Genomic DNA, 72,089 nt, shown 5'->3' with positions numbered 1-72,089 from the left:
TATTTTCATTAAATATTTATATTAATTCAATTAGATGAGTGTTTTAATTAAAGAAAAGATTATTATTATTATTATTATTATTATTATTATTATTATTATTGAATAATAACGATAATTATCGTTATTAATATTAAATTGGTTATATATATATATATATATATATATATATATATTTATTGTTACTTCTATAATCGTGCAATAATATTTTTTTTTATTTGTTAACTAATTAAACTTAGTTATTTATATTAAATATATTTAATAATTACTAAAAATTAATCATATAATTATCATTATTAATAACCAATTTATATTTTTCTAAAATATTATTATTATTATTATTATTATTATTATTATTATTATTATTATTATTATTATTATTATTATTATTATTATTATTATTATATAGGTCACCATTAAGATAATAACTTGTCACTAATAAAATTTTAGGATAATGAATAAAAAATAGAATTATATCAATATAATTAAAATAGTTAAAAATATTTCTGATTGATAATTAGGTTAATAATGCATTAATTATTGATTTTATATAATTATAGTAGAGATATTTTTCTAAATTAGTATAATTATGAATTATTCATTAAATACTAAGTATAATATTGTTATATAATTATAATTAAGATAATTTTTTGAAATAAATTTAAAAGAGATTAGTATAATTATAATAAAGAGATTATCTTAAATTAGTATAATTATGTATCATTGATTAAATATTAATTATAATACAATTATATCAATTAAAGATAATTTTTAAAAATAAATTTGAAAGAGAGAAATAGTGCAATCATTTTGGAGGGAAAATGGATTCACGAGAAAATGACACCTCACCATCATAAGTTGGGAAAAAATTTAGTTTTAGTATATTAAGCAGATATATTGGTATAAATTATAATAAATTATATAATATTTAAAAAGAAAATAAAATGAATAAGAAGAAAATAAAAATAAATAGAATAGATAGAAGACTACAATAAAATAAATTGAATGTGAGAGTTTTTTTTTTTGGTACATTTCATATCACATCCGTTTCAATAATAATAATAAATAAAAATACGTCAACTTGATATCTAAAAAAAAATGATGAGATAAAATCATAATACAGTTCTAAAGTAAAAGTTTAAATTAGAACATAATAATATCGTTACGTACACAACACATATTGAAAGTAATTTCACACTACAATATACTACAAACAGGTAAATGACTTAAATTTAAATACGAAACATTTTTTTATTTATGCATACATGATAACACCATAGTCTATAAATACTTCATAGATAACATATCTTATATAGCTCCGAATGATGAGCACGAAAGTTGGAGAGTGTGGTAGTTTGTGTCCACGATAGTTGCCTTCTTGCAACGACGCCTTATATAGGAAGAAAAAGAATTGTTGTAAAAGCTATCAAATGAAAGATTTATTGGTAAACGAATGATATTTTCTTCTAGTATACATGGTCTTTTATAGTGGTAAAATGAAGATGGAAGGAATTAAATTTTATATTTTTATATTAGGAATAAAATTTGATATTTATTCTAATAAAGTTATTATTATTATCAATATAAATGTGTTAACAACTTGCCACTAATAAAATATATGTTCTCAAATTTAGATTCATGTATCATAGGAAAACACTATATATAGACTTTAGTAAAACAAAAATAAATATGTAAATTATCTATTATTAAGGTAATTTTTTAATAATGCATTAAATTTTGATTTGATACAATTATAATGAAGATATATTTCTAAATTAGTATAATTATATATTATTCATTAAATATTAATTATAATATAATTATATTAAAGATATTTTTTATAAAATAATTTAGAAAAATTATTTGATATACGTGAATCGGGTAACAAAGATTTTTTATTATTATTATTACTATTATTGATATTATTATTATTATCATTAAAATTATTAAAAGTATTTTTAATTGATAATTGATAAGTAGTTTAATATTGCATTTAGTATTAATTATAATGAAGATATGTTGCTAAATTAGTATAATTATATATTATTCATTTAGTATTAATTATAATATAATTACAATAAAATAATTTAGAATAGAAAAAAATTTATTCGTTTTGGAGGGAAAACGGAGGTATGAGAGATCGACACGTCACCTTTAGTAGTCGGGGGAAAATACAGTTTTAGTATATTAAATAGATATTTCAAGTTAGGTTGACAAAATAAATTTCATAAAAAAATTCTTTTGACTTTCTACCATAATTTAAGGAAAGAAGTCGCTTCTTTTTAGTGCAATTACTGCTTGCAATAAAATTTCATTGTTTATTTTATTCTTATGTGACTATTGAACTCAATGATCCTCTTTTTGAGACGTCAATCAACAATAATTTTTCTTTATATAAATATGGTTAACAAGAGAAATCTTTTAGCAAACGTTTATTATTGAACATTATGTTTATTAAGGTAATACTCAAGTTACTTTCTTTAAAATAGTTTAAGACATTTATTATCCATTCTTTCTTCTCATTAATTTTTTTTCTAAAATAAAATAAAAACAAAACAATATAAAAATGAGAATGAAAAAGAGAGGTTATCATCCATTATTTTTTTATCAACTTTTTTTTAAATAAAATAGAATAACAAAAAAAATACCATAAAAATGAGAATGAAGAAGAGAATAAAGAGAGAAATTAAAAATTATAGACAACTATAGAATGAGATATTCCAATTAATATAGATTTGTGAAATTTATAGTAAATGAGTAGAATACTGTTGACATAAGACCCAACACATTCATCTTTTTTAATTCAACCTCAAGCACAAAAAAAAGAGTTGATCTAAATCTTCTTAATTAGGATTATCACACTATAATACAATTAGTAATCTCTTCTTTTCATCAATCAATAAGAGGAGAAAAAATATTTATTGTAATATTATTTAGACATTGCAATATCTTCTCACACATTCCTTTCATTTTAACATTTGACAAACTATCAAAATCTTTCTTCTCCCTCTTCCACATGTCAAAAGTTTAGAATTGGTGTAGAGCATTTTTTTAAGCCACGTATCGTTTTTATGTGCAATTTGAAAATGAATTTAATATGTTGGTATCTATCTTTAATATATATAAAATATTTGAAATTAGGTCGACAAAATAAATTTGATAAAAAAAAAAAAACTCTTTTGACTTCCTACCATAATTTAGAAAAAGAAGTCGTTTCCTTTCGGTGTAATTATTACTTGTAATATAAAATTTTATCTTTTATTCTTATGTGACTATTGAAGTCAATGATCCTCTTTTTGAGGTGTTAATTAATACTAACTTTTCCTTATATGAATATTATTAACAAGAGATTTTTTTTTTTAGCGAGCGTGGGTGGGAAACACAGAGAGGGGTAGATCTAGAAAACATGGCAATGACCCTAGGGTTTGGAACAGAGAAGAGTATCGGCGGCTTGAATACGAGTCCTACTCAATATTTGTGAGCAACCTCCCTACTGATATTTCGAAGAGAGAGCTATTTCATATATTCAATTGGACAGGACGCATCAACGACATATACTTATCCCAAAAACAGAGGAACGGAAACATATACATGTTTGCTTTCATTCGCTATACGACGAAAGGAGGAGCGTTGAAAGCTATAGCGGAGATGAATCCACTGAGACTGAGAGGAAAGAATATATTTGTCGGGGAGGCTAGATACAGAAGAAAGGCGGAACCAGCACACAAACCGATAAGACCAGGAGGAGCTAACTTACAACAACACACCTCTCAGAAGACGAATAAAGAGGTAGTGCCGGTTGATGCTGTGCCAGGTGGGCATGTTTCAAGAGCGGAGAAGGATGGAAAGGACCCACATGGCAATGGTTGGACGAAGAAGGTCGAAGTTGAAATGGCAAAGGAAAATCTAGAATGGTTACAGCGAAGTCTTGTTGGGGGCATGACGAAACCATTTAATTTGGAATCCCTGAAGGAAGTTGTGGCAAAGAATCTGCCTAATGTGGTCCAAGTTAGGGAAATGGGAGCGTACAAAGCCTTGCTGACTTTTGATAGCGCTATACATGCTGAAGAAGCATATACCTTAAACATGAACTGCCTCCTACGATCATTCCACAGTGTATGGCGATGGGAGGAGTCGGAACATACTGAAACGCGTAGGGTGTGGCTTGAATGTTTTGGGGTTCCGCTTCACGCATGGTCTGCGGAAACCTTCACCACGATAGGAGGCTAGTGCGGGGAAGTAGTTCATTGTGATAGAGAGACAGAACTGTGCAACTCTTTTACGGTAGGTCGCATTCAGATTGATACGTGTATAATTGACGCAATTCAGGAGTGGATCCATATAACAGTGGGCTCGGGGGGCTTTAATGTGTTTGTAAAAGAAGTTGGATGTGAGGGATGGAACCTGAAGTATACAGCGGAACCGGATAACGACATAGTCACAAGCGTCGAAGTAGATTTGGTACAGAGGGTTCAAGCAGTACCGGCGCATGAGGTCGATCACAACGGGGACATGATCGTACAGGTTCACCGGGAAGAGGAAGGAGACAAGGGTAGGGTGGTAATTCCATTAGCAAATTTGAATGAATGGGTTAATGATAATAATTATGCAAATCAGTTGAATTTCGGAAGAGATCACTTAGTCAAAGGCGAAAATCAAGGGCTGGCTAACTTAGGGGAAGGGATGGTTATAAGTGATATGGCTGATTCAGAAATGACATTATCTTATAAGTATAATGGGCCAAATAGGGGAGGCAATAAGGGGAAACAAAAACAGGTGTGCCAAAACCCATATTGGGCCTACAAGAATCACAACAGGAAAGAAGGAAACAGATTCCTGCTGGGCCCAGAATCTAACGTGGAGTGTGATGGGGAGAGTGGGCCTTTGGTGCAACCGGGTCAGGCTGGAAGCGGGTCGCGGACCAGCAGAATTGAGGGTGAGCGCAGCCATCAAACCAGCGCTGCTGCTCTTCTCGGTGAGGAGGACGATGCGCCTGATGGGCCTGATCCGGTGGAATCTCACCGGTATGCAGGTGAAGGAAGCCGACGGCGCCAGGACGGCGAACCCCACACCCGAAATTGCGAAAGCGGCCAGGTTGGGGAGGCTGAGAACGTCTCTGCCTTAGCGCTTCTTGGTGGGGAGGGGAGGCTTGGAGGGGGTTCCTCTGAGGCGGGAGACGGCGCGACGAGGCCGACGGGGATGGGACAAGTTTGGACTGCCGACTTCAATAGAGTGGGTGCGGCGGGAGAGGATATGAGGGTTGGTCATAGCCCCAAAGGTATTGGAGAGGACTCAACCGTGGCTGAGACACCGCATGCCTGTCCGGACGTCAGCCTGCGTAGTGGAGGCATGATTCATGCTCAACGTGTTCAGAGGAAGGATTCCAGGCAGGATGAAAGGCGTTCTGGAGGAAATGATTCTGGGGACGAGGAAGATGGGAATGCGGTGAAGGGTGGTGGCACACAGAGCTTAAAACTGAATGCATAGATGATAGAGAACCGAAGGACATGGGAGTTGGCGAAGGAGTCGGGCGTTCTACTGGTCGATGAGGAAGATGACATTATGGCAATACTCCAATCGCAGAACAAAGAAATTGAACGCAAAAGGAAATTGGCGAAGCAGAAGGAAAAGCTGAGACGGTGCAGGCCTAAACATAAAAACAGGTGTGTAAAGAAAATTTTAAATGATATTTAGCTCTTGGAATGTTAGGGGTTTACGAGGTGATGGAAAAATAAGAATGGTGAAGGAGTTAAAGAAGAAACATAGATTAGATATGTTGGGCTTGATTAAGACTAAAAAACAGGTTGTGACTAGATTTGATGTTGTAAGGCTTTGGGGGCAAGATGATGCAGGTTGGAACTTTGTAGGATCGGACGGGGCAACGGGTGGACTACTGTTGATATGGGATGAATCGGTGTTCAAAAAGAATAACTGTTATAAAGGGGAGAGATGGTTGTGTGTAGAAGGGATCCTGATAAAAAATAATTACAATTGTGCTATTTTCTTGGTCTATGGTGCACATAATAGGGATGCGAAGCTTCAAGTGTGGGAAGAGCTGAGTTATATGGCTGGGTTATGTCAGGTTTCTAACTGTTACATGGGAGATTTTAATGAAATAATGCATGTGGAAGAAAGGCAAGGTACCGATGTTCTACCTAGGTCGGCAGAAGAGTTCAGGAGTTGGGTACAGGATATGCATCTAGTAGATTTACCGCTAACAAATCGCAAGTTCACATGGTTTAGGGGACGCTCGTGCAGTCGAATAGATAGAGCTCTGGTTAGCGTGGAGTGGTTGGAAGAGTTCCCTGGGACTAGGATATGCGGTGGACCAAGGGGTTTATCAGATCATTGTCCAGTGATATTGGAGCATGCGAGGCAGAGGGTAGGGCCAAGGCCGTTCCGAAGCCTAGATTCATGGTTTACACATGAGGGCTTCCTTAGCTTTGTGAAGGAGGAGTGGCGAGGATTGGGGGAGATGCCGTTAACAGATAAATTGAAGGCGCTGACGATTCCGCTAGGGAATTGGCATAAGACTAACTTTGGGGATATGGATAAAAAGATTATGAGGTTTGAGGAAGAAATTAAGAAGATTGATGACTTGGTAAGCAATGGGGTGTATGATGGAACGATGGAGGCTAGAAGAAAGGCGCTGGTTACCTGCTGTGAGAGGTGGTATGTCAGGAAAGAAGTCCATTGGAAACAGATGTCCCGGTCTCGGCACGCAAAAGAGATGGACAAAAATACAAGATACTTCCACAACCTGGCATCAGCGAGACGGCGAAATAACAGGATCGATACACTATTAATCAACGGCAGGCTGGTAAGGAACCAAGCTAGAATAAAGATTGCTGCTGGGTCGTGTTTCGGTTGACGTTTGGGATTTCGGAATGTGACGTTGGTTGGGTTGTAGGAGAAGGATTGGGAGATGCTGGGTTTTGAGTTTCATTGCAACTTTGGTTGATTTCGTTTTCCTTATTGGCCTTCTTAACATACAACTTTTTCGGGGTAGGCTTTTTGTGGACTGCCTTCTTACTTCTTCTTCTTGGGGTTTCTTGTGGTGTAGATTGTTCAACGGTATCTGTAGTTGGGCATGGCTCATCATCTACAACGTCTACCACTTCAACTTCCTCAGGTAAATCAATAATATGATCCCTATAAACATGGCATATTCTTCCATTCTGAATACCAAATTCATACATTCGGACTACATCACTGTCAAGCCTAATTAAATGCAAACCATTCGATACCTCATTCTCAGCCCAGTAAAAATCTTTGAACAAGACATACCCCAAATCCTTAAATAATCCCACCATAAAAAATGTATTCAGAGTTTTCATATTCACCCTAGGAATTACAGCAACCTCCCCTCTAACATATTTTAGAACCCCATTCATATTTCTCTCAAATCTTCCCTTGTGATGATACACAAAGGTTATATGATTTGCCATCTGTTTATCAAAAATTCCTTTATCAAATTATAGAATAACTAAATTGATGCATTTTCATATCATAACACAGATACATGTGAAGGACAGAAGCATTACCTTTTGATCGCATCTGATTCTGAACTCTCCTCCTTCGCACAAGCTTGTGTTTGGACTTCCACGCTTCTTGCCCTACCGCTTTTGTCTTCAGAATGTAACACAAATGACGAATTGCAATGAACGAACTACAAAGTGCTCAGAAATTCACTATACTTACTCTCTGCTAAGGCATGTTTTCATTCAATACTGAAATACGAAAACGAAGATAATGAAGAGACTTGTAAATTTTTTTTCTTTTTTAAAAAAAAATTCAACAAATTTCACAATAAATATTTCTATTTTCCACAGTGTCACCTCAAATTGGCCACATCATACAATACCGTGCCATCTGGTCTCCACTACCGCCGGAAAATTTACTCAGGTCACGGAAGGGTAGAATTAACAACGAAATTTTATATTCATGTGTACAAATAACTCATTAAAAAATTCAGGAGTACATCTATACTCTGTGTGAAAATTCAGGTGTACTTTTGTCTATTTTTTCTTTATTTTTCTTATAAATTAAATTGCCCCCACCATACGTCAAATTGTCCCTTTTATTTTCCGCTTTTTGAAAAAAAAATTATTTTCGCTTTATACAACAACCGGCCCTCTATTTTCTTCTTTTTTTTTTTTTTTTGTTTTCTTTCTGATTTCTACAAATTACCGGCAACGTTATCTTCATAACTCTAATATATCAGTAAAACACAGTTGTATCATATTAACGCATTATATCAAATGTCAATTAATATTTTTTTAAAAAAATTATTTATCTTATGCTCTAAAGACATATATTAAATTTATAAATTAAAAAAAATTATTAAAAATATAAAAATTTAAATTTTAATATATTTATTTTTATATTCATTAAATAACAATATTTAAAATATTTATTAATAATAAATTTATCATATATCTTTAATATACATATTAGATAAACCCTTAAAAAGATTAACCCTAAACTGACGCAGTCGTATTCATGTGGAAATTAAATTGAATATTGATATTGATTATGTTATTAATGCATCACAAACTTATGACTTGATGTTCTTTTTATTCATCTTTTTCAGCCGGACGTAACTCCCAATAATAGTTAAAATTGCATCATCAAGTTCCTCTTTAGGCCTTTAGATGCGATAGAAAGGCGGGAGAGAAAATGTATAATTGCATCAATGCATCCAATAATATGAACATAGCTTTTTACTTTTTTAATGATTTCAAATATGAACATTTATTTGACCTGGAAAAATTAGTAACAACAATGTTAGAGAACTAAAATGGTATTAGTCAAAAATTAATTAAAATACCTTTAGGTGAATCAAAAATTTCTACGAGTTAATATATATAGATGTTTTTTCTGCTAAATATTAGAATATTTCTTTTTCATACTAAATAGATGTTTTTTTTATATATTTTTCAAATTTTTTTGTATTCTAAATGTGAATGTCTCTATTTCTTTAAAAATTTTATATTTTTTTAATTTTATAAACATTTAATTATTTTTGCTAAAATATAACTGGATATTTTTTTTGTTAAGTATTGAATGAATGTTTTTTTTTATATTTTTATAATTGTGTGGTTTGCAGTCTTTTTAATAATCAAAACGGCACTTAATATCCCAAAACGCAGAGAGCAACATCGTGATGATGCTGCTACCGTACCACTACTGTGAAAGCCATTGGCAATTCAAACTTCACATGATCACCTGTATTATAGTACCCTCCACTCAAGTCCACCTTCAAAAGCAAGAAAAGAAAAGAAACTACCAGGCCCATTTGTGTTGACGTGGAATCTAGTTTTTCGAAAGGTGAACTCCAAATCTTCATCTTGAGATTCTGGTTTGTCAAAGACAAAAAATTTGACTTTCTACTTAGAAAAATGACTATCAAACGGTGCCAAAATGAGTGTCGTATTTTTACATGCAGCCACCGTTTCCGTGTTGCTATGGATGACGTTCTCCATTAAAATCTTCAGTACATAACCAAACCAAACAAAATTACTGATATCTCTCTCTCATTCGTTGCAGTGTAGTTCTCATATCTGCAAATAGCCGATGCTCTACTTAAAATTGTCGGTGATAAAAGAGAAGTGGGTTGTAGTGGAAAGGCGGAGAGAGTCTGACGGTGAGAGAGAGATCTGTGTGTGTGATTGTTGAAAGTAGGTAAGTTAACGTGAGAAAAAAAATTTTTTTATAGATTTTTATAGATTTTAAAATTAATTTAAATTTTAAATTTAAAAAATTTAAAATTAATTATTAATATAAATTAATGTAATTTTATTTAATTTTTGTCTAACAAGCTCTTGATTCCATATATTTTTTCAATTAGTGATTGGTACAAAATGGAGTGGGGGGTGTATTTGTGAAATAAAAAAGTGTGGTTGGGTGTCACGGGGTCAGGAGTGAAGATCTTTTGTTTTGTTGTCCGAAATAGATGAGCCAATAGAGTTAGGGCGGCAGGGCACTCACACCGATTACAAAAGTGGCCCATACCATGCCATATTCTCATCCTTCCAATAATAATCTCACTATGCTGGAATGCTGGATATTAAAATTAAGTTATTAAATGTAAAATGTTTGTATTTTAAAAAAGCTATTTTTTAAAAGTTTTTAAAACATTTATTGTATAATTTTTTTCTAAAATATTTATTACACAGAAATTTTAGAAATAGTAATTTTTAATTAATATTCTTAAAACACTTATTATTAAAATTCTAAAATTAAAAACTAATCAGAATTAGTTATTAGTATAATAATACATAGTATATTAATTTTATATTTGTAATTTATTTCAATTCTATTCCATAATTTTGGTTACTTTCAATTATATTCCGATTATAGTTTCAATTTTACTCAAGCGTGGATAAATTAAATTGTTAATGAAAATGTGAAATCGTCAAAATATCCCTAAAAGGGAAAAACCTCTAATATAATTTTATATTATAATTAAATTATATATACTTAAAAATAAAATACAAAAGTAGAATAGTAACTAATATTTTATATTCATGATAATTTTAATTACTTTTTATGAAAAATATGTAAAACATGTATAAAAATAAAAATACATCATATATGTATGATTAATGTAATATCCAATTTCTAATATCTGTAAATTAATTTTACCTAAAAAAAGAATTTAATATTCTTTAGTTAACTGCCCGGGATTTAATCCTGATTTTAAACCTGAAAAAGTTCTTAAGTTTCAATTTTCAAATCAACTGTCCCATTTATTAAAAAAAATTAGTAAAAAATACCGAAATATTTAATCCCTACATGATTTAAGTTAGGAGTGTTCATGAATCGGATCGTATCCACAAATTCGCGGTAAATATTCGCATCCGATCCGAAAATTACGGATACGATCCGATTCGCAAATTGATCGGATCGGATCCAATCCGATCCGCACCCTTTGCGGATCGGATACGTGGATTCGCAGATCTGCACTATAATAATTAAAAATAAATAAATATATATATGTTTGGTATTATATTCACTTGTTTATATGTTTTAGTCAGTAATTATTATTCATATATTGTATTATTTTATTTTTGTTATTTAGAGAGAGTTTGATTAAAAATATTTTAGAAATAAATAAGTTTAAAAGTATGAAAGAAATATTTTTATCGAATTTGCTTACATAGAAATATGATTAAAAAGAGAAAGTTTAATTATGCAAATATATCCGATATCCGATCCGATCTGATCCGCACATTTGCGAATCGGATCGAATCAAATCCTATACTAAAAAAAACAATATCATATCTGATCCGATCCGATAAAAATTATGCAGATTGAATCGAATTTTCGGACATATCCGATCCGATCCGCGGACACCCTAATTCAAGTCAAGGGTGGAGTGTTAAACATTGGTTAACAAAAAAGTAAAAGCAAGCATGACCATATCCATCTGTCTGCCTTCAAGGAAAGATGTCGCCTCGTACAGTCGCACTCTCCAGTCTCCGGCCTCGCACAACGCGACAAAAACCAAGGACACTTTCGTCTTTTCCATCTCACTCATTCGCCAATTGCCTGTACCATGGACTTCTGGACTTGTCGCTTTCTGACACTAAACAAAAAGCACAATAATATTACAAAAATTATTTACTATATTTGTTTATATTTATATATTAATTTACATATTTTTAATTAAATACATTTGTTTATAGAAATATAATAAAAAATAAAAAATATATTTTTATATATAATTACTAATTGATGATTAAATTTTATTGTATATTGAAAAGTAAATTTATAAAAATTTGAGTAACTTTAACATTCGCTTAGACTGAAAAACAAGAAAACGTAGCCACCTTCCTCTGCAAGTTGCTGACACCAGTGCGAAAAGTTGCGGAAAAACAGAACCATTAACTCGGCGCCACATGGTTCCAATTTTAACACACAGCACCACCATCATCACCACTTTACCAAGCTAACTTGCTTTGCATTGGTCTTCACTATTTTTATTATATACAAGAAAAGATTAAAAAAAAAAAGAATCTTAGTGCTTCTTTTTGACTGAAATTTCGAAACATCGAAACTCCGTTAGACACGCCCTTTCTCCTTCACAAGGTGGTGCTCCTTCGTTGAATCAGAATTTGGTTAAGCCTTCGCCTCAATAGCACTCTAGGTATAATTTTCTGCTTTATCTTTTGATTATTGAATCGTTTTCGTTTTTTTGTTGCGTTTAATTTTTAACGCGCCTTAAATCTGCGCCAGTTCTTTGACAACATTTTTCAATTCATGCTATGCTGTTGCAGCGTCTCTCTGCTTTACCGTTTTCATAGCAGTGGAACAGTAGCTTTTTAGTTGTTTGTTATTGAAACTTGTGTATCGAATAAACCTTTCTGATCCTTTGGCTTCAGTTCTTCTCCAAGATCACACTCTGTTTTGGAGGGAGTGTTTTTTTTTTTTTTTTCAATAATCATACTTGAAGTGATAGCTGATAATCGATAAATTTAGTCAACAATGTCAAATTATATTATTTAACAATTGTCAATTATCAACTTGCGACGGAAGATAACAAAGGTTTTTTTTTTTTTTTTTTTTTTTTTTTTTGCAAGAGAGGAAAGACGGTAATTTTTTTATTATTTTAATTTGTGACTCAAAAATAAAAATATAAAAATAGTAGATATTATTACTGCTTTTGTTTATATAGAAGTGTTACTTTGACATCAAAGTGAATATTATTGATGATGAACTCGGTGTGGTGTAAAAATGAAGGAGAATGATTTTTTTTTCATATACGACTTTTCATATATATATATATATATATAATGTCAGATAAAGACTCGGTATTTTTTGTGATTGAAAACAGGGAAGACTTTTCGTAATTCATCTAATTTTTAGTTCAAGAGTACATGCCTTTTTGTAATTGTCTTTACGGTTTTTAACTTTTGAAGGATGATTTGGAAAGGAAGGCAATATCAAACTTGAGAGTGGCAAATGGCAATATTGCTTCCCTCACTATTCACTAGTGATGTCTATTTGTTTTGGGAAGCTTTTTTTTTTCTCTCCTAAAAAATTGTTTAACCCTTTAAATTCAAAATAAAGCAAACAAATTTTTTTCTCTAACCTTTAAAGTCCTTAATTTTTTTTAAGGAAAAAAAAAAAAGACTTGTAGAGCCTTGGAGATTGTCCTTTATAGGGTGATTACTGATTATGCGAATGTTTGGTAAACTTGACATATGAAAGGGGATTGGGAATTGCTCATATATCACTATATCAGCATATCTGTTGTTCTTGCTTTTTACACTGGTCTGATGAGTTTTTAAACCTCCCAATCATGCTCCATCAGATGGATGATGAAGCCTTTGTTCTCTGCATTTTTTTTTCCTTATTATTCAGCTCTCTGCTTGTTACTTGTTAAGCTTGTAGTGTTGCTGAGTTAAGTAAATAGGTCTGTTTGATGAACTCTGCTTCTGGATACACTATTAGCTACTGAGCTGTACAAGATAACAAATCAAGATTGCAAGAATGAATACTGATCTTATGTGTGTATAAAGAAATATTCTGGTTTCCTCAAATTAAGACATCACTATATGCTTTGGTCCACTCAGCTCCTTGATTGTATGAGTAATTTTGTTTGAAAGTTGGGTAGGGACAAAGTCAATAAGATCCGGTCATCAATCAAATTTTATTTTTATTTTTGTCTCTTTCCTGAACTTGATTGGCCTTACATGGTTGTCACTTTCGTACTGAAATTCTCTTAGACTACTCTACCGAGTCTACCCTTTGCACTTCATCAAGCTGAGGTGTCATGTTCAAATGAGTTGCACAATTCTAACTTTAAGTTCTGGTTGGGTTCATTGACATTCCAATTCTGATGTGATTGTATCCTCTATTCTGGCTGTAAAATTTTTAATTTTAGAATTTTACTCTGCATAGTTGTTGTTTGTTGTTATTTTCTTTTTCATTTTTTTATTTATACATTTCAAGTGAAAGTTACCATACCCAAATACACTGACCTACTATGATCTCTACTTGAAATACAGTTCAAAAGGGCTTCATCTTCAGCATTTTTGACATGCCTACAAGCCAACTGATGACCATGCTTGTGTTTCTCATAATACTTGTGCACATAGCCTTGGTGTCCTCGTTGAATCTTCGACCAGGATATTACTCAGAGACATGTCCAGAAGCTGAATTTATAGTCCGAGATGTCATGAAGAGGGCCCTCATGAGGGAGCCGAGAAGTGTTGCCTCTGTCATGCGCTTCCAGTTCCATGATTGTTTTGTCAATGTGTGTTACAACTAATATCAATTCAAAAATAGTGTTGATTAAATACCCCAGATTGATATTTATTTATTTGCATTTTCTGATTTGAGGAATTGAAATTGTGAAGGGGTGTGATGGCTCCATGTTGCTTGATGATACACCAACCATGCTAGGGGAGAAACTGTCCCTGTCAAATATTAATTCACTTAGATCCTATGAAGTTGTTGATGAAATCAAGGAGGCTCTTGAGAAGGCATGTCCTGGTGTTGTTTCTTGCGCTGATATCATAATCATGGCATCAAGAGATGCTGTAGCACTGGTTAGTATGCATCTCTATCTTTCAAGTTTTTCCTTTTCTTTTCCATTGCAAAGCTTATACACACGCACACACCAATGGAAAGTTTCGAATATAGTCAAGTAGAGGAGCTATTCTTCCTCCTATGTGGCTACTATGATTTCTTCTGACAAGGAAACTTGCTAAGCTTATACAATTAGAATATTGATTTGACTTGGATCATATTGATAAGAAATTAAGAATGCTAGATCACCTGAATATGGTTATGTTCTGTTTAAAAAATTAACAGTTTTTGTATTCTTGTTTATCTTAGGTCAGTGCTTTTCTGGTTTTGCATTTTCATACTGAAAATTATATTGACCACGACAAATACAGTCATACACTCTTTGTATTGGATATTATTGTCGCACCAGTAATTTTTTAACAACTTACACGTATTCTTTTTGTTTGTTAATTAAAAAATAATTTGAATACATAATTAATTAATAACAATTGTATTTTATATAAGAGTATTTGTTGTATACATAATATTTATTTTTAAATACTATTCCGACAGTATTATTGAGGTTGGAAAATCCTTTTCCTTACACTTAAGTGACTTTTCCTGTATGAAGTTGTTTAGGTCTTCTCTTTCCTCCTTTGGCTATGTGCACGCATCAATATACGGAATAAATTATTTTTAATAGTTGTCTTTTTATCCATTATTGCATGTCATGAATGTAAAATTGTTCATAACACGCCAAAATAAGGGAAAAGTAATTGTCCCACTTTAGAATATGACGAAGATAATATTTAGTTAGGGTAAAGTACTATTTGAGCCTAATCCTGTTTTGGTCTTTAAAGTTTAAAGTGTTTTATTTAAATCCAAAAAAATTTTATTTAGTTTCAATGTAGTCATGCCGTAAAGTTAACGTTAAATAATTAACGAAACTCAGTTTTCAGATATGGAAAATTTATATAACCAAACTTTTCGGTTGTTGAGGGGAGTTTCTTGCGGTAGAGGTGACGATGACTTTGTTCTCGTTGCCACCAGCGAACTTCCCCACGGAAAGCGAGTTCTCGAAGTATTTTCTATGTGCTTGAACCAAGACCAGTGACTCGTGGTGATGCATCCGTTGCTGATTCTGTGTCTCTGGAGTTTGTACCTTTTATTCACAAAAAGACATTAAGGTCGACTTCACAGTAGGATTACATTGAAGCTAAATGAAATTTTTTTAATTTAAATAGAACACTTTAAACTTTATGGATCAAAACAGGATTAGATCCAAACTTAAAGGACCAATTTAATACTTTACTCTATTTAGTTATTTAGATAAGTGACACTCATTTCAGGACTTGAGGTACACTTTATTTATTGTAAGAGTAACCTTCATTGTCAAATTACAGAACAAAAGCTTCAACTAACTAAGTTCATGTATAAAATATAACTGAGAAAATAAGCTATATTTACGTTTAGATTTATTAAATGAATCAAAGAATATTTCGTTAAATAATATAAAGTTAGATAGATTTCTTTATTATTTCATTATACGCTCATGGTATTTATAGAAAGGTAGCTCAGTAGCTGGATAGCCTTTTGGTTCAATTCTATGTAAATATATTGAGTGATGATTGTACTAAATTTTGTAAGCAACAAAATATTATTGAATGAAGACATTATTAGATTCATTGTTAAGACTTGAGATCATATATCATTCTTAGGTTTTATTCTTCTTCTCATTTTATTTATTTTCTTAACATCTGTTGCAGACCGGAGGACCCGACTGGGAGGTGAGGTTGGGAAGATTGGACAGCCTGACTGCAAGTCAAGAAGATGCAGACAACATCATGCCAAGCCCAAGAGCCAACGCAACCACTCTCATTGACCTTTTTCACAGATTCAACCTCTCTGTCAAGGACCTTGTGGCACTCTCAGGATCACACTCCATCGGCGAAGGTCGATGTTTTTCAATCATGTTTCGGCTCTACAATCAATCGGGAACTGGAAAGCCTGATCCTGCCATCAACCCCATATTCAGGGAAGAACTATACAAGCGATGCCCCCTTGATGTCGATCAGAACACGACTGTGGAACTTGATTCAACACCAAGGTTGTTCGATAATCAATATTTCAAGGACTTGGTTGCTGGGAGGGGGTTCCTCAACTCCGATGAAACACTCTTCACTTTCCCCTTGACGAAAAAGTTTGTGAAATTGTATAGCAAGGGTCAAGATGAGTTCTTTAGAGATTTTGTCGAAGGGATGCTGAAGATGGGTGACTTGCAGTCCGGCCAGCCTGGTGAGATTAGGAGGAACTGCAGGGTGGTTAACTCGGTCGCGGATCACCTGGTGGTTGGGCCGCAAAATAGGATGGAGAGTAACCATAAATCAATATAGCTGATGCTTTTCTTTTTAAAAGAACATTTAAATAAGAGTGAGTGTGAAAAATGCATATGTGAGTGCAGAGTGCAGACTAATGTCTTCACCATATGTGTCAAGCAAATTTTGCAATGGCACAAACTGAAAGGCATAATTGCTGCTTTTAGTATACAATCGAAATATGCTAGTTTTCCGTAATATATTTGTAGCTTCATGCAAGATTTTGAACCTAACAAGTGTCACGACTTCAATGATAGTAACAAAAATCATTAGCATGTATTACAGGAAACTTTATACATTCAGGCTGAAAAGGAGAACAGCCAGTACATGTGGGAACAGCCAGTACATTCAGGCTTTTAAATATTCTCCTTCACCTTGGATATGGAATTTTTAATGGAGGAAGGAGCTGTTCCAATGGAGCTAGAACTAGTTAACCAATTTCATGGGGTCTTACAATCAGTTAAGTTAACAGTAGAGAGAGAGAGAATCGAATTGTATGAAAATTTGATAAAAAAAAAAAAACGTTTATACTACTAATTCTTTTGTACAGATTTTGCAGGCATAAACACCTCTAGGGGATATAACAAGCTATAGTTCTATTAGCTCTATTTGGAGAGGTGTCATTGAGTCATTCCACCAAGAATTGAGTTATTTGCTTGGTTTGTCTGGGTTGGCAGAGTTAATACAAAAGAAAGATTGGGTAGATTAGGTGTTATTGAACAGAATAATAATGTTTGTGTATTATGTAAAACAGATGTTGAGAATCTTTTCATTTGTTCTTGGCTATGAGTTTACTTGGCAGGTGTGATGTGCTTGGGTGTTTGCTTTTGATAGTTCATAGACTATCCCAGGTACTCTTAAACAACACTTTGTAAATTGAACAGAAGCGCATGAAAGGAAGAGCGGATGAGATGGTTGATTTGTTTTTTTGCTGTCATTTAGAATGTTTGGATAGAAAGGAATAAGAGGGTATTCAAGAGAAAAGACTCCGTGTATGGGAAGTTATCAACAAGTTGGTAAAAAACTACCAAGAGTGATATGGTGTTGACCCTATAGTTGTTGATGGCATGCGGGATATTACTATGGGTTAAGGTATCAATATGGTTCTGTTTGTGTTTTTAGTTTCTTTTTTGATTGGTCTTTATGCTCCACCACATTGTGTTGAGGTCCTTGTTTAAAAAAAAAAGCATGTAAACTACTGCTTTGGGTTTAGTGTGAACATCGCAAAATATGGGAAATGCGTGTTTTATAGAGGAAAAACGGGTGAAGGATGAAACTTTTGATTACACTAAACTATGATTAGCCTACGCAGACACTTCTATTTATAAAAAGATTCATTAATTTCCATGAAATTTAGATATTATATGACACTTGACACGCTTACTTTCTAAAATTTAGATGTCACATCAACCTCCTTTATGGTTATCACTTATCACACTGACCTATGTGAGGGGTGAGAAAACACAACAAACCATAAAGTGTCATGTGTATCATCTTCTAACTAAATGAGATTGAGCTAACAGAAAACTGCAAATGATGGAAGGTCATATTAATTACTAAGGTGCATTACTAAATAGCACAAACAATTGACAACCACACTGTATACAATCATCATCATTTTAATTGGGGAATGAAAGAAGTCGTCATCGTTCTAAATCTAATTATCCTCACCTTCCACGAGATTATTGCAGTCAGTACACTAGCATCAACAAATGCATTGATGTTGAAGTCGCCATCATCTTATTACAGCATGCTATATGTCAACATCTCCATGAGCTCATTATCACCACCACAAGCATCAACAAACATTTACTACAAGGAAATACATACATGACCATTGTCACAGACCCAAGAGTAGAGTCAATCATAGAGAATATACTTTTGTTTTTCCTTGGTGATTGTTAGTGGGAATCCTTAGCTTGTTCCACAAAATAACTCAATTCTAGCGGCAATTCAGTGAAAAGAGTTTGAAATGAAACTGTAAATTTACAAGCTTACTTCTCTTCCAGGGTGGTTGTATTATTATGCTAACCTACCGAGCAACATAAGCATATAATAGTGCTAGAAATCCTACCTCATTTTAAGGAAAACCACAGTTAAAGCCTTAAAGGTCTCTGTGCGGAAGGAATGCCATTCTTCTATGCCCAGTCTTTAAGAGCATCATCTCTGCCCAAAGTAGCAGCCTCATTCAAATTACACATCCCAGTCCTCCTTCCATTGCTTCCTTCTTGGTACACAACACGCTTTATAGCCACATTCAGCAACAATTTCTTATTTCCTTTTTCCAATTTTCACCTTGGTTGACAGCTCTTGAAATGCCGATTACTCTTCCAAGTCCAACCCCTGGACTGTCAAATGTATGCTCTGCTAATATCTTACCAGTAATCTTAATATATGGTAAATTGATAATTAATCAATGAGCAAATTTAGTGAGTGGGTGTGAGTAATTCTATTCAATAAAACCTAGAGATTAAAAAAGCCATCCAACAACAAAATCTGTGTCCAGACGTGGAATAAAATATGCATAATAATCCTTACTAGGAGACGAGTTTCATCCAAGTTTGCTTAACGTAACACATAAAAATCATTATTTTCCAGATACATTCTGATCTAAGCTATAGCCTTTACTAAGTAGCAATGGTACAACTCTGGAGAGACAATATAAAAAAATCCAATATCTGAAAGCTATGATCAACACTGTGTTTAAGAGTTAATGCTACTAAGTTTTGGTACAAGATCCCCCCCCCCCCCCCCCCTTTTTTTTTTCCAAATAATGAATGATACAATGCGGTGATATAATGAAAATAAAATCCCCGCAAACAAATAATAAAGCATATAAGCCATTCAATCCTCCTTCTCCTCATCATTATCATAATGATAATCAAAGTAACAACGATTCAGTCCAGGCCTAAAACCTCAATCAAAAATCCTCTCCCCTGTTGAGAACAGCAAAAATATCAAGGAACTAAACACGCACAACAAACCAGGAATGAAGAAGACAGCCTTCCAGCTCTCAGGACTTGACAGATCAGCATCTGCAACCTTCGCAGCCTCGAGAAGCTTGCCAGTCAAGTCAACTCCAACAATGCCAGCCAGCGTGCCAGCAGTGTTGGAAACTCCCATCACAATGCCAGCATACCTTGGTGCAATATCCATATGGTTCACAGCAAACCCCGCCCTCCCCAACGCCAAGAACCCAAGCGCCACGGAGGAACAGAACACAGCACCACCAGAAGTTCTAAAACTCGGAATCACAGCCAATGCGAGCGACGCCACCACAAACCCCATAGTATTCAAGAATTTCCTTGTCCTGGTAACTGACATAATCCTCCTAGTAATCAGATAATCCGCGACAACGCCTCCGATATTGGAGAACAAGAACATGTTCAAATAAGGCATCATCTTTGATGAACCCATATCATGGAGGCTAAGCTGAAGCCCTAATTCGAAGTAAGTAGGAAGCCAATTCATCAACACATACAAAGCATAATGAAATGTGAAATTGTTAACAACAATAGCCCAAACAGGCAAATTCGTCATGATTTTCACCCAAGGGATCGTAACGGTCTTCGGCGCAGGTTTTCGCGCGTCAATTTTCTTGTTCGTCGGAAGCAGCTGTTCGCCGGCACCGGAAGCGGTGGCTTTAGGATCGGACGAGTATTTAAACCAAAGCAAAGACCAAACCGCGCCGAGAGCAGCTTCGGCAACGAAAACAGATTGCGGACCCTTGAATTTAACGAGGCTCGGGAGGAGTAGCATACCTAAAGCTGCACCAAGGTACATGCCTGAGGTAGTTAGAGAAACGGATCTGGATCTCTCATGAGGTGGGACCCACTGCGCAAGAACGGTGTGGATTGAAGGGAATATAAACCCTTGCGCGACGCCGACGAGTAACCGTGCGACGACGAGAACGGTTACGCGGTTTGGATCTAAGGGGACGAGGAAGCAGGTGAGGGACCAGAGGAGGAAGGATAGGAGGAGGACGCGGCGGCCGCCGATCTTCTGTGCGGCGTAGCCGCCGGGGACCTGGGAGCAGGCATAGCCGTAGTAAAAGGTGGAGAGGATGGAGCCTTTGGAGGATTGTGTGACGGCGGCGGCGTCGGCGGCGACGGTGTAGGCGATGGAGAAGCCAACGCGCTCGATGTAGCAGACGGAGGTGCAGATGAATGTGAGGAAGACGATGAGGTAGCGGACGGGGATGAAGAGGAAGGGCTTTTTGGTCATTTTCGTTGGCGGTAGTGGTGGTGGTGATGGTGGTGCTTGGTGAAACGACGTCGTCGTTTGAGCATAATATTGTGCATTGACTGAGGGAGCTGAGTAAAGAAGAGAAGCTGAAGTGAGGTTGGTTGTTAGTGGTGCTGGTGACGGTTAAGGAGTGATGGGGAAGGTAAAACGGCAGCACATGACTGCCGTTTTGGGGTGGGTAGTAGTGAGTACTGACAAAGACGGGAAATGAATAAAGAAGTTGAAATCTAAATCTCACAGAATATGTGACCAGCCTGGCAACTGCCTATAATTCGGGTTAGTTTTATTTCTCTTTAATGGGAGTGATTGAACGGTTCGCAAGATAAACTTTTTTTCAAAGTTAGGAAAATATTAATTTATTTCCTTTTGAATTTGCGTTATAATATTCTTGATAATTTTATCTTTTTTATTTATCATATTTTGTTTTTTAAATGCACTGGGTTCAGGATGAACATGGCAATTCGGATCATGCCAATTAGGGGTGTTCATGGGCCGGGTCACACCAGGTTTGGCCTGACCCAGATCCGGCCCGAAATATAGACCGGGCCTAATTTCATGACCATAACCCGACCCTAGACCCGATGAAACCTATGCATCTTCGGGCCGGGTGAAAATCGGGTAAAAATCGGGTGAAAACCGGGTCTTCAACATGTAAAAATCACCTAATGTCCAATCATTATTTCACAAGTCACATAGTAAAATTCACTTAAAAAATTATAACAAGAACCAACCATTTTCTAAAATTAAAACATAACCACAATCAATACTAATATTGTCTAATAACACCAAATATTTAAATCAATACAAATAACACAATATTATGAATTAGTTTAAAGTCTTATGCATTTTAAACATAAAACATTAACTTATAGTCTTATAATGACTAATAACACAAAATATTAAGGTTTACAATACTTAAATTTCACATAAGAATAGTCATCATCCATCACTAATAACACAAAATATTAATTGTGTATGATGACCGGGCCACCGGGCCGAATTCGGGTGACCCGAGCTATGACCCGGACCCGACCCGAAATAATGACCGGGTCTATTTTTTAGACCCTTACCCGACCCTAAACCCGATGAAATCACACTAAATTAACCCCTAAAAAGTTCGGGACCGGGCCGGGTCTTCGGGTCGGGCCGGGCCATGAACACCCCTAATGCCAACCCCCCCTCTCCCTCTTTCCCTCTTTCTCTTCCCCCCCTCCCCCCTTATTTATTTATCATATTTTGTTTTTTAAATGCACTGGGTTCAGGATGAACATGGCAATTCGGATCATGCCAAACCCCCCCCCCTTCCCCCTCCCTTTCCCTTTTCCTTTCTCCCTCTTCTCCCCCTCTTATAGGTAGCTCATCATAGTCATTAGTATGCCGTGTTGAATATTCATCACAAGCCAAAGCAAATGCAACTTTGACTTTGGATGAAAAAATGATAGAAGTTTTTGAGGAAATTTTTTATTGTTAAATATTTTATAAAATAGATAACGTAAATGATAAATAAATAATATAAAATAAATTTAATTTTAATGTATTATCTATGTAAGACCATTTTTTATACAAAACGTAATTGAGGATAAGATGGAAAATTAAAGAAATAGACTCCTCTATCTCAATTTGATTTTCTGATGCAACAACTAAGGGAATCACTCTACCTTAACCAAAATTTTTAAAGAAATTCAAAGAAATTTTCATTCATCAAAATTAAGAAAAAAAGTGGCTACAAGATTTTAGAAGATTTTTATACCTCTTAAGTTTAGAATCCTAACTCATAAGTTTACTAGAATAAAAAAAATAGGCCAAATCATAACTGGGTTTAAAACAAACAAAACAACAAAATAAGATAAATATAAAATAAATTTTAAGAAAATGATGTTTTGTTGTAAAACAACTAAATAAATAAGGAAGATGTAAATATAAAATAAAATATGTAAATAGAAAACTCTAGCATTAATATAATTAGCTCAATAATAATTTATATATATACATTAATATTATATGTTATAATATGTATATATATGTAAAGATAGAAAGAAGTATTAAAAGTAAAGAGAGAGAGAATTGCATTTGTTTTATTACTGTAAAGAGAGAGAGAGAGAGAAATGGAAATATTTGTAATTGTGTGCTTGTATTTCTCTTAGACGCAAAGGTCCCTATTTATACATATATTGGGAGCTTAATTTCAACATGCATTTAATGTCATTCCTTCTTTGAAAATGTGAGTTTTACATGGGAATGGGCATCCACGTTGCTCGTTCTTATCACAACACTCCCTCTTGGATGCCCATTTAGGATTATTGCCTCATTAAAACCTTACTAAAGAAAAACCCTGTAGGAAAAATCTTAGTGAAGGAAAAAGAGTACAATATCCTTTGTGATGGGGACTGCCTCATTAAAAACCTTGTCAAGAAAAACCCAATGGGAAAAAACCTGACCAAGGAAAAAAGAGTGCAGTCTCTCCTTCTTGCCGACATCAGTTAATGTCTCGAAATCGGCGCATCCCAATCTCATGTACCAATCTTTCAAATGAGGATTTTGGGAGTGACTTTGTAAATAAATTTGCCAGATTGTCACTTGATCGAATCTGTTGGACGTCAATAGTCCCCTGATTTTGAAGATCATGAGTGAAAAAGAATTTGGGAGAAATATGCTTTGTTCTATCGCCTTTGATGTATCTGCCTTTAAGTTGAGCAATGCATGCTGTATTATCTTCAAACAGGACAGTTGGAGCTATCTTATGATCAATCAGTCCACATGATGACAGAATATATTGGATCAAACTCTTCAACCAAAAACACTCGCGACTTGCTTCATGAATTGCTAGTATTTCGGCATGATTAGAGGATGTTGCAGCAATCGTCTGTTTCGTGGACCTCCATGATATAACTGTTCCACCATATGTGAACAAGTATCCTGTTTGAGATCTCCCTTTATGTGAATCAGACAAGTATCCGGCATCTGCATAGCCAACTAGTTGTGACTTGGATCCATAGGGATAAAACAATCCCATATCAACCGTTCCATGAAGATATCGAAGGATTTGCTTGATTCCACTCCAATGTCTTCTGGTTGGAGAGGAACTATATCTTGCTAGTAAATTCACAGCAAATGATATATCAGGTCGTGTATTATTAGCAAGATACATTAGCGCTCCAATGGCATTAAGATATGGTACTTCAGGACCAAGGATATCTTCATTTCCTTCTTTAGGACGGAATTGATCCTTCTCCACATCCAAAGATCTTACGATCATTGGGGTACTCAAGGGACGTGACTTATCCATATAAAATCTTTTCAAGATCTTTTCTGTGTATGTTATTTGATGAATAAATATCCCACTTTTTATATGCTCGATCTGCAGGCCGAGACAAAACTTAGTCTTTCCAAGATCTTTCATCTCAAACTCTTCTTTTAGAGTTTTTATAATTGTTGGAATCTCTTCAGGAGTCCCAATGATATTTAAATCATCAACGTACATAGCAATTATAATGAACCCAGATGTAGTTTTCTTTATGAAAACACATGGGCATATATCATCATTCTTGAATCCGTTTTTTGCCAGATACTCAGTAAGACGATTATACCACATTCGTCCAGATTGCTTTAGACCATATAAAGATCTTTGCAATTTGACTGAGTATAACCCTTGCGAATATTCATTGGATGGTTTAGATATCTTTAGTCCTTCAAGGACTTTCATATAGATATCCCGATCTAATGAGCCGTATAAATAGGCTGTTACCACATCTATTAAATGCATATGCAGTTTATGATATGCAGATAAACTGACCAAATAACACAATGTTATCGCATCCACTACAGGGGAATACGTTTCTTCATAATCTATACCAGGCCTTTGTGAGAAATCTTGTGCCACAAGTCGGGCTTTATAGCGCACAACTTCATTTTTCTCATTTCATTTTCTCACAAATACCCATTTGTATCCAACAGGTTTTACATCTGCAGGTGTACGGACTACAGGTCCAAAGACTTCACGTTTTGCAAGTGAGTCTAACTCAGCCTTCATGACTTCTTTCCATTTTGGACAATCATTCCTTAGTCGACATTCTTCGACTGACCTTGGCTCAAGATCCTTACTTTCATGCATGATATTTAATGCCACGTTAAATGCAAATATTTTATTGACAATTGTCTTATTTCGGTCCCATTTCTCTCCTGTAAAGACATAATTTATCGAGATCTCATCATTTTCACAATTTTCAGGTACCTGAACGTCTTCTGGCGTTAAAACTATATTAGAATTTTGGACAACTACAGGTGTCTCTACAATGTCTTTTTCAACAGGAATAGTATTTACCTCTTTTCTCTTTCGAGGATTTTTATCTTTGGAACCGACAGGCCTGCCACGCTTCTGGCGTGTATTTGCTTCAGTGGCTATTTGTCCTACTGGGACATCAATTCGAATTGGGACATTTTCCGCCCTGCCACGCTTCTGGCGTGAATTTTCTTCAGCGGCTACTTGTCCTACTGGGATATCAATTTGAATTGGGGCATTTTTCGCTGGTATATAAGATTTGGTTATCCACTTTGTATCGGAAAATGCATCAGGCAATTCATTTGCTATTCTTTGCAAATGTATAATCTTTTGAACTTCTAGTTCACATTGCCCTGATCGAGGATCTAAATGCATCAATGATGATGCATTCCAATTAAGTTCCTTTTCAGGAAGCTTATTCTCTCCCCTAATGTTGGAAATTTTGATTCATCAAAATGACAATCCGCAAACCGGGCTTTAAACACATCTCCCGTTTGTATCTCAAGATACCTCACTATAGAGGGAGAATCATATCCAACATATATCCCCAATTTTCTTTGGGGTCCCATTTTGGTGCGATTAGGTGGTGCAATGGGAACATATATCGCACACTCAAATATTCTTAAATGGGAAACATTTGGTTGCTGACCAAAAGCTAATTGCATAGGAGAGAACTGATGGTAACTCGTTGGCCTCAAACGAATAAGTGCTGCGGCATGTAAAACTGCATGCCCCCAAACCGAGGTTGGGAGATTTGTTCTCATAAGCAAGGGTCTAGCAATTAATTGGAGGCACTTAATAAGTGATTCTGCTAACCCATTTTGTGTGTGAACATAAGCTACTGGATGGTCAACACTTATTCCATTAGCCATACAATAAGCATCAAAAGCTTGGGAAGTAAATTCACCAGCATTATCAAGGCGAATTGATTTGATTGGATTTTCTGGAAATTGTGCTTTTAATCGAATAATTTGAGCCAGTAATCTCGCAAACGCCAGGTTGCGAGAAGATAATAAGCACACATGTGACCATCTCGAAGATGCGTCTATCAGGACCATAAAATATCTAAAAGATCCACATGGTGGATGAATAGGTCCACATATATCACCTTGAATCCTTTCTAGAAATTCAGGGGACTCAAATCCAATCTTTACTGGTGATGGCTTTAAAATTAACTTCCCTTGAGAACATGCAGCACAACAAAATTCACTAGATTTAAGAATCTTCTGGTTCTTTAGTGAATGTCCATGAGAGTTTTCAATAATTCTCCTCATCATGGTTGTTCCCGAATGACCCAATCTATCATGCCAAGTTATGAATTCATTTGGGCTAGTAAACTTCTGGTTTACAATGGCATGTGATTCAATTGCACTAATCTTGGTATAATACAATCCAGATGAAAGTGAGGGTAACTTTTCTAGTATAACCTTTTTATTTAAATCATGAGTTGTGATACATAAATACTCATGATTTTCCTCATTCATAGTCTCAATATGATATCCATTTCGGCGAATATCTTTAAAGCTCAACAAGTTTCTTCGAGACTTGGTAGATAATAGTGCATTATTTATTATAAATTTTGTTCCTCCAGGAAACAAAATTATAGCTCTTCCGGAGCCTTCTATCACATTGCCCGAGCCAATAATAGTATTAACATATTCATCTTTTGGCACAAGATGGGTAAAATATATATTACTTTTAAGAATAGTGTGTGAACTCGCACTATCCGCAAGGCAAATATCTTCAGAATATGTCCTTGCCATTTTTCTTCAAAAAAATAAAAACAAATGATAATAAAATAAGTAGAAGTACATGCACAGTAAAATTAATCACATAAATACTTAACAAACACATACATATATCAAACTATTCCATCATTGATCAAATAGCCAATATTTCCTTCAGGATCCTCAAAGAAATTAGATACATCATAATGAATGGTGGAATTTTCATAATTTGAAACAAAATTTGTTTCCTTTCCTTTGTCATCCTTTTTCAAGGATACTTGATAAAGATCAACTAGGTGCCTTGGTGTACGACAGGTACGTGACCAATGGCCATTTCCACCACAACGGAAGCATTTAGCCTCAATTGATTTACTTTGCCCATTGTTTCTTTCTTTATCCCACTTCTGGTGAGGTCTTTTCTTGTGAGCATAATTTCTTTTCCTTCTATATTTTTCCTTGTTATCAAAATCTTGCTATTTACCTCTTCTGGGGTTATAATTTGTCGCATTTGCTTCAGGAAATGGGGCGGCGCCATCTGGGCGCGCTTCATGATTTCTTAAGAGCAACTCATTGTTGCGTTCAGCAACAAGAAAGCAAGAAATTAGCTCAAAATATTTTTTAAATTATTTTTCTCGATTGCTACTACAGGAGCACATTCGAGGCATGGAAGGTCGATAAAGTTTTCTCTAACATATCGGGCTTGAAGAGGTATCACCGTCTTTTGATGATTGTACCTTTCTTCAAGGTCTTTCCACAATTTGCAGGATCTTTTAATGTGGGATATTCATTTTTCAATCATACGTCAACATGACGACGAAGAAAAATCATGGCTTTGGCTTTATCCTTCTGGGATGCATTATTTTTTAGCCTTAATGGTATCTTCAAGATCCATTGAATCAAGATGGATTTCAGCATCTTATATTCATGATAAATAATTGTTTCCAGATATATCAAGAGCATGAAATTCAAGATGAGAGAGTTTCGACATAATGAAAATTTGTTACCTGAGTCTTCCTAAAAATTTGATCAGAGTCTCGTGCTGATAACGTGTTGTAAAACAACTAAATAAATAAGGAAGATGTAAATATAAAATAAAATATGTAAATAGAAGACTCTAGCATTAATATAATTAGCTCAATAATAATTTATATATATACATTAATATTATATGTTGTAATATGTATATATATGTAAAGATAGAAAGAAGTATTAAAAGTAAAGAGAGAGAGAATTGCATTTGTTTTATTACTGTAAAGAGAGAGAGAGAGAGAAATGGAAATATTTGTAATTGTGTGCTTGTATTTCTCTCAGACGCAAAGGCCTCTATTTATACATATATTGGGAGCTTAATTTCAACATGCATTTAATGTCATTCCTTCTTTGAAAATGTGAGTTTTACATGGGAATGGGCATCCACGTTGCTCGTTCTTATCACAACAGTTTTCTTAATTCATCTTGACTAATGAGAGTCTTCAATGCATCTTGTAAATAGTAAAACGTTTGACTTTTGATAATCATTAATCATTGTCTTACCCAATTCTTGATGCATCTCATAAACAAATGATTTAGCCATGTTTGCAAAATTTTCTTTTATTTTCTTAGTTGTTGCTCTTGTAATTGGACCAATTGGCATATATCGTTCTCAATTTGTCCCATAGGGCTCGTATCATTCCCTTCCTCCTGAAAAGGATTCATCCTTGAATCTGCATCAAATCAAAAGGAGATAGGTTAGAGACATTAAAAGTAGCTGATACATTATACTTACCTGGAAAGTCAATCTTGTAAGCATTGTTATTGATCCTTTCGAGCACCTAAAATGAACCATCACCCCTAGGGTCTAACTTGGATTTTCTTTGAGTAGAAAACCTCTCCTTTCTCAAATGAACCCATACCTAGTCACCTAGTTAAAAGACAAGTTATCTTCGACCTTTATTCACTCGTTGAGCTGTCAACTTATTTTTCTTTTCAAGCAACTCACGTGTTTTTGAGTGCATTGCTTTAACCTTTTTAGCTTTACCTTTTACATCCAAGCTAACAAGATCACTCAAAAGCAAAGGTAATAAGTCCAAAAAAGTTAAAGGATTAAAACCATAGACAAGTTCAAAAGGAGAAAAACCAGTAAAAGAATGAATGGTTCTATTATAAACAAACTCAATAAAAGGTAAACAATCTTCCCAAGTTTTCAAATTTTTACCAACAACAACATATAATAAGGTCCCTAATGTTCTATTTACTACTTCAATTTGACCACCAGTCTGAGGACGACAAGTAGTAGAGTATAATAATTTTGTGGCATGCAATAAAATGAGCCATTTTACTAAATCTGTCTACCACAACAAAAATACTATTTCTACCTTTTTTAGCTCGAGGCAAACCAAGAACAAAATCCATAAAAATATCAATTCATGAATGCATAGGCACAGGTAAAGGGGGTATACAAACCATGTGGTAAAGACTTAGATTTAGCCTGTTTATATGCAATACACTTAGCACAAAATTTTTCAACATCTCTACGCATGTGTGGCCAATAAAAATGTTCAGATAACACATTCAATGTCTTATGTACACCAAAATGACCCATCAAACCTCCATCATGTGATTCCAGAACAAGTAAGTCCCTCATAGAACAAGCAGGCACATAAAGTCTATTACCACGAAATAGAAAACCTTCATGTCTATAAAATTTGTTAAATGTACTATGTTCACAAGAGACATAAATAGCAAAAAAATCAGAATCAGTTGCATACAACTTCTTTAAAAACTCAAATCCTAATAACTTAGAAGTAAGTGTAGTAATCAAAGCATACCTCCGAGATAAAGCATCAACAACGACATTCTCTTTACCTTGTTTAAAGGCAATCACATATGGAAATGTTTCAATGAATTCCACCCATTTAGCATGTCTTTTTATCAATCTTACCTTATCCTTTTAAGTGCTTCAAAGATTCATGATCCGTGTGAATCACAAACTCCTTAGGTAAGGGGTAGTGTTGCCAAACCTCCAAAGCCCGAACGAAAACATATAATTTTTTGTCATATGTTGAATATTTACGCTGAGCTAAATTCAACTTTTCACTGAAGAAGGCAATGACTCGTTTTTCCTGCATCAAAACAGCACATATACTAATTCCAGAAGCATCACATTTAATCTCAAAGGTTTTATCAAAGTTAGGTAAAACAAGAATAGCAGCAGAACACAAACAATCTTTTAGGGTATGAAATGCAATTTCTTATTTTTTTTCCCATTTAAATCCAACATCTTTTTTGATAACCTCTGTGAGAGGCGCAACAATGGTAGAAATTTTTTTTACGAATCTCCTATAACACCCAACTAACCGATGAAAACTTCTTACCTCAGAAGCATTCTGAGGCGTGGGCCATTCACGAATAGCCTTTACCTTTTCCTCATCAACCCAATTCCGCTCGCACTCACAACAAAACTAAGAAATATAACTCGATCAATACAAAAAGTGCACTTTTGAAGATTGGCATATAATTTTTCTTTTCGAAACACTTCCAAAACAGCTGAAACATGTGACAAGTGGTCATCCAAACAAGTGTTATAAATGAGAATATCATTGAAATAAACAACAACAAATTTACCAAAAAATTCTCACAAAACATGATTCATTAGATGCATAAAAGTACTAGGTGCATTAGTTAGCCCAAAAGGTATTACTAACCACTCATATAACCCATCTTTTGTTTTAAATGCAGTCTTTCATTCATCTCCTAGTTTCATTCTAAATTGATGATACCCACTTTTCAAATCGATTTTAGTGAATATACATGCACCATATAACTCATCAAGCATGTCATCTAACCTAGGGATAGGATAACGATACTTTACTGAATCTTATTGGCTGCACGACAATCCACATGCATCCGCCAAGTATCATCCTTCTTTGGAACCAACAAAACTGGTACAGCACATGGACTCATACTCTCCCTGATGTGACATTTGGCTAATAACTCCTCCACTTGCCTTTGAAGCTCCTTTGTCTCTTCAGGGTTACTCTGATAGGCTGGTCTATTAGGAATGCTAGCACTAGGAATAAAATCAATTTGGTGCTCAATCCCTCGTAAAGGAGGCAAACCACGTGGCACGTTAGTAGAAAAAACATCTGCAGATTCCTGCAACAAAGAGACAAAGCTATTTGGCAAATTTGGATTACGGTCAGAGTCAGAGAATAAAGTATCCCTAAATCGAACCATAAACAAAGCTTTCTTGCCTATTAAAGCACGCTTTAAATCTCTCTCTTTGGCAAAGAAACACAAGTTACTCTCAACTCTCTTAATTTTCTCTGTATTTGAACTATTCTCATGACATGTACTATTTTCTTTCTTTTCACTCATCTTTGGGCCTTTTGCTATATTCTTTTCTCTCATAGCCTTTTTTCTCTTAGATTTTTCTGTGATCTCACATCCCATTTTTCCCTTGGTATCCTGTTGAAGTTTCAACTGGTCAAGGTAAACCTCCTTAGGTGATAAAAGAGTAAGAGTGATCTTACGACCATTAAAATCAAAGGAGAACCGATTCATGTGACCATCATGAAATGCTCGACGGTCGAACTGTCAAGGTCTTCCCAATAATAAATGACAAGCTTGCATTGGCACTACATCACACAATGCCTCATCAACATACTTTTCAACAGAGAATGCAATTGTCACCTGCTTGTCAACCTAGATCTCTCCACTGTCATTCAACCACTGCAATGTATATGGTTTAGGATGTCAAACACATGTCAAACCCAATTTTTCCACTATAAGTGTACTAGCCACATTAGTTCAACTCCCGCCATCAATAATCAGACTACACACCTTTTCACCCACCAAGCATCTAGTGTGAAAAAGATTTTGGTGTTGCTCTAAACTATCTTCTTTCACTTGTAAATTCAAAGTACATCTGACAACAAGAGATTCACCATGGACTGCATACTCAATATCACCATCAGAACAATTCTCCAAAGGTGGCATACTATTATGATTAGAATCATCACCATGATCAGAATCAGAGACAATATCATCTCCTCTATAACCATCAATCTTCTGTTTGGGCAATCACTAGCATCATGACCTATACCATGACATTTGAAGCATTTAATATCTTGATGCCTAGAAGTAGCAGAAGAAGAGTTAGAATTACCTTTCTTCTTTGTTGCATCAAACAAGGCATTAGGTTCAGCACCCCTAGTCTTTGTTATGTCAGCACTATGAGACTCCCACTTTGGATTAGCATGAGACAATCCTCTTGGTGCTCTTATTTGTTGTTGTCTCTCCACCTTCATTGCCATACTGACTAAATCCTCCATCTTCACATAATGATGTAACTCCACGACATCAACAATCTCTCTATTCAAACCACCTACAAATTGTGCCATAGTAACCTCAGTGTACTCTTCTATGTTGGCAGTGATAATAAGTATCTCCATTTCCTTATGGTAGTCTTCAATGGACTTGGAGCCTTGAGTCAGCCGATGTAATTTCTGATGTACTTTCCTGTAGTAGTACGAAGGCACAAATCTTTTCTTCATGAGGCGCTTCATGAGATCCCAAGACTTTATAGGGTGATCATCATTCCGCTATCTTGTCTTAACTAGTTCATCCCACCAAAACAAGGCATAGTCAGAGAATGCAACTACTACCAAACGAACATTCTTTGCCTCAGAGTAATTATAACAAGCAAAAATTCTTTCTACCTTACGTTCCCACTCCAAATAAACTTTAGGAACATTTCTCCCTTTTAATAGTGGTATTTGCATCTTGATGGCATTGATATTGCTATCTTGACTTTTATGTCGAGGTGTTATAACCCCATCAGAGTCATCATCAGAAGGTACATGATTCTGACGCCAATTCTAGAAAGGTCCTTGTTTAGTCTTCTTGGACAGTGTCTGTGTCACCTCTTGCCTCCATGTTTCCAACTCAGTCAAGCAATTAGTTAAGTGTTGAATGGCCTTTTGCATCAACTCCATGTCAACTAAAGTATCTTCGGAATGAGCTGTCATAACAATAAACCTGTAACAAAAATATTATAGAAAGGACCTTACAATCACTTTTTTACATGTTTCACTCAAGGATGGACACTCGTATTTATTCTCAAAATTGGCTTTTACTCTCTATTGAACTTACCATTCTTACCTTTTACCACTCTTGAATCTCTTTGACTGTTGTACTTTATAAATCAAATAAAAATAAAAGATAGAGAAAAACCGACACAACAATAAGAGGAAAGGATGAAAAGAAAAAAAAATGAAAAAAAAGGGACAAAAATACAGAAGACAAAAAGATAAAAATAATAAAAAAATAAAAATAATAAGAAGAAGAAGAATAATAATAACTTATTTAATAATTTTTTTGAGATTTTTTTTGGATAAGAACACAACGCCTTTTTTGTGTGTTTTTTTTTTTTACTTTGCTTAAGTGTTACTTTGTAGACTTCAAAGTGCGTACTCTTCCTTTTTTTTTTTTGATACTCAAGATATGTTGGCAAAAGAAAAAAGTACTAATAATAAGAAAAAAGATAATAAACTAATAAGAAAATGAATGACAAGGGAAGGACGAAAAGAATAATGATGAACATAGAAGTAGCAAGGATAGGAAATAATATTAGGAAAAGGAATTAAAAAAAAAAGAATAAAAAAAATAATAATAAATAAAAAGAGATGAAAAGCCAATCAACAAAAAAAAGAACAAGACGTAAGGATAAATTTGTTATGCGTGGCTGGAATTTTTTTTTTAATCAAAGACACAAAATGGAGGCATAGAAAACAAACCAAGGAGACGTTTTTGGTTTTTTTTTTATTTATTTATTTAGAACACAAGAAGGGTAAATGTAGACTAATGAAAATTAATCTAATACTTGAAATCTGATACCAAATGATACGGAACGTAACTTAGGATAAGATGGAAAATCAAAGAAAGGGACTCCTCTACCTCAATTTGATTTTCTGATGCAATAGTTAAGGGAATCACTCTACATTACCTGTTCGCACCCAAGTTTTTCAAAGAAACTCAAAGAAATTACCAAATTTTAGAGGGTTTTTATATTTCTTATGTTTAGAACCCTAACTCATAAGTTCATTAGAATAAAAAAAAGGGCTAAATCATAACTGGGCTTAAAACAAACAAAACAACAAAATAAAATAAACATAAAGTAAATTCTAAAAAAGTGATGTCTTTTTAATTCATCTTGACTAACGAGAGTGTTTAATGCATCTTGTAAATAGTAAGACATTTGACTTGTGATAATCATTAATCATTGTCTTGTCCAATTCTTGATGCATTTTCTGAACAAATTATTTAGCCATGTTTGCAAAACCTTCTTTTATTTTCTTAGTTGTTGCTCTTGTAATTGGACCAATTGGCATATGGCATTTCTCAATTTTTTCCACGGGGCTTGTATCAATTTTATATGTGCATCTAATCACGTAACGCTATATTAGTAAAAATAACTACATTTTATATTGATTGCGTGAATGATTATCAAGAGAATAATTATGATTATACGACTGTATAAAATATTTTACATAGTGCATCAAAATTAATACATAAACAATAGCCACCAAATCATTTATTTATATACATATTAAAATAAAAAGATAAAATATTATTTTGGTCCCCTAACATTTGGACTAAGTAGTAATTTAGTCTCTAACATTTTAAACGTCTTATTTTAGTTTCAAAAATGTTCAAAGTCCTATTTTAGTCTCAAAAATTTTAAACAAGTTTAATGTTGTTTCACTATTAAATTTGACACAAACAGTTAACATATTTAAGAGCTAATAACGTTTGATTCCATTTTGTAAGTAAAATCGACATATCAATGATCACTAACTTTTTCTTTGATTCTAGAGCGTTGATAATTGATTGATAAAATTTGTGATTTTTTATAACAAGAAAAAGATCGAAAAGAAGAAGTGTTACAAGAAAGTTTTGGTTATATTTTTATAATATAAAAAAAAGATATAACTTAATAATAATGTTTTATCACTCACTTCATTAATTATTTGTGTAAATTTAATAGTGGGACAACATTAAAATTGTTTAAAATTTTTTAGGACAAAAATATGACATTTAAAATATTAAAGACTAAATTAATATTTGACCTAAATGTTAGGAACTAAAATAATATTTTATTCAAATAAAATATAAATATTAAAAATAAATTAATGCATATATTTATACATATACATAGTAACTAATTTTTGTGTGTATATAATATTTTTTTATATATATTATTTGGTCAAGTTACTTTCTTTCTCTATGATATTTTTGTCCGACAGATCAAAGATTAATTTATCGCAAATTAGAGCTCTATTCAAAAAAATTTTATTGATCAACATATTTTGACATAAAAAAACAAAACTCAAATTCTTAATACTTATTTAAATACTTCGTCAACCCAAATTAATTAAGTTTCTTCAATAATTGATCCCTTATTGACCATGATTAATTTTCTTAATATATGGAAAAGATTATCTTTACTTTTTTTTCCGGCGTTTAACTTGTTGTATAATGATATTGACGGAAAAATGTATAAACAAAAATGTTTAATAAAATTGATATTATTATTGTTGGGTCCATATATATATATATTTGAATACAATTATGTTAGATTTTATGGTAAAATTAGTTATTAATATAAAATATATATTAAAATATAAAATATACATTAAAAATAAGTTAAATTATACATATATTTTGTAAGCAAATATATAATAACTAATTTTAACGATTGATTTTAATATACAAATAGTATTTTTTATCGAATATCATTCTAGTAAAAAAAAATTATTACTATATCTGATATTATTTTAGACTTTAAGACATGAATCTAAAATCATTTATCAAAAAAAATAAAATATTTATTATATTAACTAATTTTAAATTTATTATTATACATATTTAATAAAAAATAAAATAAATTATTAAACATATTAGGCGTAAAGTATCGTTTTTGTCTCTAACGTTTGGGGTAAGTCCTATTTGTGTCCCTAACGTTTAAATCGTCCTATTTGTATCCTTAACGTTTATAAAAGTGATTCAATGTTATCCTACTATCAATTATACTAACAAATCAGATTATAATTTTTAATTATTTTCACTTAGATGTATTCATTCTCAATCAGGTCTCACTTGGATGTGTTCGATTTTAATATTATACCAATTATTTGTGTTTAGATTCAATTATATCCTTAGAAAAGTGAATTATGTAAATGTTGTAGGAATTAGTTTCAACATTTGATGAGCTATTTTTCGGAGTAGATCATCGATTCTATCCCAGACATTTGTATTCTAACTTTAAGAAGAGATTTTTAAAACTCAAACTAAAGCGCTCATGATGTGTAATTGACGACAGGATAACATTGAATCACTTTTACAAACGTTAGGGATACAAATAGGATGATTTAAACGTTAGGGACACAAATAGGATTTATCCCAAATGTTGGGGACAAAAATAATACTTTACTCAACATATTAGTGTATATTATTTCACTACTAATAAAGATAAACAAAAAATATGATCTCATTGTCCAATGTTACACTTACATTAGATGAAGATCACTAGGTTGCGTTTGGATGGGAGATTGAAATTGAGAGAGACTAGGAGACTATTCATACACGGGCCTATTATGAGAGTTAGACTCAAAATGACTAAAAGCCCATTCTACATAGCAAGAGTCCAAACTATACTTTAGGACTTACCGGACTTTATAGAGGTCGGACACAGCGATAAGACTATGGCCCTACTTATCCAAATAAGTAACTGATTCCTAAGACATCTCCTATTCATCTAAAAGAGAGATCTCAACAACTTCCCTAACAAAAAGAAACGGTTATCCACCCTCAAGGGTGGAACTACTCTAAAAGTTGGTTATCTATTCTACTATAAATACACTGACACTCTCAGCTATATTCAGACCCCAATCTACAAAAAATCTGCTTAAACCCTTACTAACTTAAGAATCGAAGTCCCTTACAAGTACCATCTTCCACCTCCTCATGCGGAATTCGGAGTCGGACGCTACCCTACAAGGAGTCTGGACCTCATGTTCAGACCCAAAAGCAACCCTATTTCAGTTAAGTCTCAGAACATTGGCGCTATTGCTGGAGACTTGAAGCTCAACTCTTGATAATGACGGATGATCAACAAGATAGTAAGACAACCACTCGAAAAGAACAGGATGCAAGCATATTATAATCAACGACACAATTACCCTCAACAAAATGTGCGCTGGCTTTCTCTATGCATCCAGTTCAAACAGCTTGATTAATCCAAATTTGTTATGAAGAACTAAATTCCACAGGAAAACAAGGCATTTTTTGATAAACAAGTATCAAAATGTGCACCGCTGACATACAATGATTCTTTTGCAATAAAGATGTGTGAATAACTCCCAAGGATTTTACGTCAATTCGACCTTTCTATGGTGGTAACAAAATCAAAGATTCCACTCTCTCTTTCACCTACTCCTCTACTCTTCATGGCAAACTATTGCTTCTCATGTAATAGGATGAGTCATGACGTAGAACTTGGTTTTCTTCTCAAACTCGGAATCCACGGTTGTGCCGACATTACAACCTTGGGAAGAATCATGATAAAGTTTTGGACCTCCCCTGACTCCCGGTCCACAAGTCACATCTACAGGGCTTCCGACGCTGACACAACCTTTTCTGATCTTGGGTACCAAATTTCCACTTACACGTGTACGCCTCCACTCTAAGGATTCCTACTTCCAGTGTCGATCTACACACTAGGCAGCATTGTCAACCACAGATACCCACTCAGGATAATAGAGCAGTTGCATGTTCCAAATGCATAGGAAAAAATAAATAAATAAAATATCCCATATTGAGTCAGTAATGAAGGAAAAATGAAAAATATTGTTGGTAAAAACAATGAAACGCTTTTTCCTAATTTATATCCATGCAAGAGAATGCAACATCAGCCAATTTAAATACAATCCATCAGGTTTATTATAGGTGACAAAAATACCATATAAATATAGGTTGGAATACAGTTTCTATGGATACCAAAAACTCTGTTAAATTGGATTAAATATACCAAACGGCAGAGGCAAGGATGATGCTCCTGCAGTCTCTGCTAACATACCAACTCCCAATGCACCTTCTCAATATGATGATGACAACACCAACCATGGTGGATTGGAAATCGCAAATTCGCCATCATCAAAGAAAAGAGGAGGAAACGACAAAGTGCCATAACTCGTGAGTTCCCTGCCATCAAACCTTGTCACAAACAATCAAAATCCCAATCCGCTTGTCTTTCTGAATCTACCGCTGCCTCGTCAAGCTCGAACAACTCCTCTCCACCGGTCAACTCTCCAATATCGTCAGTATCTGATGCATGAGCATCTTTAGTTACTTTCTTTATTCTTTTTTTTTTTTGAATAAATATAATAATTTCCTTATTTTAATTGAGATTTTGTGTTTTAATCAATGTTTCTTGGAGTTGTTTTGTGCTTTGATATGTTTAAGAAGTTATTAAAATATTTTAAGCGAGAATAAAGGAGGAGAAGAACAACCAAATAAGCCTCTGGGAGAACCAAGGAAGGTACCATGCAAAAGGAAGCAACCACCCAAGGAACCAAGAATTGAAGACAAATACATAAAGAATTTGTGGATATTGTCATTCTGACCTCTTCATACTCGAGTGAGCATAATTTGAGCTACAAAGGTCCCATTAAAAAGGTTTTAGCGGTGTTAGAAAGATAACTTTTAGAGTTTTCCAACAATATATAATTGTCTATAGTGGACGTTCAGTTTGGGCCGCGAACGACCCTCATCTTTGAGCTCGAAAATTCAGCACAAAAAACCCCAGCATGGGACGTGAGCCACACCCTCTACACGCCCTTCATGCAGCAAAACACCCCTTAGAAGTGTTCCATGAAGGCATAGGACTTTCCCACATGCCTAGCCATTTCTGCCACGCACAAAACACGTCCAAAATACCTCCAAACACGCTCCTACACACCATGTAACACTCCAAACTCCATACAAGCATGGTGTGCCACATCCCTCCACACCCATGTATGCCTTGCCACACTTGTCTCACCACCTCCACTCTCTCTTCATCACTAACACGGGATGTCCCCCACCCCATTCTTTACTCTCTTCACTAACGTAGGACATGGGTCACGCCTAGTCCACACCCAAGCTTCTAGGCACGAAGACGTCTAATGTGCCTCACGCACAAGCCTTCATCCTTCACCAACGTGGGACGTTGCCCATGCCACCTCCATGTATGAAGCTCCACATCCCACGTTGAAGACCCACATACCACGTTGGGCCAAAGGCCACCAGCCCCATCTCCCTCTCCGTACGAAGACGTCGCACGTGGCCTTCCTCACGTCACACGTTAGGCCAAAGGCCAGCAACCCCATCCTGCATGCTTGCAAAGACGTCGCAAGTGGCATTCCCACGTCCCACGTTGGGCCAAGCTCCATCAGCCTCAACCTCCAAGTCCTCGAGCACGTGGGACGTTGCACACGCCAGGGACACGCTAAGCCTCCAAGTCCTCGAAGAAGTGGGACATAACCCATGCCCACTTGCATGCCAAGCCTCTAATATTTAGGGGCGTGGGACGTCCCTCACTTGACCCACATCTTTAAGTGCAACACCAACCCTTGGAAAGTGCGCATCAAGAAGGCTAAAAGTCAATTCTCAAGCCCAAGACTTAAGTGCAAGCTCATGATTTTAATAAAGCAACTTAGCAACACATCAAGTTCTGAATTTCAGTTACAAGGAAGATCACTAGTTAATTAAGAGTCATTAGAAAAGATTTGATTAGGATTTGATTTGATTCTATTTTGATTTAGTTTGAATTTGAATTTTAGGTTTTAAATAAGGACTTTTTCCACGAATAGGGGACAGCATGGACTACACACCATACTTTAGAATTTTATTTTCATCCCACCATAAGCAATTAATCTCCTTTGTTAAGGTTAGGAGCTTTGTTTATCTTTTTATGGATTATTAATCTAAGTGTTTTACTTTATTTGAGGTTTATGATTTGATTTATTTCTTGTTTGAGTTTTCGTTCTTCATCCCTAAAGATTTGAAATTGTTGGGAAATATTCTAACTCCATTTTGGATTCTAAATATTGTTTTGAAGAAGTAATATTGGAATTATCTTGAAAACTCTTTCTCGTGACTTTTTGATTTAATTAGGAATAGTGTTTCAAAGAGTGTGCGACACTTTATGATTTTAAATTGCTCTAGTTTGAATAAGTTTCAATTGTTTTGGACTAGCTTGGATAAGTGACATATAATTCAACCTAAGGACTACTCTTGAATCTTATTTGAAACTATATCAGATTTGTGCTTTGAATTGCCAAGGAATTGGAATTTGACTATCTATGATTTATCGTGATTGATCTCTGCATGCCTCAAATAAATGAACATAAGGATTGTTTTTCCAAGGAGTGAATATCTTTGAAACCTTAACACTCTCATAATCATTGTTTTCATTCACTGTTTGCTATTTTATTTGCCTTTGTTTTCACGTTTAATTCCTTCACTCCTCTGTTTCAGTTTGACTAATTAGAATTAGTCAATCATTGTATCTTAGTCTTTTAATCCTCGTGGGAATGATAATCCACTCACCGTGGTATTACTTGATACGATTCGGTGAACTTGCCGAGTTATGGTTTTGCAAAATTCTGCATCAGCGTCCCCACCTCCAAGCACACCAAGGAGCAGGAACACTCCTTTGAAATCCCATCCCTCTCCCTCTCTGCAACAATAATCCCCACCTCGATCTTTGCCATCGACAGCATTGACGAAGTCGACCCCAACCTCCACCTTGTAAGAGGCCGCAAAGACGCTCTTCTCTATGAAAAGATGGTGGAAGCCGCCTCTGGCAAGTTTCTGGTGGTAATCGACGACACGAAGCTCGTGTCAGGGCCCTGTGCTAGCGGCCTCGCTATACTGGTGGAGACGGTACAGTTCTGCTAGAAGAACAATCTGGTTCAGCTTCAGAAATGGTTAAGAAGGTTGCAACGCTAATATGAGATTGGATGAGAGTGGAAAATTCTACATCGTCGATAATTCGAATCACATCATTGATTTGTACTTTAAGACTCCCAATCAAATCAAAGTAGTGAACAACATCGAAAATCCTCAGGGCACATCTTTTGTTGGTTGCTCACAAATTGTATCACTGCCAATGAATATGAAAAAAATAATCCAATTGTAGAATTTGATGCTGTTTGCACACCAATAAAGATGGATGTCATCCAGGAAGAAAGCACACCATAATCAAAACAAAGGAGAAGAAAACACCGTCCTATAGTCATTGTAGAAAGCAAACCAAAACAAACTCAAAAGCCAACGTAAGAAAAGAATGTTCAATTAAAAGGAAATTCAATTGGTAAGAGAAAATATGTGAGAAGGAAAGGGGTAAATAAGACCCCTACTACTCCAACAGAAGAAACAACTGGTCTGATTAAAGTCTTAACGGTAGAATCTACAAAAAGTCATGTAAAAGGACTTTGTTTGACAAATTTACTGGCACAGAAAATACAATCATACAACTAAGTACAGTGAAATTGGAGACAACATAAATGTAAGTCTTCCTTGTAGTATAGTCACTTCTATGCAAAAGGCATCAAAGTCATTACCAAAAGAGGCACAGGTCCCGAAGTAATATTTATCACTCTTATATTTTATTACATAATTTTCTAGTGAGTATATACAGAAAAATATGCCACGGAAAAGATACTTCCTCCTCTACCGATCCAAAGCAATAATAAAGGACGTTGGATAGATTACTACAAGTACCATTGAATTTAAGACCACACTACAAATGAGTGCTATGATTTGAAAAATGTGATTGCAAAACTAGCTAGAGAAAGCCAGTTGGATAGATACATTGTTACAATAACGCTGGACCACAAAAGAAGTTAGGAGTGCAAAGACAGAGAAAGATCACTAAAGTCTATAAGCACTCTGAATCGGCTTGTGCATGTTAGCACAAGAGGACTTGCAGAAGCCAGAACAATTAAAGTCTCATCGGGAAAGAGTAAAGACGACTTGTTATCCAAGTTGACAGAAGTATTCCAAACAATAAAGCAGCATGGAATGAGACTAAATCCCACAAAGTGCACCTTCGCATAAAAGCAAGAAAATTCTTGGGGTTCATTCTCACTCAAAGGGAGCATTGAAGCTAACCCGACCTGCTCGAGAGGAGGTTCAATAATTAAATGGTAGACTTATAGCTCTAGCTTTGTTCTACTATGAAAGAGGCACGACTTCACATGGACCCAAGAATGTGAACAAGTCTTCCAAGAATTTGTAAAATTCTTGTCTCAGCCTCCAATTCTTACCCGACTGAAGAGCTCGTTCTATATTTAGCTGTGGCTGACAAAGCAGTAGTCTCTGCATTCTTCAAAGAAGACGACGCTAGACAAAATCTCACCTACTTCACCAATAAGGTACTACAAGGAGCTGAGCTCAATTATAAGAAAATTGAGCAAGTTGCATATGCTTTGGTCCTGGCATCTCGGAGATTGTGATCCCCAATTTCAAGCTCACACCATCAGAGCCTGAACTAATCAACTCATGAAGCATATCCTCCAGAAAAAAAGTGAATATTGCATGATAGATGCTACAGTGGGATGTGGAGATGTCCGAGTTCGGCTTAAAGTATGAAGCTCAGACAACCATAAAGTCGCAATACTTGGCCGACTTCCTTGCAGAATATACTGGGGAGTGAAATGGGAGCTCCACGACTTGGAACCTATATGAAGACAGACCATCAAACAAAGCTGGTAGTGGGACAGGGATCATCCTCGAGAATGAAAAAGGAAAGGTCAGGCATATAACCCGAGAGCAGAATGGCCGAGCTGATGTCCTCTCCAAGCTAGCTAGTAGCTAGTATAAAGCCTGGGACGATAATAAAATCCTGATCCAAAAAACACTACAGTTACATTCAATATCAAAAGAAGTCAACAAGACGGATATCCTCACAATCTAGGGATGGACGACTCCAAGTGTTGAATATATCTAGTTCGACATCCTTCCTCAAAGAGTAAAGGGAGGCAAGGAGATTAATGAAAGAAGCTTAGCACTACACCTTAGTTTGCAATATTCTCTATAAAAAAGGGATATCAATTTCTTTATCAAAGTGTGTCCTAACTTTGAATACAAGAAGTTCTAGATAAAACCCACAATGAAATTTGGCAGGTCACCAGCAAAAATGTGTTACGAGCTGACTACTACTGACCGTCTTTTCAAAGCTCACACAAATGCTATAAACATATGGAATGACTCAAACTAACACTGAAAAATCTTCCTTTTGACATGCATATGTCAAAGAAGCCATGATTCTCATCGACATAAATAAAGAAAAACTAAGGGCAACATTCTGCAATGAAGTCAAAGCACAAAAGAAGAACTCGACCTCCTTCTAGAAATTTGAGAGTAAACTCAGATAAGAGAAGAGGCTTTGAGAAATTCTACAACAAAATTGGTAACATTCAAAGGATGGATATGAGGTACGACAAGATTCGTCACAAAAGACCTCATCCTGATAAGAAATAATATTGGGTTACAGAGATCGGGCGAAGAAAAGCTGACAGCAAACTGGAAAGGACCTTGAGGTCTTAGGAAAAGGCTACTACAAAATGTCCGACCTCAAGGGTGGCGAATTGCTCAGGTCGCGACACGCCTCCAACATAAGGAGATACTACAATTTCTTATAAAAATTGATTTTCTACAATTAAAACGCACCAATTTAAGCTCGACAAAACACAAAAATTATTTTCCAACCTGATTGGTTGGCAAGATAGCGACGAGGTCCAAATTGGTGTAAGTTACATGAATTGGAAAAAAACACATCGAAAAAAGGTCGGGCCAAAAGGGTTGAAAGAGTTGTGCTTAGAATAAGTCACAAAAGTAAGTTAATTAAATACGCCCCTCGAAACATAAATACGATTTAACAACTCAACTTGCACGAGTAACAAATAAGTCGTACAATATTCCAAGCCCACGAGCTCATCTCTACAAGTTTCAAAATAAACGACTTAGTCGTATAAATTGGGACAACTTCACAAGTTGCCCAAAGAAAACTTGTTCCAGCATCCACAATAACACGAGGACAACTCAATTTAAATGAGTTGTTCCAGGTAACCATATTTTCAACGAATTTGTATCAAGTATCAACCTGAAAGAAAAACTTTAAAAGTGATTTATATCAAAATCACTAAAGCAAAATTGAAACAACTCGATATAAAATGAGTTGCGAAAAATCAAAAGGATAAAAGCCAAAATGACAAGAAAAACAATCCTTTAACCAAACGACTCATACAGAAACGAGTTGGAAAGGAATGGAAGGATGGTAGGAGCGTTTCAAACAAAATCGAAACGTATCTTCCAATTAAAATAGCTCGGGTAAAAACGAGTTGTATCATACACAAGGATGACAACCTTGCAAAAACTAGAAAGGAGAGGGAATAAACATATAATCCCTTCAACTAAGCCGCCAATTTATTCTCGACAAAGCACGAAAATCACAAGCCGACCTTTTTAATGGTCGCTCGGATAAAGCAATGAGGTTCAAATTGGTGCCCAGTGGTTATAATACGGCTTGGGGATTTAAAACAACTCAAACTCATGAGTTGAACGAAATCGAGTAAAAAATAAACATATGATCTAAGCGATTTGTATTAAAACAAATCGCGCAAAACAACTTGATATATAACGAGTTGTGCTTCAAAAAAAGACTTGTATAAAAACAAGTCATCTATAAAAAAACTCGGAATGAACGAGTTGAACAAATCATTGAAAGGCTTCATTCGATAATCCTATCCGGTTGATTGCTCGAATCGGACTTCATAAAGCTCGACCTCGAGCAGGGGCACAATGGATAAAGCAACGAAGTTCGATGGCTATAAAGATGATCTGATATTTTAAAATGACTCAAAGTAAACAAGTTGTACTTAAAACAAGTTGTGAAGTCCTAAAAATCCGAACTAAACGAATTGCATGAAATCCGATCAAGAAATAATCATGTCTCAAAATAAGCGATTTGTACCAAAAACAAATTCGTGCTACAAATCTACAGCCTTCAAAACAACTCAGTATAAAACAAGTTGTACAAAATGAAAACAAATTTTAGAATGGTGATTTGTATTAAAACAAGTCACGCATCCTTAAAATAACTCGAACTGAACGAGTTGTACGAAACGTTACAACATTCAAATTACGTCGAGTCAACCGACCTTATTGGCTTCAGAACTCAAACTACTAAATGACTTATCCAAGCTCAACATTTCAACTTGGTCATCTAATTGTTCGAGCCCAACTTTATGCTCGACCTCGAGTAGGGGCACTACTCATACACTAGTCTATTATGAGAGCTAGTTCCAAAATGATTAAAAGTCCATTCTAGATAGCAAGAGTCCAGATCACACTCTAGGACTGACCTTATAGAGGTTGGACACAACGATAAGAGTTTGGCCCTACTTATCCAAATAAGTAACTGACTCCTAAGATATCTCATATTCATCTAGAAAGGAGATCTTAACAAATTCTCTAACAAAAGAGAACAGTTATCCACCCTCAAAGGTGCAACTACTCTAAAAGATTGTTATCTATTCTACTATAAATACACTGACACCCTTAGGTATATTCAAACCCCAATCTACAAAAAACCTACTTAAACCTTTGCTAATTTAAGCATCGGAGTCCCCTTACAAGTACCACCTTCCACCTCCTCACAAGTACCACCTCCCACCTTCTCACGAGGAACTCGGACGGCAGCACCTCAACACCAGTGAAAGTCGGACGCTGTCTTACAAAGAGTATGGATATGAACCTCACATTCAGACCCAAAAGCAACCCCGTTTCAGATAACCCTCAGAACAGAAAGTCTCAGTATTATAGTTGATGTAAAGTGTATAAAAACTAAGAGAGAAAGACTAAATTATATTTTAATATCTTATTTAATTTAAAATAAATATAGAGATTGAATCAATAAAATTACTTAAATACTCTTGTGGTCATGGATAGAAATCAATAATTATAAGAAAAATATATTTATACCACTTCTTGTCTGTATTTTTTATATCCTTTTATAATATAAAAAATAAATCTTTTATTGTTTTTATCGATCACTTTTAAAGTTTTTTAATACAAATATTCAAAAAATAAAAAATATACACAAATAAAAAGAGGTGGTCAAATTTCACTATCACTCATGTACAGCCAAAATAAGAGGTCAATTTCCAACCACCCCCCCCCCCCCCAAACAACAAAAAAGAGTGCCACTGAAAATTTCACACGTTGATCCTTCAATCCAATGAAATCAACTTCTACAAAAGCTGGACAAAACAATGCTGCCATGAGCATTCAATTACAATAATTCAAATAAAAAAGATAAAACAGAACTTTGACGCCATTTTTTTCACTTCACAGTCCCTTCAACCCGCAAACAGTTTCCATTATGCCTAATGCCGATCTATCCCTATTGAAATACGGATCAATATTGTTTAAGGAAAAACTGACTGCTTTTTATTGTTCTCAACACAGTCTAAGTAACCAGGACTTCTCTGAATACACTTTGCCTGATGACCTTAGAATGAAGTATGATATATAAGAACAAAAAAATATTTAAAAAAAAATATTAATCCAAATTTTTAAACGGTCACTTTAACTAAGCAACATACAACGAAACCTTTACAAAGTGTTGTCATTCCTAAGCACGTGGCATGATTTTCTGCAATCTTTCCCTTCACGATATCTCAGAGCATTCAGCATAAGGACATGACATAATAATACAATCTCAGCAGCAACTCACAACCCTGATACGACGACAATAATAGAAGCAAGCTACCCCAACAAATCCATAAGAGGTGGCTGCTCAGAATGTGACCTGGTCTGAGAGGGCCTACTGGTTGAAGCAGGCCCCCTTCCACGGCCTCTTCCTCTACCCACTGTGGTTGAAGGGGGTGGTGCAAGTCTAAGTGCACTTTGCTCATTCTTGTTGGAAGCAAAGATTGATCCTAGATCCGTTGACTTGTTATATGAAACAGTTGATGCAGGCAACTGTTGACTCTGTTTTTGGAACCCAATAGAATTCTGAGGTTCAAAACCACCATTCAGGCTACCAGTGGATGAAATACTGTTCCCGATGTTCAAACTGACAGGGCCTGCAGAACTTCGGGAATTAAGTGGCTGATTGTTGCTCATTTGGAGACCCACATTGCTTGAAGTGCTTGTCATCTTATTCATTGGGGTTCCAAAAGTACCATTGTTGGAAATTCCAGATCCACCTGTTGAGCCACTAGGACGTGGAGGCCAATTAGCAAAAGGATCAATATCTTCAAGGCTATTAGATGTGGATGAGGTTCCTCCTGCAACTGCACCCCTTTCAGCATCACCATTTTGATGGGCAATGTCAAAAGATGAACGAGGTGGCCACTCTATATCTACTGAAGGGCACGAATTGATAGCCTGTTGATTAGAAACAGCAGATGATGGCAAATTATTTTGTGAAGATGTTAAATGGCCAATAGGGTTGCTGAGCACAGATTGAGTAGATGCATTAACAGAATTCTGGACAGCTGCGGTGGTTCCCTTTGCTGTGGAACCCCAATCTTCATCCCAACGGGAGCTACTTTTGGTTGAAGAAGCCACAGTGCTGCTACTCATCCTTGGTGCTTCACTTTGAAGTCCATTAACCATAGGAGATGCTTTTACCTCTGGGATACCAGAACCAGTCACAGCTACTCCACGCTTCTCTTCAATCTTCCTGTATGATGATGAAAACAAATTCAGAAAGAAATTGTCAATGGAATATCATGAGAGAGAGAGAGACAGACAGAGACAGAGCAACTAATAGAAAGTGTGTATGAAAACACAATTACTGGAGCATATCCTTCACAAAGAGCATATATTTGGCAAACTGCTGGATGTTCAGTTGTTGTGCAGTCAAGAGGGGCACAATTAATGGAAGAACATGTTCCGCAACAAATTCTACACCAAACTGAACAAAACAAATCAAACAAAATTTAGCTGCAACCCCATATGTCATCAAATGTAGCAGGAATCAGTATGCTAAAACATATACAATTCATATATCAGGCCACTAATTAATATTACCCGCTTAAAAATAGAATTTGCAACCCCAAGGGTACACATAAGGGTTGGAGGAGAATGGTCAACAGCAGTACACCGCTGAATAGTTTGCAAGACATCCAAGACAGCAGGTTTATCAAGTCGGCTAACCATTTCTCCTAGGCAAAGGAAAGCATTCACTCTAACCTGCCATAACAGAAATACTAACAGATTACAGGTTTAATAAAGGGTGAAACAGACATCAGACATACAACAAATATAGTATATATAAGCATAAATATACAAGAGAATAGGATCACTAATGGGGAAAAAATTTCCTTATGAAATATTAAAAACACCGGAGAGAAGGGGAAAAAACCAAAACAAAACAAACAAACAAAAGAATAAGTATAATAGGTGAGAGAAGACATTAAATTTCAAAACTGCATATAACCACAATTTGAGTAGGTAACTACCATGGTAAAAAGTGATAACCTCCTTATTATTTAGCAAAATCAAGATTACAGTACTAAGGCTGCGTTTGTTTACAGGAATGGGACACTGAGACATAAAATCGTGTTTAACAGATGAGATATGAACAAAGACATTGTGTCCAGAGGCAATGAATTAGTATATATATTTTGTGTCCATCCTAATAGAAAAAACATAAAGACGCTAACAAGGGACACAACTTATTTTTCATTTTTTCTTTCATTATTCTTGTTAATTTTTCATAATTATATTTTTTATTATTATATTTTTCTTCTCAAATTTTTTAAATGAAATAAAATGAGAATAAATTGGATTTTCATAATTTGTTCTAGTTTATCACCAAACAGAATACAAGAACACTAAATTTGTGTCTTGCCCTTTGTGTCTTGTTCTCAGTGTCTTATCTTATCCTGTTCTCAGAAACAAACGCAACCTAAAAGACACCAAAATAACCATGTCAACTTTAGGAATTTTAACTTTAAAAAAAGAAAAGCCTAACATACCGCTGCAATTGTTGTTCTAAGTGCTAACCCATGAACACGGGGCAAAATCACTTGTTGCACTAGCTGAAAGAGAAAAGAATATCAGATACATAACAAGTGTTGCTGCTTTAATACAGAATAATATTTATCTAATTTTTTGTCACGGAAAGCAACAAAGAGCCAAACCAAAGGTTATCCACTGATTAGAGACTCATTTTACTAACCAAATGTCTTTCCACATGTTTCCGATTGCTACAAATGTGTCACAACTAGCAAACAATAATAATGTAAATATACTCATAAAAAGAAATAACTAAAATATAGCGTCAAAGCTAATTGTATAATGTAGTGTTAATTGTTTCATGAGAAGGCTATACAGTATAATGTAGTGTCAACAGTTCTCTCTCAATGTTAGTGGAAGGGTATACATGGGCAAAAGTAACTGCTACTAGAGGTTATTTATTCTATGTTTTAGCACCTTCATTAGTAATAGAGAAGTTATCTCGCAATGTTTGTGTGTGTGTGTGTGCGCACGCCCCATACTTCCACCATACTGACCATAGGTCACAATGCCAGTCACCATAACAGTAACACCATGATAATTTTTGGCAATTCTCCACAAACCACCATCCTACCATTCTTTCAGACCCATCGAGGGACATGCAAGATGCAGGCTAGAACTTTTGAAGTTTCAATTACCAAAATCAAGAGTTTTTAATCTATTGAAGAAAATATTTTCATGGCACACAATAATCAACTTTATAAAACAGCTTCAAATGATATAGAGAAAATATCTGGCTATTTTAAAATTTCTCAACAATAAGAAAAACTCCTACAGGAATACAGCACTCACCTGGGCATCAAGTTGCTTGGAAAGAGATCCAGATTTTTTCAGGACCTCCTCTTGTAAACGAGCATCGGTATCATCATAGGCCCGAATAATCATTGGAAGAACATGTGAAATTAAATGCTCTTGACTAGCCTAAATGAAAAATGTATTAAGCAATGGTCAAACAGAATATATAAAGCCAGGATCCCTAAGTCATTACAATAAATAAAAAGAATTTACAGATAACTACCTTGTTTATTATAAGCTCGGAATGCTTCACCAAGAGTAACAATGTCTCACCAGAAGCACTACTCAGGACAGGTACAAGGGCTGGAAGTGTTGAGTTCTCAAAATCATTCTTGTCCTAAACAAAAACTTAAAATATCAACTAGTTTCCTTTCTATCTTGATGAATCTATTCACTGTCATTTTTTTTTTTTTTTACAAAAAATCCCTTAAAATATCCACATCACTGTGTACTAATGCTTAGACAAATATGTATTTATAATCTATTCAAGCAGATCAGAGATTTCATTATTACAACTATTACGGCAAGCAAGGGAATCATAAACTTCTATATTACGACAGCAAGAATTAGAAAAGGATCTCACTTAAAATATATAGAAGAGCAAGAGAGAAGGGTACAAAATTACAAACAATTCACTAGTCAAGGCTAGCTACATGGATCAAACCATGTCATTAGGCTCTATCAAAAACACAATTTTTGGAAACTGCTTAGGGTGGGGTCTTTTTTTTTTTTTTTGAATTTTCAACACAAGTTTGCAGTCTTCCTGCCTTCTAATCCACCTATCTTTTTTATCCACTTTTATCATTTCAGTCTCCATTGTTAATATTACAAACCACTTAAGACAAATTTCTATCATCTCTCAAATAGATGAACTCCAACCATATCCTGAATGTCAAGATATAAAGTAAAGCCCTTTAAATTTGCACAAAGAAGTCAAGTATGGAGCATTGTAAATGTTACAATTGTGGTTGAAATGAGATCCAGAAGAACCAAGAAGAACAATGGATGGGCTAGTGGAGCTACAGCGATGTCAAAGCTAACAGGTATACACAATGTTGACATTGATAGGCAATTGACAAGAAAAACAACAGAAGATAAAATAAAATAAAATAATAATTGCAGCCAATATCAGCACTTCAGAAGTATGACTAATTTTCTACATTCACCACCATGATAAGGAGTGTTTTAGGCAACTCTAACTAAGCAATGAAAGAAAAAGTGAGAACTAACCTGAGACTCTGCAATGGTCAGAACCATTGGTAGAATCATTGGCTGTATCACAACATTCCGAAGTTCAGCACAAAGTGGCGGAAGGACCTGCATGGAATTTTAGGTGTCTAAATTTTATTTGACACAACAATAAAAGACTAATAAATAAAATTGAGGGAAAAGGCAATTGTACAAATAAGCAAGTTTTGAAGTTAAAAATTCTTTCAGCTATTCAAAACACACCCTCTGAAATCAAACTTATGTACAGGGAAAAAGGGAATTGACATAAAACTGACTGCCAGATGAAAACAAAACCCAATTACCTAACATAACAAAGCAAACATCATACCTTGTAACGCAATACACGGGAATCAAAATCTTTCCACATGTCTGACAATGCTTTTAAGAACTCTGACTTCTGCATGTTATCTCTTTCCTGAAGGAAGATAAGCACATTATTGGGATTTTTCAACTGACTGGCATGCCATGATGCTAACAAGCGGAACTAAAAACCCTTACAAGCATGTGATCGAGAAACCGCAAAGCACGCAATCTGGTGTCAGTCCGAAAAAATGGAGAGCCTGCAACATGAGGAGCACATATCCTGTCAATACAACCAAAACCAAAACCAAAACCAAACTACCAGAAAGAAATCTTTTTATAGAGGAGAATAATCGGGAGAAGATAAGATATCCCAAAAGAAGAATGAAAAAGGAAAGACAGAAGTCAACAAGATTGATCCATTAAACAAGGCAGGGCAATTGCACTGCATAACTACTAAAGAAAAACTCTAAAAGGCCATTTGTGGCATGTCATCAAGGTTGTCAGGAGCGACTAGCGAGCTCCTATGAATAGCAGGAAGTACAGGGGTAGGAACATAGCATGGAATGGAAGTTCCTACCAGAATGTACAGTAATATCCATATACGCACATGCAAATATGAACACAAAAAAAGCAAATTAGTCAGAATTAACATAATTATACTTCCATTATTAAAAACGGATAATATCGCAGCTCACAAATTAGAATTCAAATGTCAGATAGTTAAAAAATTAAAGACAAAGAATATCCCCTTAATGTAGCTCAGACAAATAAAATAAAAATGAGTGAATGGAAATCACTGCTCCATTTTTCTTCCTATCTTAACCTTTTGTTCTTTGAGGATGTCTGGTCTTCCACGCCTATCAATACTATTTCTTCTTTAATTATTGAAAACAAAAACATAAAAAACTGACTAAAGTTATTGGCCGATCCTCACTAGAAATGTCAAAAACCCAATAATCCACAATTATAATAACAATAAATCTTAAAGAAATAACAATAACATTATGAAGGAGCTAAGATTAAGAAGCTCTAAAATTGATATGAGGGGCATAAATAATAATTATGATGATGATGACGATAGTGAACACTAACACCCATTGAAAATTCAAGTGCAAGGAACTCCCCCAAGAAAATCCTTTCAAGGTTTTGCGATGTCTCTCTTATTTTTCATTCAAAGAATGGATAAAATGTTTTGATTCCCCAAGCCAGCTTTACCTGTAAAATCCATTGCTGTTGGCCTCGAAGACTCATTTGGAGAAAGCATCCTTTGCAGGTCATGAACCAGTTCTGATGGGATAGACGAGAAAGCATCACTGGATAAGTAAGTCAAAGTGTTTGTGTACTGCATAAGTAAAACACCAAAGTTTCTTATTATTTTCTAGCAAGCAAAATAATATAAGAGTGCATTAAGCTAAGCATCCTTCAATCCCTTAACCACCTAAGAATAACTTCAGACACTAATCTGTGCTAAGAACACAATTCACAATAATAGATGTCAACTAGAATATATGATACCAGCACTTACGCTGCGAGCTTATTACACTACATGTAACAATCTAATTCTGAGTAACAGGAGCTTGAAAAATCCATCAATGGAAAAGGGAAAGATGGAACAAAGTTATATTGCTTTAGTTTTCTTTTCTAGATATCAAGCCCCTGGTTTCAGATACAACTCTATTAGTCACCTAAATGCTTCCGTCAGTTCAAACTCCAAGAAATTCCAACGCTAATATCAACATATGCACTATGCTCAGGATTATTATTCCAATAAATGATTACATTAAGTTCAGGATTCTTCCGAAAGCCCTTTTTCATTGTAACATGCGAAAAAACCAAATAAATTGTAATTTAATCATGAAGAAATATCAATTCAGACTGTCAGTGCTCTAACCCAGAATCTATTCCCAACAGTTGTTACATCATTTTGGAGACTAGAATTTCATCCAAACAAAATAGAGAAGTATAATTTTGTTGTCAAACAACCACATCAACATCAAATTTACAGCACGGGTCCTTGATGAAAAGGCAGTTGGATAGATGCCAGGCCACTCCAGCCAACTAATACATTTAAAAAATAAAATAAAATTCTAAAAAAAAAAACTGACAATGTCAATATATTTTTAACCAGCAAACAAGTACACAAGTTTTAGACCCTCTCCTTTGATTTACTTCAAACAATTTCTGAGACAAACTAAAGCAACGGATAAGCATAAGTCTAAGAGAATGGTAGATAAAAAGATTAATGAATACCATCTTCACATTGTTGTGGCAGTCAAACAAAGATTTGCGAGCAATTAAATGGTAGGCAACACATCCAAAACTGAAAATATCAGAAGACCAGCCTGCAGAAGGCACAGTGCTCCTCACCAACTCAGGAGCCGTGTAATTAAGTGATGGCTGAAGTGGTAAAACAGAGTCTTCAACATCATATTCCTGTAAGCAGTCATAGTGCAATAAGATACAGGTCATTTAACCCAAATTACTAAGCTCTCAAGTACAGATGTGATACAATAGTATAAATTCTTGTTAAACAACTGAAAATGATAGCTTTTTTGGCATTTTGAAAATCATAGTACAGACGCTAGATAATAAAAATCATCAAGAAGCATATCTGTCACTTATTCAGACGGATACACAATTATGTGAGAAATACAATCAACACAGGTAAAAAGTAAAAAACAATAATAAAAGAAAGAACATCACAAGACGAAAGTGTATAATGTTACTAGAATTTTATAGATAAAGCAGAGATGTATAGATAGCAGAGATGTATAGATATGTAGTGGATCAGAGGAAGGGGGAAAAGCCGAAAAGGAAAGGAAAGAACTCCATATGAAGATTAAAACAAACACCATATGCAAAAGAGTTGCTCTATGAAAGCAATAAAATTGGCAATATTAAACTGAAACAAATCAAACAAATACAAACCAATTGGAAGCAAAAAAAAGAAAGCTGCTTACAGGAGCAAACCACAACGAAACCAACATATGCACTAATCAATTAATTAAAAGAAATAGGCAACATATGCATCTAAATCTTAATGTCAGTATTAGGGTATATTCCACTCACAGCATAATGGAAGGCATGCAGATTAGCCGAGTCACCATGTGTCTGAGAAGCTGAAATTGCAAAACCAAATCCACTGAGTTTCCATGCTCCACTCAAAGTAATAAGAATATTCTGCGAAGTATATCTTTTTATGATCAATAAACAAATATAGACAATAAACCTCAAGATCGAGGAACACATAATGACACTAGTGAAACAAAAGTCAACTGGCAAAGTAGAAAAGATGCATATCAACCGCAATGGGTGCAGCATGATGCATCGGCAAACATCCCAATGAGAGAAAAGCAGAAAACTAAGATTAAATGATATTAGCAGTTACTTAGATGCCACTCACTGGTATTATTTATTCGCAGCAGCCCACAAAACAGAAGATGGGGAAGGAAATAACTCCTTCAAACTAACATAAAAAGGATCACTAAAAGATGAAAACCACCAAAAAGAAAATTATTACCTCAGGTGATATAGCTCGATGAACGAGATGAGCATGGTTGTGGAGAAAGTCCAACGTTTCTGCCATCTGAAGTAAACCATGCTTCACCTCCAACAGTGACATTTCCTGCAAAGCAAAAGCTTTCTCATAAAAAACTAGCAAATTCAAACATTATATCACATAACACATTGAACATGAAGACATAATCAGCAATTAACATCTAGGTGTTTACATTAACATAATGTTTTGGGCAAAGCCCACCAGGTTAGTTCACTATCACCAAGAACCCAACTAATCTAGCTCAACACGTGGCAGTCCCCAAGAAGGCTTTCGGGGATTTTTTTTTTTTTTTTTTTTTCGCAGTTGAACCCATAGACACACGGTTAAGGGGCATAAGCACCCAACCATTTCAAGCAACCAAGTTGGTACATTAACATAGTTTAACCTTAATTCAGCTTGATTAATTCCTAAAATAAATATTTCGTTGAAATACATGCACTAAATCAAGCTAGATGCCTAGATCACATAACACAATGAGAAAATTCGATGAAATTCAATTCAATTCAATTCAGTTCAATTCAATTTCAATTACCATTCCCCGGAGCTCCTTAGGAACATTGGGAACATTTTCCAAATTTCCCAGCGTATTAGCAACCGAAGCAAACAAAGGCTCGGTGACCATTGCCATGGCGTTCTTGCTCTCATCAAGTGCCTGGACCACGTGGACCACGCCAGGGTGCCGCAGCCGCACGAGCTTCGCAGCGTCTTTGCGGATCAAATCCAGGAACGAATCCTCGGCTGCTTTGGTAAGCCCGGCCCGCATTCGGGCCTCTGAGAGGGCCCGCTTGTCGAGCACCCACACGCACACGACCGGGTACTGGTGCTGCCGCGATGGGTCCCTGGACCGGCCAGAGTATAGCCTCCATGCCAGGCCCGGCCCGGCGGAGCCGATCTGATCAAGAAGCTCATAGTCCTGGAGGGCCTTGGGCCCAGTGACTTCCTGCACCGTCGTCTGAACCGTTTTCTCTATGACCGCCGCGGTCTTCGCCAGCGCTTGGGTTAGGGTTTTCATATTCAGCGACATTTTTGTTTTCTTTAATTGGTTACCCTGAAGAACCTTAATAATTTACGGAATGCACGAACGGAATTAATTGAAGATGAGAAAGTGATCGTGAAGGATGTTAGAGTGGCGAAGGGAATATAGAGAGAGAAAAAAATGGGATCGGAAAGTTTCAAGAGTTATTCTGGTCGCCGACGACGACGACGACGAGATGAGTACTGTTTCTTTTTTCGGGGGTCTATTTTTTCTTCTTCTTCTCTCTCCTTCGCCTTCCCCGCAATTCAAGTCTTCTTTCTTTGTTCGCATGCCGTACCAGTATTGGATTATTAAATTATTTTATTATTATTATCATTATTATTTTGCAATGTAAAAACGTGAAAAATGACTGACACTTGAACTGAAATTTTTTTAAATAAATAAAAAGTATTTTATTTACCAAAATATATTATTTGTAGCATTTTTATTAAAATTCATTATATCTTTTATCTTGTTTACTGTGTAAACGAAATAAAGTCCAATAGGGTAGACGTAAATAAGATACATGTATTTTTATTTCGTTTACGGTGAATATATATATGACATTTACAGTATAAATAAGATACGTTCAGATAAATTTTCAGCAACTATAAAATAATGTGCAACCTTTTGTGTTATCCACAAATATTCACTTCTTCTCTTCCGTTTTTCTTCCGAAAAATAAGGCAAAATGTCTAATAGTAGTAGATATGTGATTGTAAGTATATATTCCAATGGCCATATGAGAAATAGTGATACTGGTGTGATATTTGATTGTGAGAATCTCATTTTGTTATGTACCCAACAAGTAAGTTTTTTGTCGGAGTTGAAGAGTCTGATATTAGGTAATATTGATAGTAGCGGGAGAAAAGAGATCGAAAAGGGTGGGGTATCGGTTGCTAGAACCGATGGGAAATGGAATTTTTCGGTTTCATCTGTTTTGGCTTCATGATGACAAGCATGTGCGCCTCGTGTTTGACATCCATGGGAGAATCATGGCGGAATAAGTGATGGAGCTTTCCGCGGAGGTAGGTGATGTCGGTGGCGGTGGATTTGGCTAGCCGAATTTTGTGCAAGATGACCCTTCTCTCGCACCACCGCTACATGTTGCTAGTCCAGTGGAAGACAAGGACGTTGATGGTGAGGATTCTGACGAGGAGTACGTTGCGGAAGATGATAAGAAGGAAGAGTTTGTACCAGAGACGCCCGATCGAGCCATCAATTCGGTATCTTCTGTCCTCTCTTCATCCAATTCCGACCTTATCAGCTGTACCTAGTCGCTATCAAACATTGGATTTGGATCATGTGCGCACGCCATGCTTACTCAGTAAGTCGATAATATGATTAGAAGATGGTAGAAGTTAGAGGAAAGTTGAAGAAATGGATGAAAAATCTATCCAAAGAACATTATTAAATGAATTATATATATAGATCGCGTTTAGTCTTATTTCGTTTTCAGTGTAAATGAGAAAAGATCATTACATACCACATATACAAACGTGATACGACGTAACACCACATGTACAAATATGATATGATTACGTCGTATTGTGTCTTTTTTCGTTTATAATGTAAACGAGATACATACAATCTTATTTTATTTACATTGCAAATGAGATAAGAGATATGATGAATTTTGATAAAAATATTATAAATTATATATTTTAATAAATAAAATATTTATTTTATTTATTTAAAAAAATCCCACTTGAACTAGTATGTTTTTTTCACTTTTTTACAAGTACATTTTTTATTGGTTAAATTAGTTTCATAGAAAAAAAAAGTAGCAATTATTATATAAAAATAATTTTGATATATCATGAGTTTCTTTTATACATGCAACGAATCAGGTAGTATCATATTAAAAAATAACAACTTTTTTATTTTGACTATTTAAAAAAATCTAAAAAAGAATAGATATAATTGAATGATTATATAAAATATTTTATATTGTTAGTGTATTAAAATTAAACTAATTTTTAAATATATTTTTTGTATTTAAATATATGTTATATACAAATTATTAATTTTTAACATATATGATATAATTAAAAAGTTATTTAATTATTGATGCTTTAAATATAAGATGAGTTAGATTTTATTCAATAAAATAAATAAAGTATTTTTCTAATTTTATATATTTTTAACATATTTTTAATTGATTTTTTTAAATAAATAATTTAAATATTTTATTTACAGATATAGGTACTTTGTAGTATATTTATCAATTTTCGTTCTTTTACATAACTTGTTTTTAGTGTAAACGAATTAAGGGCAAAGCACGTAAAGAAACTAAACCCTAAGCAATATTACATAAATCCCCTCAACCATATAACATTACATGAGAGTCTTGATTCACATTTTTATATAAATCGAATTCATTGAATAAGAATTAGCTCTTCTAGTACCAAATTGAATTAGGTTAGTTCAAATTAGTATGGTTTCATGTAAATCGAAACTATTAGATTCAATTTATCAAGGAATGAAATTCGAAATATTATCCATAGTTTTATGCCCCTAGTAAATTGATACAAATAGCTTCAATTTAGGCAATGATTTTACCACTCCTAGTGAATCAAATGGAGTGAATTCAAATTACAAATTCATAATAAATCATATAGGTTAAATTCAATTTATGACTGTAACAAGCTATAGTAGTAAATTGACTCTAAGGTAGCGTTTGGAAGAAAGACAAAGATTGAGAGACTGAAGCTAAGAGACAGAGATTGAAATAAGAATGAAGATCTAATTTAATTTGCACAAAGGATAAAGTTAAAATTAATTAATTGAAATGAGAGTATTTTAGGTATAAAATATTAAAATGTTATTAAAGTTTCAGTCTCGGTCCCTAAAAATTTCAGTCTCATGTGTCTCCACTTTTTGGAGTACTAAAATACTGAAATTTTGGGAAAGATACTGAAATTTTAGTACCACTCTCTGAACTATCAAACATGATACTAAGTCTCAATCTCCCAGTCTCTGTCCCAATATCTCAAAACAAACACTACCTAATAGGTTTGATTTATCATAGATATCCCTATATATAGAATTCAAATTACATTTCACCAAACTCAACCCCACCCCCCAACCGCAAAATCCAAAGGAACTAAGAAGATCTATACTATAAGATTCAAACCGCGAAAATGGAAGACAACCCAAATTAAATATATCGGTTAGACAGAGTTGTCCATATTGCTGGTAGCGTCTATGAAGAGGTCAGTGAATGAAATTTAATTTATTTTCTTTAATAAATAAAGACTAGTTAGTGATATTAAATCGCTTAGAACTTGGTTAGACGCGTTATTAGAATTTTTAAATTTCAAATAGATTGTTAGAGTATTGATTTAGGGTCAGTAGTTTGTTAGAATATTAAAATTACAAATGCATGTTGGATGAGGGATAACTAGGTGTTAGTTAGAGTAGTGATAAGAGGTTTTATTAGAACTTATAAGTTTTAAATATTAGGAGTTTAACGAGGTTAGACATTTTGTTGGAGTTTAATTTAATGTAATTTAATTTAGGTTTCAAGTGTTAGATTGACTAGGTAGTAGATGATTAGAAAGGATTTAATATTAATTAATTTACTTAAAAAAATTTAATTCTTAAATGTTAGATTAACAAGGCACAACAAGTTTAGTTATAGTTTAGGGTTTAGTTTTACGTCCTACATATTAGATAAACTACTTTGTGTTAGAATTTAATTTAATTTAAGTTCGTGGTTGAATTTAATTTAATTTAATTTTTAAATGTTGGATTATTTATGTTCACCATTGCAATATCAGCTACATCAAAGTATATTTTTATTAGAATTATCTGTTTTAAGTTATTTTTGTTTTCTAAATTGTTATGGTTCTTAGGGGACTTTTTCATTGTCATGCAGCCCCACCAATCACTAGCATGTGGAGGCAGCATGATATGCTCCTAGATGAGAGGATCATGTCGTACTTGCAAATGGCTGGCTTAGCCCATCTTGCGAGGCTCCACAACCACTGGTTTAGGTTGGATGAGCCGTTGGTTAGTGCACTTATCGAGCGATGGCGTCTTGAGACCCATACCTTCCACATGCTATTCGAGGAGTGCACAATTATGCTACAAGATGTTGCGTACCAGTTAGGCCTCTCCATTGACGGTGACTATGTCAGTGGATGTCTGATGGATTTCGAGCGGTATATTGACGACGGCCGACCTGCATGGGATTGGCTCGTGGAGTTGTTAGGTGTGTTGTCTTCGGTGGACTGTATCAACAAGTTCACTATAAAATGCACTCGGATGCAGAAGACAATCAGTGACCTTCCCCAGGATGCAGACAAGGAGACAGTTAAGAGGTACGCGAGAACGTACATCATGATGCTACTATCAACGCAGCTCTTCGGTGACAAGTCCAGTACATGCATGCATATTAGGTGGCTATCGTACGTAGCGAGATTAGAGGACATGGGCAGATATAGTTGGGGATCCGCAACTCTATCGTGGTTATACTGGTGCTTGTGCCATGTGGCCAATAGGAACGTGGTTAAGTTGGCCGGTTCATTTCAACTCCTCTAGTCATGGATCTTCTGGTGGTTCCCGGGTTTCAAGCCCGATGGGTTTGACGCCTTTCATTGGCTGTTGACGGCGAGGTACTTAATGGTTACAGTTGTTATATTTTGGGTTTTATATTAAAGATTATTGCGTTTGTTTATAACATGTATTGAGTGTCAGGTAGTCCGGTTATCAGCCAACATTGAGCGAGAAGGGGCCGATAGTCGCGTAGTGGAGGCTCAGGATATATTTACTCCAGCTAAGGGATGTGAGTGTTTTAGCTTTCAAGCATTCAATGTTGAGTTTTTTAAAACTACTTACTGGATGTAAATTGACCCCCGATATTCGTTTCTCTTTACCAGTTTACTTGGATGCCATATAGCGCACCAGATGTTGTTCAGGTCGTTCATTCCGAGATCCTGGAGCCCCAACATACGGCACTATAGAGGGCTGTGACGGCATTGATCTACTTTGCTCTGATAGAGTGGCATTAGGTGGATAGGGTGCTACCACAGCTTAGTGGAGTACAACATTGCCCACTTCCTGCACTCCACATTGATTTTCTGATATCGAAGGATGGCCTAGGTGGAGACCGATGGTTTCTAAACACGTTACAAAGCTGGCACATACATTGGACTAGGTGGGCCAACCATGGTTTATGATTTGATATGGTGGCAAATCCAGGACTATCACAGGCCTACTTGGAGTGGTGGCATGAGCTTGGGAGGAGATTCTTTAAGCTAGCGATCGAGAGTGGAGATGGCTTGATGATGCGATTGATGCCATGGAGGGTATGGGTCAAGGTCGTCGACGAGGTAGGGGTCGTGGTTGAGAGGGAGGGAGGGAAGGAACTCGTGGTAGAGGACGACGTATTAGGAGAGGCGGGGATAACGGCGGAGGTGGTGGAGATGACAGTGGAGATAATAGCATTGGAGACGAGGATGAGGGTGGAGCTGGAGGTGGTGGAGGTGGAGATGATAGTGATGGTGGTGGAGGTGGTGTAGTAAGTGGATCTGGTGTTGGTGGAGGTGGATATGGTGGATGTACATATGGAGGTGGAGGTGGAGATTGTGGAGGTGGCAGGGGTGAGGGTGGGTTTCAGTGTAGTGCTTCAAGGTTAGGGGACAGTGGAAGGTTTGGAGGTGACGGGGGTTCGATGATTATTTTGTTGGAGTGCCTAGCAGTGATATGGCCCTGCATAGAGTTAGACATTCATAAATCCCGGTGAGCTTCTTTCGGATTTGCTAGGCAACGATGGTCTTGATAGTGACTTCGGAGGATCCCGCTTCTTGGAGGAGATTAGCATCTTTATACAGGAGGATGAGGCAGCCCGACATGGACGTAGGTCACCGAACACTAGACGACCCTTGATGTGGACCTGAAGGAGCCTCTGTCAATGCCTTTGGACGAGACATTTGTCTTGGGAGGCACTCCTCCCTCGGCAGTTACAGCGGCATCCCTGATCGTGCAGGTCATCTAGGCCACCCGGACCCACCGGAGACGAGGATGAGGTACCTCTCGCTTAGAAAGCACAGAGGATTAGGCGCCCACGCTGCTGCTTTACATGCAGGGTCACATCTATTCTAACTATTCGGATGACTATTGTAACGACCCAATTTTCAGTATGTCTAGATCATACTGGAAATTGAGCGTTACCAACTTGTCTTCCTAATTATTATCTATTATTTATTATATGAGCCTGATTCGTTGTTAAGAGCGTAGTTATTTAGCGAGGTACTTTTTTTGAAAATGTTTAAACTAATAAATGGAATCATTCATAATTAATACGCAAATAATAACAGATACAACAGTTATAAACAACCACACTTATATACATCTCAAAAAGTTAACAATATTCAGTTATCCAGCCTTTATTAGAGTAAAGATCTTTAGTTAGAACACCCCTATATATAGCTAGATAATAACTATATACATATATATACATACAACATCCCAGGCCCTGACCTGTTCAAAAAGTCCCTAAGCTGGCACCCAGGCTAGCCTAGACTCTATACTCACCTAGTCCCTCTAGACTACTACAACGAGGGAAAGTATATTCTATGTCTTCAAAACTCGAGTCAGGTCGGATGTCATCAAAAGATGAAAGATCGTCTACTACTCCTCCTCTGCACTATCACACATTGCCATATGATGTCTCACTGGTACTCCATCAAGTAGCCACATAATAAGAGTCTCATACACAGGATTTAGGTTAAAGTGCGCATACAAATGGGGTGCAGACGTTGGCTAGTCTCACAGTATATACATACAAACAGAGAATGGAATTCACCCTAGACTCAGAAGACTACCTAGAGCGGAATCCTCTTTACGAATGGTCGTCAGCGAACTATGGAAAGGTACCCATGATTCCATCTGAAGGGGGAAGGGAGAGAAGGGGTAAGAACTGGGGAGTTCTTAGTAAGGCTGGGGGTTATTAGTTAAGTTCATTAATTCTATGTTGTTTGGTAGACGAATAACAGAATATAGAGAAGCAGTAAATAGAAGACAGATAAATAGAGAAAATAGAGAAAACAGAAAATACATCACAAACAGAAGAATACAAGAAAGTAAAACACAGACACAGAGAATAGAATACAAACAAGGAAAGTATACATTCATACAACAATCATAACAGAGGAAATGCGCAACCAAGTATGATGCATGTCTGTCCTATGCAGGCCATGAGCTCACGTGTCGGTTTACACCATGCAGCCCGACATTACCTAGGAACTAGTCCTAGATATGGCTTATTCTCTGTAGGTGAACTTCGACCTACAGAAATAACACTCCTGTAAGTGAACTTCGGCTTAAGGAATAGTCTAAACATAAGGCAACAACTTTCTGTAGGTGAACTTCGGCCTACAAAAATGGCACCCCTATAAGTGAACTTCGGCTTACAGAAATGGCGCCCCTGTAAGTGAACTTCGGCTTACAGGAATCAAAACTCTTTGTAGGTGAACTTCGGCCTACAGGAGTAACACCCTGAGATACACAATTAATATTCACTGTAGGTGAACTTCAGCCTACAGGAATAATAATGCTCTGTAGATGAACTTGGGCCTACAGGACCTCTAGGGCCAACAGAAAAGCAGCAGATGAGTATACAAATATCTCTGGAGTTTCCTTAATACAACAAATGACCTTTTAACAGGCCCTCTGCTTGTTCTCTATTCTCTTTATCATATTATTCTTTTCTTTGTATCTCTTTACTCTGCTCTGCTTTCTTTGTTTAACGTATGTATTTATAGCTTAGGTAAATTTCGGTATGAATAGTTAGCCTGTCCCAAGTATAGGTTCATTAAGTCTATATTGAAATAGTTTAACTTTTCATATTATGCCTACCCCTAGGCACAACTTAAGAACTAACTACGTTGCTCCTAGTTCGTTCACTAATCTTTGTTGTTTTCTGTCATTAAAATTTTACAAACTTTTTCTTCGATTTTTATTTCTTCTTTAACTTTTTATCTTTCCTTTGTCTTTGCCTCACTAATATGTTATTACCACTCCCTGAGTATTTTATGAAGGTAATTATGAGATTCTGAGATTAAAGTTGTCTTTTTAAAACTTTTACGAAAAACTGTCATTTTTGCATTATTTTATTATTTTTATTAAAATATTATTTTTAATTAAATATTATTATTTATTATTTTATCAATAAATTTTTGAAAATTAACTTACCTTTTACTTTTAACTTTAAAATTCACTTTTTACCACCCGTAACTTTTAATATTTCTACTTTAACCACCCTAACTTTTAGAAATTACAAAATAACCCCCCAAACACCAAAAAAATTACTTCCTTGCCCTTTTATGGATCAAAAGCCTATTCTTCATTTTTCTTCATCACACTCAAAGTGTTCTTCGTAAATTTTTCAGATTCTTTCTCTGTTTTTACCTGTTTTTCAATTTTTTTAGCAACCGATTTTTACCATAATTCAAAATAAAATTGCAGCCACCAAAGCCCCTTATTTCCTACTGGATTTCAACACAAATTCAACCCCAATTTGAGTCCTAGGGTTCAAAATTTCAGCATCCACAAGAACATGCATTCATAGCTTGAATATCATCAAATTTCATCAAATTTTCACCAAAATTTCAACAAGAATCATTCATATAAACAATCAATTTCAAGCATAACCAAATCATATCATAATCACACAACTCAAACACAATTAATCAAGATTAATTTTACCAAACCCTACCTTGATTTGCTGCCTCAAATCTGGTTATGCTTTTAGGTGTTCTTTTTGCACTTTTTCCTTCTTAAACACATCAAGAACAACTTTGAATCCATAAAACCTCAACTGACCAAACCTTAATCAACATGTTAGGAAGGGATTCCTCACCTTAAACATGCTGGGAATTGAAGATTCTTGGCTCACAAGTCAAGCTAAGCAAGAGATCTAAAGAAGAACATTAAGAAAACACATGTTTTAAGCATGCTTCCTTGAAAACTGAATTCAAACGGGAAAGGGACAGCCATCTACCCTTATTTCTAGCCTTGATAAGTTATATGGTTATGTAGAGGAAGAAGAGAGGATCATTTTGGTTGGATTGGAATTTTGATTTGAGTTTTAGTTCAGAAGAAATCAAGCTTTGAAGATTAAGTGTTCATGAAGTTTTCTCTCTTTTCTCTCTTTTCAATTTTGGCCAAAGGGAGTAAATGACTAGCCTTGGAGTGTCTTAGGAGTGTAGGGAGAGTTGTGATTGGTTGGCTTGGAGGTAGATTAAAATAATATTAAAATATCTCAGATGTATAACTACTAAAACTAGATGTATCGGAATACTCGTAAAAACATCTCTAAAAATAATTTTATGAGCTACTAGCATAAATGACACTAATAACATATTTAATATGAGAGTATAATATGTATGATGATGCATTAGCATTGCTTAAGTCATCAGAGAGTGCTGGTGCTAAGCTGCACCAGTAAATTGTGAACCCGGTTAAACCAATCTCTTGTTTTTAACTAAAACAGACCAGGTAACCTTATAATATCATTCAAGCAGCTTCTAATACTAATATAATGATAATAATATACTATTATCTCTCTTCTCTCATGAATCGAGTCCGGTTCGTCAAACAGAGACTATTTATGAAAACTAGAATCAAAACTCCTAACTGATACGGTTCAAAAACAAGGTTCTTCGCGATTGCGTTGTCGAGCTTGACCCAAAAGAGGTTCTAGCTTAAATATGAAATAATGACATTTAGGATTGAGATACTTGATGATACAGCAGAGGTGTTTCCTTTACTGATCTTCTGGAGAACTCCGTATCTTCAGAAAAGATCTTGTGTACCTGAAAACTGGGTTGTTACATCTATTATGTTATATATTATTATTTTATCACGCTATGTCTCTATCGTTGTGTTGTGGTATTCAGTATTAGGTTATCATGTTTATATAATACTTGAAAGAGGTTGGAAACTATATATTAAAGATGTTCTTAAAAAAAAGTTAAGGTAACACCAAGATGAAAAAGAAAACGCAATAATATTGCTAATGAAGACGAAAAAGACAACTACAAACACGGAAAAGATAGTGATTGAATGCCACATACATTGCTAAAGAACAATAAAGCGTAATATATCATAAAAAGGCAACATAATAAAGAAAACACTAAATTCCACTAGCCGCTCCAGACCCCCGGCATGTCCTCCCTGTGGACAACTCCGCCGGGTATGACCAGGCTGTCTGCATAGCCCACACTGTTTAGGTCTATTCGGATCGACCTCATCCATACTAGTGCAAATTCTAGTGCTCCTCGGACGACCTTCAGATGCACGTCTCTTACTGGGATCAGGAATGACTGTTAGACCATGGTATAATGGCCAGAAGCCTTTTAGAATTGGAGGATTGAATTCCATTCGGTATACATGAAATACCGTGCTGAGCTAATATACCTCGTGGACATAGGTTTCCCAACTCAGGCAAAAATATGCACAACAGGCGACTGCATGGTAACATGGGTAGTGAAGTACCTGAAAGTACCCGCAATTGCAAGTCCGATCTCTCAACGAGACTGTGTAAGTACCAAGTGAGAAGTTACCTGTTGGAGTAGTCTCGGCCACATTAAACTCCGAATTGTCCATATCATATAGTGTCACCATGAAACATCTCGATGCCTTTAGATTTGCCTCCATTGCCTTCACAAGTGACTGATCAAATTGTTGACTTGTCCCCAACTGTGTCTCAGCCTCTCTTTCCTTGCGAACAAAGAGCTCCGCCAATCTTCCATGGGTGGACTTCACCAAGGAACAAACTAGAAGGTTCTTGACACCCTTTAGCACCGAATTAACACACTCGGAAATATTTGTAGTTATATGGCCGAATCTTCGACCCTTGTCTCGGTGCTGAGTCTATTTGTTATACTCCATCCTGTTGGCCCAGTCACATATTGCCAGGTCTTCGGTCTGAAGGATGTCAAACCAATAGTCAAACTAGACCTCAGTTTTCACATAAGCAGCGTTGACTAGAAACATCCTTGCATCCTTTTCCTTGAAACTCAACACGAAATTTGCAACGACATGCCTAATACAGAATGCACGATAAGCAGCTCACGGAGCCCATCCTCCATCAGGTGCCTCTAAGGCGGCCTTGATCCCGTTGTACCTATCTGATATCACGAGAATACCAGGTTGAGGAGTCACGTATTACCGTAAATGAGACAGGAAGAACGACCATGACTCCGCATTTTCACCCTCAACTAGGACAAAAGCAATGGGAATGATATTAGAATTCTCATCTTGAGCAATCGCAACCAACAAAGTTCTCCCGTATTTGCCTTACAAATGGGTTCCATCAATACTGACCAATAACTTACAATACTTGAATGCCTCAATGCACGATGGTAACGACAAAAAAAGTCGGTGGAAAAACATTGATGATGAAAGATTACCATGTGTTCATAACATGCAGCAGAAGAAAAGAAAGTAATCCTAAAGATCTATTTTGTGCTTAAACTTTATTCCAATAATAATATATAGATCAGATCTAAATACCTGTGTACCCTAGTGAAAATCACTTTCTCCTTCGATGGTACGAAGGCGCTATGCGTATCCACACCAAGATCAACCTTTGCTGTCAACTCCTTGACCAATGGACATCTGATCTAAATTGAAAAACCTCTTACAACTCTTTGCACGCCATAAAATTCTTCTCCAAGAATTAGGCTCACATACGTTTATGTTTGTAGAGGTAAAGGAATAAAACTCTTGTGTTTTATTCTCTTCCCTTTCCTGTACTCTTGGCATACATATATATATAGTATGAGATTTGTTACTGATTTTAAATTTGAATCTCAATTCAAATTTAAATCATATCTTGAAATTCTAAATATGAATCCTTCAAATTTATGAATCATATCATAACTCAATTTGAAACAGAATCAGTTATGATCTCTTCCAAATTTAGAAATAGAATAACTAATTATTCTCAAATCTCATTTAATATTTTAATTATCATACTATTATTATATTCTTGGTTCTAGCAAAGAATATAATAATATTCTATTTTGAATTAATATAATTATTTATTTGATCAAATCAAAATAATAATTAAATAATTCTATAGCAAAGATTAGAATACTCGTTACTGTGTGACCCCATAGGTTCAATACTAAGCGCATAGTAAATTAGTCATACTAAATTTACTAATCAAGGTTGGCGTCTAGCAATACTCCTCAACGACCCGATAGTATGAAGTAATATAATTTTACTAAGAATCTTAGAAGAACAAAGTATAATTCCTTCCATCTTTCCAGTTCTTGGTTAACCCTTAAAGTATGGTTTAATTTTCAAACTCTAACTTGTTACCATTATTATAATGAACTATGAATGACTTAAAACTCATTTCTTCATTCATTCAATCCCCTTGGTCAAGGCTTTATTTATCTAAATCATTATAATCATAGAGCTCAAACTCTTTACCGAGAGTTGATGGATTCCTTATTGACTAATAATTAATTCTACAAGTATTTAAATTATACCCAACATCTATTCAATTAGCACCCTATGGTATTAGGTGTCCGGAATCAAAGTATAATAAATACATTGTAAATTACTATGACAGTCGCAGGTCAAAGGAAACTCTATTTCTATATTCATCTTGAGAATATCCTATTGACAAATATGCGGTAATTATAACCATTAGGAATTCTCAGAATAAGTCAGTTCAATTGTCATATCTCTATATGCACCATCTATATATATAATTTAATAAATGAGATCTATTAATCTTCATCCAATGAAGAACAATATATATATATATATATATATATATATATATATATATATATATATATATATATATATTAATCTTTCCGGATTATTAATGTCCTTTTTAATAATCCTATGACCAAGAATAATTTAGATTAAATTATAAAAGATTTATCTCTCATTATTATGATCACTATCACAATAATAAATCTCTAAATTTAATCAAGGACCTTATTATATTAACATTTTAATGTAATAACAATACCAAATTATTTGACACATAATTGATTGGATTGTGGTCATACTACTTATTCCCAACAATCTCCCACTTGCACGAGAGTCAATCATGATAGATTGGATCTTGGGCATACTATTATCTCAATAATCTCCCACTTGCACTAGAGCCAAAAGATCATGTGTATAATTTTTCAATGTACATTTGTGTTTATCAAAACTCTTTTGACCTTAAACACCTTAGCTCTTGAGCATATGTGCTTGACCTTTTATAAAATACGCCTAGTGCATAACAAATATCACGTTTTCTCAAAACATGAAATCTCTCACTACAATAGTGCATAATATTATTTGAAGGACAATCATTATTGAACATGATTATAAAAAATCTATGTAACCATTAAGGCTACCCCACAAGGCTAGCTCACAAGCCTCCAACACCAAAATTCAACAACCCAAGCTTCCAATTTCCACAAATACGCTCTAATTCTCTTACATATACCACCTAATTCACATTACCACATTCATATACCAAATTTCAATACCCAAACTCACATAATCAAGGGTTTGACTAGGGTTGAAGATCCTTACTTCGTATGTGCCTCAATTTCACAAAAGTCCACTAATTTCTCAAGTCAATTTGATCCTATAACATCAAATTAACTAAGAATATCAACACCCTAACCATGAAATTTTTCGAATTTGAGAAGAGAAATTAGAAACTGAGAATGGGGTTTTCTCACCTTATAAAGTTCTAGGCTTTGTAGAGCTCGATGCCACAAACGCGTAGCCACAAACGATGCGGCGATCGGAGCTCTGGATCAAAAGTTATGTGGAATCAAAGATTTGAGTGAGGGTTTGGTTATGGAGAGTATTCTACCTTTTTTTTCCAATTGTTTCTAGCGTGCATGCTAAATGAGGGAGGAAGGGGAGCTCCCTTAAGTGTGTTTGGGCTGAGTGCGTTGGGCTTTGTGCCCAATACGGGTCCAGTTCACCTGATTCGACCTGTTCGGCCCAATCTTGGGTCAAATTCTTTGAAATTAGTGTCAAAATTATTATTTTAATTAGCTCTATTTTATTAAATTATAAAATACATATTATTAATTTCTCTATTTAGCTATTAATTTATTGGCTAATTACTTATTAATTTTATGGGGTTTACATCCTACCCACCTAATTAGAAATTTTGCACCCAAAATTTAAGTTCAATTATCTGAAATAGGTGTAGTAGTCGTTCTTCCTGTTGGGTCCAAGTTCTTAGGTGTGTCCTTCCGTCCTTATTATTATAATCCGTCTTATTATTACAATTGGTCCAACACCTCGGGTGTAATTCCTTAATCTTAATTGCTTACTAATCCCATTCTGTTGAAGTAACTGTTGAGTACGCGTAACCTCCTTCTTGAATGATTTAGGTATTCTCTTCTCTTATCCGCACAACTCTTTAGTTGGATCTGCACAGTTAGAGTCTCAACTCAAATTCATCTACTCTTTCCGTTGTTTCGGCTCTCTAGTCCTCCGGGGTCATCTCAATACTAAAGTAATTAGCGTACCGTGTCACCTTACTATTTCCTATTGTATATTAAATCCTTTAACCATTTTTCAGAATCCTTCCATTAAGGCGTTGTCACGCTGTCATGATGTCATATCCGTTCATCTCCTAAGCCCTTGGATAGTGCATGTGTAGGATTTTCGGATAATTCCATTAGGTTCATATGTCATGAATTTTGGTACAGTCACTCTTTTCTTTCAAGGAATCGACATCCTGATGGTTATGCTTAGGATTCGTACATGATGTTAAACCAAGTTTAAGTTGATTTTAAAAGATATTAAGCCCAAAAGTGATTGAACTACTCGAACGATATTCCTTAGGAGATAAAAGGATGTTCTATGTGGTGGTTGCAGCAAGCCTGGGAGATTAGTAAAAATGCACAAGGAGAAGTTAAGGTGCACTCTAAAGAGAGGATTGAAGTCCAAGCTTGATGGAGAGGGGATGAAGTCCATCAAGTTAAATAAATCTTAGCTTATGTCAACGGAATGTAAGTTCGCTAAATAGAGCAATTTCACTTGCAGAAATTCCCAAGATTCAAGGATTCACACTATTATTCCAGGACAAGCTCAAGCTCCTTTCGGGAGAAACGAGATTCACGCAAGTAAGAAAATAGGATTGGGAAGTTGATAAGTTCATTACTCAAGAAGAAATTTAAGATGGACTCCCAGTGTAAGTCACTAAAGGAAAAAGTAGGTTGACTCGCCGAGTTTTGCTAACGCACTCCCTCACGTATAATTCATCCTGTTATTATCTTCTTTTCCCTTCGACATAACTGGTGCTTCCTACCGGGAACACTTGGTTGAATGGATTTCGTCTTCTATCTCACACTCCCTCAAACTCATAAGTTCTATTGATTCTAATAGTATCGTCGCACCACTCTTAACATTTCCAATCCCTAACCTATGACTCAAGTTGTATGCTTACTTTTTCAATCCTCTTCTACTACATAAATTTAGTTATTATTCTCCAAGAACCTAGTCACTCCATCTAAGCCAACCAAACTTGTTCTATCCCACCAATCGGAAGTTATCAATCAATCGTTTACTTGGAAATCCACAATTTCCCAACATTCAGTAATGTGTTAAAATGTGTACTACATGTCGTTATCATGCAAGGCATTCAAAACTTCAACAACTAGTTTACAAGTACCTCTAATCGGGGGGCATTTGTGCCCTCAGCACCATCCGCCGCCATAGTGTACACGCGTCCCGCCTGCGGAGCCCTTCTAGCTTCCTGACTCTTCTTCTCCGAACAATTCCAGGACACATGCCTGACTTCCCCACACTAGTAACATACATCCCAACTGGCTCTACACGAAAGTTCAGGTGATATCTTTTACACCTCCTACAAGTCAAATCGTCTTACGGAAACTGAGCTTGTTTTCCTTGTCCACTTCCTTGGTTGTTGTTA

The 72,089-nt window shown here is 35.3% G+C and overlaps 3 protein-coding genes and 1 pseudogene across 4 annotated transcripts; 1 reads left to right on the top strand and 3 right to left on the bottom strand.

The window, feature by feature from the left end:
- The first annotated feature begins 11,749 nt into the window (after positions 1–11,749).
- LOC112782318 (peroxidase 17) lies at positions 11,750–17,087 on the top strand. 2 transcript variants are annotated; one of them, XM_025824663.2, is made up of 4 exons: positions 11,750–12,148; positions 14,013–14,260; positions 14,364–14,555; positions 16,281–17,087. In XM_025824663.2, exons 2-4 carry the CDS (start codon positions 14,045–14,047, stop codon positions 16,905–16,907), a joined length of 1,035 nt encoding a protein of 344 aa, XP_025680448.1. In that variant the 5' UTR covers positions 11,750–12,148; positions 14,013–14,044; the 3' UTR covers positions 16,908–17,087. The 2 variants fall into 2 exon arrangements, with proteins under 2 accessions (XP_025680448.1, XP_025680449.1); XM_025824664.3 differs by lacking the exon at positions 11,750–12,148 and adding an exon at positions 13,729–13,869.
- Positions 17,088–19,438: 2,351 nt separating this feature from the next.
- On the bottom strand, positions 19,439–21,499 carry LOC112782317 (probable anion transporter 5). Its single transcript, XM_025824662.3, has one exon. It carries the CDS (start codon positions 21,111–21,113, stop codon positions 19,806–19,808), a length of 1,308 nt encoding a protein of 435 aa, XP_025680447.1. The 5' UTR covers positions 21,114–21,499; the 3' UTR covers positions 19,439–19,805.
- A 7,231-nt stretch (positions 21,500–28,730) lies between these two features.
- Positions 28,731–32,686, bottom strand: LOC140183219 (uncharacterized; annotated as a pseudogene).
- A 13,741-nt stretch (positions 32,687–46,427) lies between these two features.
- LOC112786646 (SCY1-like protein 2 A) lies at positions 46,428–56,468 on the bottom strand. Its single transcript, XM_025830013.3, has 14 exons — positions 55,676–56,468; positions 55,105–55,209; positions 54,654–54,764; positions 53,835–54,017; positions 52,800–52,926; positions 51,780–51,841; positions 51,610–51,696; positions 51,282–51,368; positions 50,275–50,388; positions 50,049–50,177; positions 49,217–49,279; positions 48,267–48,428; positions 48,032–48,150; positions 46,428–47,916 (listed from the first exon to the last, which is right to left on the bottom strand). The coding sequence occupies exons 1-14, from the start codon at positions 56,165–56,167 to the stop codon at positions 46,995–46,997; spliced, it is 2,763 nt and encodes a 920-aa protein (XP_025685798.1). The 5' UTR covers positions 56,168–56,468; the 3' UTR covers positions 46,428–46,994.
- Positions 56,469–72,089: the final 15,621 nt, after the last annotated feature.

The sequence above is a fragment of the Arachis hypogaea genome, chromosome 20 (assembly GCF_003086295.3).
Source record: "Arachis hypogaea cultivar Tifrunner chromosome 20, arahy.Tifrunner.gnm2.J5K5, whole genome shotgun sequence".
NCBI classification, from domain to species: Eukaryota; Viridiplantae; Streptophyta; class Magnoliopsida; order Fabales; family Fabaceae; genus Arachis; species Arachis hypogaea.
Note: the sequence above shows the minus strand (reverse complement) of the source record. Positions and strands in the feature narration are given on the sequence as shown.

Excerpts from the sequence above, each read along its gene's own strand:
- LOC112782318 (XM_025824663.2), top strand. The coding sequence starts at position 14,045 with ATGCCTACAAGCCAACTGATGACCATGCTTGTGTTTCTCATAATACTT. Across the intron at positions 14,261-14,363 it reads TCCATGATTGTTTTGTCAAT|GGGTGTGATGGCTCCATGTT; the intron begins GTGTGTTACAAC and ends GAAATTGTGAAG. Across the intron at positions 14,556-16,280 it reads CAAGAGATGCTGTAGCACTG|ACCGGAGGACCCGACTGGGA; the intron begins GTTAGTATGCAT and ends CATCTGTTGCAG.
- LOC112782317 (XM_025824662.3), bottom strand. The coding sequence starts at position 21,113 with ATGACCAAAAAGCCCTTCCTCTTCATCCCCGTCCGCTACCTCATCGTC.
- LOC112786646 (XM_025830013.3), bottom strand. The coding sequence starts at position 56,167 with ATGTCGCTGAATATGAAAACCCTAACCCAAGCGCTGGCGAAGACCGCG. Across the intron at positions 51,697-51,779 it reads GGTTTCTCGATCACATGCTT|GAAAGAGATAACATGCAGAA; the intron begins GTAAGGGTTTTT and ends ATCTTCCTTCAG. Across the intron at positions 48,151-48,266 it reads CAAATTCTATTTTTAAGCGG|TTTGGTGTAGAATTTGTTGC; the intron begins GTAATATTAATT and ends TGTTTTGTTCAG.